Source organism: Nelusetta ayraudi, unplaced genomic scaffold, assembly GCF_046127955.1.
Source record: "Nelusetta ayraudi isolate G7.1 ecotype Tasmania unplaced genomic scaffold, CSIRO-AGI_Nayr_v1 ptg000028l, whole genome shotgun sequence".
Classification (NCBI taxonomy): Eukaryota; Metazoa; Chordata; class Actinopteri; order Tetraodontiformes; family Monacanthidae; genus Nelusetta; species Nelusetta ayraudi.
Window position 1 is genome coordinate 1,060,978 of NW_027466078.1, and position 72,089 is coordinate 1,133,066.

The window sequence follows — 72,089 nt, forward strand, 5'->3', positions numbered from 1 at the left end:
GATGTTATTGCTGCTAGTATTGTAGGTCAGATGGGTGATGCATTGATTCAACAGGTCAGCCAGCGGGTGGCACAGGACATTATCTCTCACCTCAGTGCATCTGTCACTACCCCTTTACTCAGTGCTGCCCCTTCACCTGCCCATGCTGATATGCTAGCCAGTTCCCCTTTACATAGTGCTACCCCTCGACCTAGCCATGCAAATGTGTCTGCCACAAATGCTTTTGACGTGTCCCATTTGCAATATGTCCCTCATCGAAAGCTGAAGGAGCCCCCCTGCTTCAGAGGAGACAACTCAGACTCTGTTTCCGTCCAGGAGTGGGAGGAGCTCATGAGGAGTTTCATTAAGAGGGGGAATCTGCAACCTGAGGAACAAGCGGAGGAGATCCTTGTTCATCTTGGTGGCAAAGCAAAGGATGTTGTCAGGTTTGGGACCAGGAACAGTGGTATTAACATCACCTGTAACCCCGATGCCATTTATGGTCTCTTGCGGAAGCACTTTGATTCTGTTCCGTGTTCACCACTCCCATTAGCAGACTTTTACACCACTCTTCCTGGGAAGGGTGAGGATGCCTTTGACTACTGGCTTAGACTGAACCGCGCTGTTGACTTGGCCATTGAACGTCTGAAGGAGCAAGGAAAGTCACTGAATGACTCAGTGATCCCAACAGCTGCACATCTGGATCATCAACAGGGAGAAATGACTCTGAATATGACATTTACACCATGGAAGAAATCAAATATTGATTCTTTATTCAGGCTGGAGAACTGCTGGTTGACAAAGCTCAGCTGTGATTGGCTGCTCTCAGCTCTGAAGTCCAACCCCTCCCACCTCAGAGAGCTGAACCTGAGTTGGAACCACCTTAAGGATTCATCAGTGAAGGAGCTGAGTGGTTTTCTGCAGAGTCCAGACTGTAAACTGGAGACTCTGAGGTCAGTTCACCCTCTTCACTCTACAACTTCTATCACTCTTGTTATTGTTGTCATGATTTTCACTTCACTGCTGTTAGAAATTCAGTTTGCAGTCACTGGTTTGTGTTTGAAATGAGTGAAACTGGGTTTGAAACAGGGGTGCCCATTAGGTCGGAGAGAGAGAGAGAGAGAGAAAGAGAGGGAGAGAGAGAGAGAGAGAGAGCTTTAAGAGTGGAGTCCTCGTCACTTACAGCAGGTAGAATGGTTCAGGCAGGAAGTCAATGATTAGAAAACACGGTGGTTGTGGTTGATCTTGGGGTGAATTCCAATTCCTCCCTTAACCCTCAATCTCAACCCTCAATCTCAAAAATGCGCGCTCCCTGCTAGGTGCAAATGCTGTCCCCATTCTAAGAACGTCCAGTTGAGGGAGGAGATTAAGGGCTGTATCGCCCTCAATATTGAGATTCTCCGGGACCACCCTTGGCAGTGAGGGCTACCCAGAAGGCATTGCGTATTTTCGCCAAGACATCTTCGAAAAAGATGGCGACAAAAATGCGAGCTACAAATGGAAGTATTTTCTTAGTTAATAAAGATATAAATATTACGAAACCATTTTATTGTCTTAGTTTAAGAGTTTTTTTATGGATTATTGACATCGTTGTTGCGTAACATTTTTATTTTTTTTACTTTACGATGTTTGTCAGCCGGACCGGCGGTCCCGGCTTCACGTTACTTGTGTACCTCGTTGTGTAGCGACAGAGGACTTCTTCTTTTTCATCGTCTTTTTCTTCTTCTCCTTCTTCTTCGTCGTCGTCGTCTTCTTGACAGACTGGACTTAGATTTGGCGTAAGGCAGCCCCCCACAGTCTGAAGACGTAACTGCACTTAAGGGGTGTCCCATTTCTAAGCCCTTACACTTATTTTTGAGGGCCAAGATTGAAGGCCAAAGATTGAGGGTTAAGGGCGAGGGTTGAGATTGAGGAGTTAAGGGAGGAATTGGAATTGGCCCTTGGTCATAATGTCCGATGTGCTGAATTTTGTTTTGACGCCTCGCTCGGAAAATACGCTTCAAAGTCACGCACAGCAGAAGCACCGGAGATCCTGGGAGATGCTGCTAGCAAAACATGTGCGTTACACACACACACACACACACACACACTCACACACACACACACACCGATTGTATAGTAGGTAGATCTTTTTGACTTTGACCATTTTAAAAGTAGCTCGCATATTGAAAAAGTGTGAGCACCCCTGGTTTAAAGGTGCAGTGTGTAAAATCCTGCCATCTGGTGGTCAGATTTCAGATTGCAGCGCTCATTCACTCACCCTCTCTCCTTTGTTGAGTGTCAGATTCTAAAGTCGACATTTGACTTTGATTCTCAGAGTGATGACACCCTGGAAAAACTCTCCATCATTTCTTCTCTATTCAGGTTGTGGAGATGTAGTTTGTTAGAGCTCAGCTGTGATTGGCTGCTCTCAGCTCTGAAGTCCAACCCCTCACAACTCAGACACCTGGAGCTGAGTTGGAACTGCCTTCTGGATTCAACAGTGAAGGTGCTGAGTGGTTTTCTGCAGAGTCCAGACTGTAAACTGGAGGCTCTGAGGTCAGTTCACCCTCTTCACTCTACAACTGCTGCAGTTATTGTTGTCATGACTTTGAATTGAGTTTGTTGGAATTCACTTTGATTCCATTAGAAATGTGTAAAACTGGTTTTAAATTACACACACACACACACACACACACACACACACGTATGCGCACATACGCACTCACGCACGCACACACACGGGCGCGTGCGCGCGCACACCCAACTGTGAATGACACTCTCCATCATTTATTCCGTATTCAGGTTGGAGAGGTGCAGGTTATCATAGATCAGCTGTGATTGGCTGCTCTCAGCTCTGAAGTCCAACCCCTCCCACCTCAGAGAGCTGGACCTGGCTGAGAACTATCTTCAGGATTCATCAGTTAAGGAGCTGAGTGGTTTTCTGCAGAGTCCAGACTGTAAACTGGAGACTCTGAGGTCAGTTCACCCTCTTCACTTTACAACTTCTATCACTCTTGTTGTTGTCGTCATGATTTTCACTTCACTGCTGTTGGAAATTCAATTTGCAGACACTGGTTTGTGATAGTAATGAATGAAACTGGGCTTGAAGGTACAGTGGGTAAAATCCTCCCATCTAGTGGTCAGATTGCAGATTGCAGATGCTGAAGTGGACATTTCACTTTGATTTTTTATTTTATGTGATTATGTTATATCATCCTAACTTTGTTACGAGCTCAAACATTATATTTCAATGATTCAATATTCTGACAATAAAAGCCATCACAACCTCTGACCTGTGTAACCTTGACCTCAACTGACGTTTCATTTCTGCTGCTTTAACACTTTGATTATATATCTCCTGAAGTCCTGCCATGGGGATTCTCCATATCTGAATAACTTGTGTACTCAAACCTTCTGTAGGCCATACCCACTTCTCCACTAGGTCTCAACATAAACCACATGAATCAATGAAAATAAATCTCACTTTTACAAACAAATCCAATTCATTTCAAATATAATTTAAATAAAATAAATGATACATTATAATTAATCACCAACAGATAAATCAATGCAAGATATGAGGTGGTTTGCCCTCTCTGGGTCGGTGGGGAGGCCCTGCCTCAGGGGGAGGAGTTCCAGCATCTCGGGGTCTTGTTTGGGACGCCTCCCTGGGGAGGTGTTCCAGGCATGTCCCACTAGGAGGAGACCCTGCTGGAGGGACCAGGTCTCTGGGCTGGACTGGGAAGCCTTGGGGTCCCACTGGAGGAGCTGGAGGAGGTGAATGGGTCCAGGGAAGTCTGGGGGTCTCTGCTGAGGCTGCTGCCCCCGAGACCTGACTCCGGATACGGCAGTAGAAGATGGATGGATGGATGGATGGATGGATGGCTGGATGGATGCCAGGTGATAGAACATTTCATAAAAACAGACTCTGCATTATAACTTCTATTCCACTCTAAATAACTCACTCCAATATAACTGCACTCGTCCTTCTCTCACATTACATTGGATCACAATGACCAAACAACACAACAAAGACAATGATCCAACTGTACTGCCACTTCCAGACTCAGTGTAGGTCTGTAGGCCTCTTGGACCTTCATGTGAACCACTGCGTGTTGACTGGAGGTGAAACATGGCTGACTGCTGTCCTCCTACCTGGACAATGCAATCTCACTTTCAATCTCACAGCCACTAAAAAACCTGATTGTGATTGAGAGGTCCTCAGCAGCCAATCACTGTTGGGAGTCCAGCCTTCAAACACTCCTCCTGAATCCACAGTCACATCTGTGAGCATCTGGAACTTTGGCCCTGATCCTCCACACCACACAACTTGGGATGACAGCGCCACCTACCTGGATCCTTTCAGCAGCCAGTCCATGCTCTGACCCGTTTCCACTGTGGCCTGTTGGCTCATCTGGACCGGAGTCTGGCTCATCAGTGTCCAGGTTCATGGAATCTGTCAGAGTGCCGCCGTCCTGTCATGTAATGATAGAGAATCACTCTATTTATACTAATGTGCAGAACCACGAGAGTGTCATTTCTTCACTGCTGTCAGCAACAAGCATTTGGTGTCACACTGGTGTACAACACTTATGGGCTAATTAATAAGAAATGACATATTTATGAATCACCCGCAATGCCCAGATTGTTGCTGCTTATCTGCTGATATGAGCCGTCAACTGTTGCAATATAGAACCACGGGCAGGAAATTACAATTAGTGTAGAGTGTATTATAATTTAAAAGTTTACTAACGGTAGTTCTTTAAAGAATTTAGCAGGGATGGAAAAGGCTAACGTGACGACGTCACTTGTAAAACGGTAGGAGCTTGTAGTATCTGAAACTGCTGCTGCCTTCCTATGCATATGACACCATTTGATATATGGCAGAATGTGAACTCAATCTGAACCCACTGCTGCCTTCCTCCCAAAAAGGGGAATTATTGTCCATGTATGGTTTTGTTATTACCACTGTTATTTGATTGAAACCAGATGGTCATTAGGGGTGTAACTATGAATGCATACATCCCCCCCATATCCTGGATCTTCCTCCTCTTCTTGTTGGGAGGCATAAAAGGTGATGCGAACAAAGCATCATTGGAGTTGCTCACATCTGGCCCAGAGACCTCCACAGGCTTTCCATGGTGCCTGTCTGACTCTTGACTTCTTTGAAATAAACCAGTTTTTATCCAACTAAGTCTGTGTCAGTGAAGACTCCTTCAACATCTACATCACCTGAATCCACCAGAAGAATTCACCACAAGCTCAACCTGCTGTCACGGTGAAAACTCCGTGTTACGTCCCGTCTCGGGGGACCGAGACGCAACGTGTGGGACACCTTCCCCCACTCCCAAGGCTCATTAATTTCTCACGGCAGTTGGCGGTTTTCAACAAAAACATTTATGAATCAGTAAATGAAAGAAACAAAACAACTTAACCGGTGGGCAGCAAAGGCTTCAGGGTGGGCCCAGGCCAAAATAATAAACCAAACTCCAACTAGCTCGCCTTAAGAACTAACTAAAGAAAGAAAGAGAAGCCAAATACAGAAAGGCTAACCTCCCTACATACTTAATAAACAGGAGAAAAGAGGGGACAAAGAAAATGGCAGCCCACCCCTACGGCTGCGTGCTCGAACACCATTTCAGAAGTGACTAACTGCAGACTTGGGAGCGGAGGAGGGATGACCGTCAGGCTGGCTCGACTGCTCCTCCTTCTCAGCCGTGGCGCGTCCAATCAGCAGCCGACATCCAGGACCGCACCTGCAAGGCGTCATCCACTCTCACACACACACACAGACACAAACATAGAGGCACCTAGACCCACCCGTGGGTCATAACACCCCCTCCCTTAAGAACCAAACCCTATTAACATACCGACAAACAAAACTAAACAAGAAAACCCTCAGTTCCCCCGAAATAAGAATTTTGCAGCTAGTCCACATGTACATGTGATAATGCATCTGCCAACACAATATCAAGATCCCTAGATAGTAAGTTTGATAGATGGATAGAAATAGATAAGTTAGTTAAAGTTACCCACACTATATATATATATATATATATTATATTTTTCTTTTATTATTAACCTCTTTCAATGAACTCCAAAACATACATGGTCAAAATTCATATTATTATTATGTTGTTGTTTTTTTTAAATGATCATACAAAACAAGATAAGTGGAGGGAGAGTTGTCTGAATTGGGTTCAGTGAGCATCACATCCACTTGTAGGGCATTATTTCCAGCAGCAAGCTTCTGTTACGACTGTTCACTTGTGAACTCAACCGCAACGATTGGTGCAGTGAGGAGCACCCAGCACGTGAAGTCTATGATGAGCTTCCTCCCACGGAAGTACCATAGGAGGACACGGATTAAATAGTATGGCTTGTCCACCAGAAGGCTCTATTATGGTGTACATAATATAAAACTGTGGCCCAGTTCGGCTTGTATTGCATTGTATTGGTTTGTGTTCCTTAAGTTTCATTTTTCGTCCCTTTTTATTTTTTACATCCATGTTTGTGATGAAATAGTATTGTGAATCGCTAGCTCGCATTGCATGCTGGGAAACAGCGTCACTCAAGGAAGTTTTCGCTTCGCTGACACGGTCCTGAAGGGAAGTGGGTTTTAGTGCACTGGAACGGGATGAATGTGTTCAATCAAGCAATACAAACCTGATTAATTGTCTTAATACTTCACTTCGAATGGCCATATTGTTTAGGATTAGAATTAGATGACAACTTCTTCACAATATTTGCAACTATTCAATTTGACCAGCAGGTGTCAGTAGAAGACGAAATTTCATGTTGACTATTTCCTAATGGAAGTGCTCTCTTGACGTTGGATTTTTCTCATAATTATTTGAAGTGTAGGCCTGTATCTGCACACAATTTGGAATTCGTCCCAGCGCCCTGAGCTGTAAATTTGGACGGTGTAAAAGGAAAATGGCCAGCTGCAGCAGAAAAGTGGACCATACATATATATATATATATATATATATATATATATATATATATATATATATATATATATATATATATATACATATATATATATATATATATATATATGTATATATATATATCTGCAATTCATATTTTAACGGTTTATATAGATCCCTCAGGCTCCATTCAAAATGGGGGTTATTGTTGGAGAGTTGCAGTCAACTGAGATTTGGAGAGAGTTTGGATTACTAGATTTTTGATAGCGTTTTTAGTTTGGAGTGTTTGAGACTAGATAGCGTTTCGTTTGGAGATATTTTTGAGAGCTTAGGGAGAGAGTGAGGAGAGGAGAGGTGATAGGATGGAGCCCCCTGTCCTGTACATCAATGTCCATGTTACACAAGCATCTATGCCAGGGGTGCCCATTACGTCCATCGCGATCTACTGGTCAATTGCGAAGGGAGTTTGGGTCTATGGCATGGAGAGAGAGAGGGAGAGAGAGAGTGAGTGTGTGTGAGAGAGAGAGAGAGAGAGAGAGAGAGAGAGAGAGAGAGAGAGAGAGAGAGAGAGATCCGCGTCAATTACAGCAGGTAGAATCGTTCAGGCAGGATTAGAAAACACGGTGGATCTGGTTGATTTTGGTCATAATGTACGATGTGCTGGATTTTGTTCTTATATGTGCTGTGCTTTACAGTGAAACGTTAATGTGACGTATCGGCTTCGTCACCATTCAGATCAAATAAAGACCAGACAGGGACAGGAAAAAGAGTTTCGCTGTTGTTTTACACGCAAAACTACCGGGGTTGTCGCGTGAGCTTGCAATCCTGGCGTAAACTGATGGAGACGCCTCGCTCGGAAAATGCGCTTCAAAGTGCGCACGCACTGCAGACGTGCCGGAGATCCTGGGAGATGCTGCTATCAAAACGTCTGCGTCACACACACACACACACACACCAATTATCCCTAACCTATGCGCTGGAAAACACAAAACTATACAGCAAAACATCTTAACGTAAACACACTTTTATTGATAAAATCAAACATAAGCAGATACAACCTAAACAATTTTAAACCATGAGTTTTCTGTGCAATGATGAGCATAAATGCACATGGGAACATGTTGACCCATTTAATCCTTTCTTTCTTTATCATTGGACTACAAATATATTTCGGAATGAATATGTTTTCCTGTTTTATAGGAGGTGGATCTTTTTGACTTGCTCATTTTAAAAGTAGCTTGCATGTTGAAAAAGTGTGAGCACCCCTGATCTATGCCCTTTTCCAAGTCCCACAATCACTTTCACTGTCATCTGCCTGATTACACCCATGCCATTTTCAGAAAAAAATTGCACAAACAGAATACATTCAAAAAATGTATCATACACATAGTTATCAAGTCAAGTTATTTATTTATTGTCATTGTTGAACAAAGTTAACAACAAAATTTGTTTGGAGCATCCCCATAACCACTGGCATCAGTACCCATAAAAATAATCATAAATAAGTGAGAAAAAATAAACAAACAAAATATATATATATAATTTATGTACAGAAATTATTTGGTCATTAATTTTTTGCAATTCAGTCATTCCCAACAGACATAACAGACACAAAAATTCAATGCATCACACGTGGTTCAGACACAGCTTGCCTGTGATTGTACATTTGGCCAGCAAGTGGTTTCGTGTGCACATGAAGCTTCGAGAAATGAACCGTTTCTCGAACCAGTTGGCTCAAGTGGTTCAATGCCTCATGAGGCTTCACCTCACCATCACTAGTCATGACACACAGCTTGCTGTTTGGCTCCACTTGTTGTAGTTCTGTCAGCCACCACTAGATGGAGCGCTCCTCTTCACTCTCCTCCTCATCCTCCCTCACCTCCACCTGTAGAGAGAAGAAGAGACAGCAGGAGTCAGGACTCAGGGTCCTTGAACGCATCATCACAGAGACGCTGACTGTTGATGGAGATGGTGGAGTGACTGGTGAGAAGAAGCAGACTCTCAGTCACATGTCAAGTGTGGAACATGTGAAGGTCATGTGACCATGGAGTGTTGGACTGATACTGAGGCCTGATGAAGATTAACTGATCAATAATTGGGTGGTGAACTGAGAGAAGAAGCAGTTTGGCAGCAGATGTTGGATGAATGAGGAGCAGCTGGACGTCACCATCCTCCTCTCACACTGTGACTGGGAACACTGGACCTCTGCTGTGGGATCAACTGGCTTTGGTGCTGGAACCATCATCCAATGGTTCCAAACCAGTACTGACCTCACACTCTCCAGTTGATAGTCTCTGCTGTGGACAAGATCCATTAGTGGCTTCACTCCTGAATCCTGCAGCAGGTTCTCACTCAGGTCCAGGTGTCTGAGGTGGGAGGGGTTGGACTTCAGAGCTGAGAGCAGCCAATCACAGCTGAGCTTTGACAACCTGCAATACTCCAACCTGAATAGAGCATAAATGATGGAGAGTTTATAATGATGGAGAGTTTTTCCAGGGTGTCATCACTCTGAAAATCAAAGTGAAATGTCGACTTCAGAATCTGCAACAACACTTATATCAGTAGACTCATCAAGTTGCAAGGCAAATTTCTTACTGATAGGGATCTTGTCCAAAACCACACTTTCGATGTCTGCAGACATCTCATTAATACGTCTGGAGATTGTGTTATCTAAGAGAGGGACTTTGGCTATTTCTTTAGCCGCTTTGGGTCCGAGCGTCTCATTTACAATGGCTTTTTCAGGCGGGAAGTATTAATTGCTCTGCCACAGTGTGGGACTTTTTTGATTTAGCCACAAGTTCAGCGTAGTGTTGCCACCCGTCCCGTTTTTCCCAGAATTGTTCTCTTTTTTCACCACCTGTCCCGGGAAAAATAAAATCTCTCCCGGGACACAATTTGTCCCGTTTTTAAGGGAAAATGACAAAACCTCATTTGATTTCTGCCTGTGGTCTACTCCCGTAAAATACGCGATTGTCCCGTACTTGGCAACTAAAAAACCTGTCCCGTAATGAACTGATACAGGACGCACTTCACTTTGTGTCCCGTATATTTCAGTGACCCCCCCAGTCGACAGACTTGAGACCCCCCCCCCCCCCCAGAGGTCCCGGATTTGTAACTCTGGTAGGTGGCAACCCTAGTTCAGCGACGTGGTAGCTAGCTTTAAGGGCTCTCTCGTTTACTTTTGCGGTTTTTCTCATGAAAGTTGCCTGTTTCTCCGTGTGTTCACGCAGGCGAACAAAATACTCCACATTTTTCTTTTGAACTGAGGGCTGTTTCGTTTGGAGATGGCGTTTAAGCTTACTTGGGACCATAGCACTGTTGGAGAGCTTTTCACCACATACCAAGCACAACGGAGTCGGTGCCGTTGCATCTCCGGTAAAAGTAAATCCAAATGAAAGATAGCTTTCATTGTATTGCCTCACGCCAGAAACTTTGCTTGACGTCACCGTCTTTGCCTCCACTCATACTAGGGCCTTCATCTGGGTCCGGATTTTGTCCAGGGTCCAGTTCAGAGTCAACATTTTTCCTCTTCAAAAACTTATCCATCACTTTCAACCGTCGTCCCGCTATCCACAATCCACACACCTGTCGCTGCATCCATGCGTCACTAATTCGCTTGTCTCCAAGCGCAAGGCAATTAGCTACCTGCTGCTGCCACCTACTGGTATGGAAGAGTACTACATGATTACTCTGTCAGGCGCTAGACTGCACAGGCACACAAATGGGATAATTTCCCACGGCACACCTGACAATATCTCGCGGCACACAAACACTGGTTTACAGGAACGGGTGCGTATCAGAAAACGCTGGCAGTGTGTTTCCCGTGTCTTACTTCCGGTATAAAGTTCGCTTCAAAATTACAACAGAAATACTACCGAAAGATGCCAGTAGGTGGCAACGACGCTCTATAAATGCTTCTCTTAACGCAACAAATAAATGAAATGACTTTCATACTTACACCAACTGCTCTTAACCTATTTATTAAACAATTTAGACTTAAAGGCTTCTTTGTTGTTTCACCTTAACAGAACACTAATAATAATAATAATAATAATAATAATAATAATAATAACAACAATAATAATGATAATAATAATAATAATATTAAGAAATTGCCATTTACAAAACGTGCACATTTCTTTTAAACTTAAGTGTAGTTGTTTTCCATATCTATTGACGCAAATGACGTTAACCTTGCAATGAACGCAGCAACACTTGTACCTAATAACACTAATGATACAACAAATACACGTCAAAATGGTTGCAGTGAAAATGGACGCTTTTAGTCATATATGTTTTGGCTCTTGCCAAGTAAAATTTCAGGAATTATTCTTCGTTTGTTTAGAATGTCGGACATGTATTCAGCGCTTTGTGATGAAGAGCTGGATGCCGTCATTGCAGAAATCCAACTCAGTCACCCAAACACAGGGTACAGAATGATGAGAGCATTCCTTCATGCCAGGGGATTACGAGTGCAAAGTAAGTTTGATATGAAGTTGATCCCCACATGAATGTTTTCAGTAATCTGTATTGTGCATCAGTTTAACCGAAACAAACAAATATAATTAGCTTTATTTGTATAACGCTTTCCGTACAAAATGTAGCTAAAAGTGCTTACATGGATGATTAAAAAAAGAATGGCGGTATATTTAAAAAAAGAAAGGGGGGGTATTTAATAAATGAAATCATACCTTTTGTCAGCATTATCTGTGTTAACACGGATTTGTGCCTTTAATATTTTATGTAGTTTGTCTTTCTTTTTTTTTTGCTGTTGTTGTAGTTCAAAGAGTACGTGATTCCTTAAGAAGAGTGGACCCAATTGGGACTGAAGTGCGAGCCTTGGCCAATCGCACACTAAGACGGAGGCAGTATTCTGTTCCTGCACCAAATGCAATGTGGCACATAGATGGAAACCACAAATTAATACGGTATTTTTCAAAACTGTTTTTAAATACTTGAACAAATGAAACATTGAGATTTTCTACCCACTCCAAATCTTTTTCTTTGTACCATACCTTTTTTGTGTCAAATAAGCTGTGCATGAACCTTTTTCAATTAGCTATCTGATGCCTTATATATTTTAGATTTCTCTTTCCATCTTCTCTCCCTTTTTTTACCAAAAGCTGGAGATTTGTCATTCACGGTGGAATAGATGGCTTTAGCCGTTTAATTATTTATCTGTCTGCTGCAATAAACAACCGAGCATCCACATGTGTATGATACATTTTTTGAATGTATTCTGTTCTGTCAAAAAGATCCACTTCCTATAAAACAGGAAAACATATTCATTCAGAAATATATTTGTAGTCCAATGATAAAGAAAGAAAGGATTAAATGGGTCAACATGTTCCCATGTGCATTTATGCTCATCATTACACAGAAAACTCATGGTTTAAAATTGTTTAGGTTATATCTGCCTATGTTTGATTTTATCAATAAAAGTGTGTTTACGTTAAGATGTTTTGCTGTATAGTTTTGTGTTTTCCAGCGCATAGGTTAGGGATAATTGGTGTGTGTGTGTGTGTGTGTGTGTGTGTGTGTGTGTGTGTGTGTGTGTGTGTGTGTGTGTGTGTGTGTGTGATGCAGACGTTTTGCCAGCAGCATCTCCCAGCATCTTCGGCGCGTCTGCAGTGCGTGTGCACTTTGAAGCGCATTTTCCGAGCGAGGCGTCTCCATCAGTTTACGCCAGGATTGCAAGCTCACGCGACAACCCCGGTAGTTTTGCGCGTAAAACAACAGCGAAACTCTTTTTCCTGTCCCTGTCAGGTCTTTATTTGATCTGAATGGTGCCAAAGCCGATCCGTCACGTTTACGTTTCACTGTAAAGCACAGCACATATAAGAACAAAATCCAGCACATCGTACATTATGACCAAAATCAACCAGATCCACCATGTTTTCTAATCCTGCCTGAACGATTCTACCTGCTGTAATTGACGCGGATCTCTCTCTCTCTCTCTCACACTCACTCCCTCTCTCCCTCTCTCTCTCCATGCGATAGACCCAAACTCCCTTCGCAATTGACCAGTAGATCGCGATGGACGTAATGGGCACCCCTGGCATAGATGTTTGTGTAACATGGACATTGATGTACAGGACAGGGGGCTCCATCCTATCACCTCTCGTCTCCTCACTCTCTCGCTAAGCTCTCAAAACTATCTCCAAACTAAACGCTATCTAGTCTCAAACACTCCAAACTATAAACACTATCCAAAATCTAGTAATCCAAACTCTCTCCAAATCTCAGTTGACTTATATCAGTAGACTCATCAAGTTGCAAGGCAAATTTCTTACTGATAGGGATCTTCTCCAAAACCACACTTTCGATTTCTGCAGAGATCTCATTAATACGTCTGGAGATTGTGTTATCTGAGAGAGGGACTTTGGCTATTTCTTTAGCCGCTTCGGGTCCGAGCGTCTCATTTACAATGGCTTTGCAGGCGGGAAGTATTAATTGCTCTGCCACAGTGTGGGACTTTTTTGATTTAGCCACAAGTTCAGCGTAGTGTTGCCACCCGTCCCGTTTTTCCCAGAATTGTTCTCTCTTTTATATATATATATATATATGGGTCCACTTTTCTGCTGCAGCTGGCCATTTTCATTTTACACCGTCCAAATTTACAGCTCAGGGCGCTGGGACGAATTCCAAATTGTGTGCAGATACAGGCCTACACTTCAAATAATTATGAGAAAAATCCAACATCAAGAGAGCACTTCCATTAGGAAATAGTCAACATGAAATTTCGTCTTCTACTGACACCTGCTGGTCAAATTGAATAGTTGCAAATATTGTGAAGAAGTTGTCATCTAATTCTAATCCTAAACAATATGGCCATTCGAAGTGAAGTATTAAGACAATTAATCAGGTTTGTACTGCTTGATTGAACACATTCATCCCGTTCCAGTGCACTAAAACCCACTTCCCTTCAGGACCGTGTCAGCGAAGCCAAAACTTCCTTGAGTGACGCTGTTTCCCAGCATGCAATGCGAGCTAGCGATTCACAATACTATTTCATCACAAACATGGATGTAAAAAATAAAACGGGACGAAAAATGAAACTTCAGGAACACCAACCAATACAATGCAATACAAGCAGAACTGGGCCACAGTTTTATATTACGTACACCATAATACAGCCTTCTGGTGGACAAGCCATACTATTTAATCCGTGTCCTCCAATGGCACTTCCGTGGGAGGAAGCTCATCGTAGACTTCACGTGCTGGGTGCTCGTCACTTCACCATTCTTTGCGGTTGACTTAACAGTCGTAACAGAAGCTTGCTGCTGGAAATAATGCCCTACAAGTGGATGTGATGCTCACTGAACCCAATTCAGACTACTCTCCCTCCCCTTTTCTTGTTTTGTATGAGCATTTAAAAAAAACAACATAATAATAATATGAATTTTGACCATGTATGTTTTGGAGTTCATTGAAAGAGGTTAATAATAAAAGAAAAATATAATATATATATATATATATATAGTGTGGGTAACTTTAACTAACTTATCTATTTCTATCCATCTATCAAACTTACTATCTAGGGATCTTGATATTGTGTTGGCAGATGCATTATCACATGTACATGTGGACTAGCTGCAAAATTCTTATTTCGGGGGAACTGAGGGTTTTCTTGTTTAGTTTTGTTTGTCGGTATGTTAATAGGGTTTGGTTCTTAAGGGAGGGGGTGTTATGACCCACGGGTGGGTCTAGGTGCCTCTATGTTTGTGTCTGTGTGTGTGTGTGAGAGTGGATGACGCCTTGCAGGTGCGGTCCTGGATGTCGGCTGCTGATTGGACGCGCCACGGCTGAGAAGGAGGAGCAGTCGAGCCAGCCTGACGGTCATCCCTCCTCCGCTCCCAAGTCTGCAGTTAGTCACTTCTGAAATGGTGTTCGAGCACGCAGCCGTAGGGGTGGGCTGCCATTTTCTTTGTCCCCTCTTTTCTCCTGTTTATTAAGTATGTAGGGAGGTTAGCCTTTCTGTATTTGGCTTCTCTTTCTTTCTTTAGTTAGTTCTTAAGGCGAGCTAGTTGGAGTTTGGTTTATTATTTTGGCCTGGGCCCACCCTGAAGCCTTTGCTGCCCACCGGTTAAGTTGTTTTGTTTCTTTCATTTACTGATTCATAAATGTTTTTGTTGAAAACCGCCAACTGCCGTGAGAAATTAATGAGCCTTGGGAGTGGAGGAAGGTGTCCCACACGTTGCGTCTCGGTCCCCCGAGACGGGACGTAACACGGAGTTTTCACCGTGACAGCAGGTTGAGCTTGTGGTGAATTCTTCTGGTGGATTCAGGTGATGTAGATGTTGAAGGAGTCTTCACTGACACAGACTTAGTTGGATAAAAACTGGTTTATTTCAAAGAAGTCAAGAGTCAGACAGGCACCATGGAAAGCCTGTGGAGGTCTCTGGGCCAGATGTGAGCAACTCCAATGATGCTTTGTTCGCATCACCTTTTATGCCTCCCAACAAGAAGAGGAGGAAGATCCAGGATATGGGGGGGATGTATGCATTCATAGTTACACCCCTAATGACCATCTGGTTTCAATCAAATAACAGTGGTAATAACAAAACCATACATGGACAATAATTCCCCTTTTTGGGAGGAAGGCAGCAGTGGGTTCAGATTGAGTTCACATTCTGCCATATATCAAATGGTGTCATATGCATAGGAAGGCAGCAGCAGTTTCAGATACTACAAGCTCCTACCGTTTTACAAGTGACGTCGTCACGTTAGCCTGTTCCATCCCTGCTAAATTCTTTAAAGAACTACCGTTAGTAAACTTTTAAATTATAATACACTCTACACTAATTGTAATTTCCTGCCCGTGGTTCTATATTGCAACAGTTGACGGCTCATATCAGCAGATAAGCAGCAACAATCTGGGCATTGCGGGTGATTCATAAATATGTCATTTCTTATTAATTAGCCCATAAGTGTTGTACACCAGTGTGACACCAAATGCTTGTTGCTGACAGCAGTGAAGAAATGACACTCTCGTGGTTCTGCACATTAGTATAAATAGAGTGATTCTCTATCATTACATGACAGGACGGCGGCACTCTGACAGATTCCATGAACCTGGACACTGATGAGCCAGACTCCGGTCCAGATGAGCTAACAGGCCACAGTGGAAACGGGTCAGAACATGGACTGGCTGCTGAAAGGATCCAGGTAGGTGGCGCTGTCATCCCAAGTTGTGTGGTGTGGAGGATCAGGGCCAAAGTTCCAGATGCTCACAGATGTGACTGTGGATTCAGGAGGAGTGTTTGAAGGCTGGACTCCCAACAGTGATTGGCTGCTGAGGACCTCTCAATCACAATCAGGTTTTTTAGTGGCTGTGAGATTGAAAGTGAGATTGCATTGTCCAGGTAGGAGGACAGCAGTCAGCCATGTTTCACCTCCAGTCAACACGCAGTGGTTCACATGAAGGTCCAAGAGGCCTACAGACCTACACTGAGTCTAGAAGTGGCAGTACAGTTGGATCATTGTCTTTGTTGTGTTGTTTGGTCATTGTGATCCAATGTAATGTGAGAGAAGGACGAGTGCAGTTATATTGGAGTGAGTTATTTAGAGTGTAATAGAAGTTATAATGCAGAGTCTTTTTTTATGAAATGTTCTATCACCTGGCATCCATCCATCCATCCATCCATCCATCCATCCATCCATCCATCCATCCATCTTCTACTGCCGTATCTGGAGTCAGGTCTCGGGGGCAGCAGCCTCAGCAGAGACCCCCAGACTTCCCTGGACCCAGTCACCTCCTCCAGCTCCTCCAGTGGGACCCCAAGGCTTCCCGGTCCAGCCCAGAGACCTGGTCCCTCCAGCAGGGTCTCCTCCTGGTGGGACATACCTGGAACACCTCCCCAGGGAGGCGTCCTAAACAAGACCCCGAGATGCTGGAACTCCTCCCCCTGAGGCAGGGCCTCCACACCGACCCAGAGAGGGCAAACCACCTCATATCCAGCATTGATTTATCTGTTGGTGATTAATTATAATGTATCATTTATTTTATTTAAATTATATTTGAACTGAATTGGATTTGTTTGTAAAAGTGAGATTTATTTTCATTGATTCATGTGGTTTATGTTGAGACCTAGTGGAGAAGTGGGTATGGCCTACAGAAGGTTTGAGTACACAAGTTATTCAGATATGGAGAATCCCCATGGCAGGACTTCAGGAGATATATAATCAAAGTTTTAAAGCAGCAGAAATGAAACGTCAGTTGAGGTCAAGGTCACACAGGTCAGAGGTTGTGATGGCTTTTATTGTCAGAATATTGAATCATTGAAATATAATGTTTGAGCTCGTAACAAAGTTAGGATGATATAACATAATCACATAAAATAAATGATCTGGTTTCCTTCTGATTCATTGACGTCCTTCTGAAATCTCCACACAAACATCTGGCAAGCATCAAAACCATGAATTATTTTGAGGGAAACTTCTTTTGTCTTACTTATAATTCAATTATGATTTGAGTTCCCATCACAGGTATTGTGAATCACTTATACTTTTCCACATGATTTCCTCATTTAAGATCATGAAGCAGAAATAAAGTCTCTTGAAAAGTATTTTTCACCTCCAAAATGAAGATGTTATAGAAGTCTGAAGTGAGAGCAGAGCAGTGTGTTGTTGATGTGTGGAACCTTCATGCTGAGATGTTCCAGCCGTGGATGATGAGAGCAGAAGCAGTGGTTGTGTTGCTGCTGCCTTCACTGAGCAGCTGCTCCAAGTCCTGCTTCTTCCACTGAGGATTCAGCTCCACCAGTGGCTTCTGGGACGTCTCTCCCAGTAACCACAGCAGCTTGTAGGGAGAAGCAGTCCGCCAGCCACCAGGCTGCACTGGGGTCAAAGGTCGTGACACACCCACACAGTGTTGGTGCGTGCAGCTTGCTGTTTGGCTCCACTGGTTGTAGTTCTGTCAGCCACCAGTAGATGGAGCTCTCCTCTTCACTCTCCTCATCCTCACCACCACCTGCAAAGATAAGAAGAGACAGCAGGAGTCAGGACTCACCGTCCTTGAACGCATCATCACAGAGACGTTGACTGTTGATGAAGATGATGGAGTGACTGGTGAGAAGAAGCAGACTCTCAGTCACATGTCTAGTGTGGAACATCAGAAGGTCATGTGACCATGGAGTGTTGGACTGATACTGAGGCCTGATGAAGATGAACTGATCAATAATTGAGTGGTGAACTGAGAGAAGAAGCAGTTTGGCAGCAGATGTTGGATGAATGAGGAGCAGCTGGACGTCACCATCCTCCTCTCACACTGTGACTGGGAACACTGGACCTCTGCTGTGGGATCAACTGGCTTTGGTGCTGGAACCATCATCCAATGGTTCCAAACCAGTACTAACCTCACACTCTCCAGTTGAGGGTCACTGCTGTAGACAAGATCCATCAGTGGCTCCTTCACTGATGACTCCTTCAGGGGGTTCATATTCAGGTCCAGCTCTCTGAGGTGGGAGGGGTTGGACTGCAGAGCTGAGAGCAGCCAATCACAGCTGAGCTCTGACAAACTGCAGTCAATCAACCTGAATAGAGGATAAATTAATGAGAGTTTATAATGATGGAGCGTTTTTCCAGGGTGTCATCACTCTGAAAATCAAAGTGAAACGTCGACTTCAGAATCTGACACTACAGAAAATGTCACCTTGAAATTAAATCCTCAGTCTTTAGTCTACAAGAAATAAAAGCATGCATTAGCACCTCCGTGTTGGCCTGAGAGAGGAACGGGCGGATTCTGGCTATTTTCTTTAGATGATAAAAACCTATCTTTGTAATATTTTTTATATGTGGAACAAAGGTGAGCTCAGAATCAAAAACAACGCCCAGATTCTTTACAAATTGCGAGGGTTTAAAATCCCCACGTTTTGGTAAAAGTTCCTCTCTCCGGCCTTCAGGACCAATAACTAAAACCTCAGTTTTGTCCTGGTTAAGCTGTAGGAAATTCTCTGCCATCCATGATTTGATATCTAAAATACAGTTTAAAAGGGCATCAATTGGCGCTGTGTCATCAGGAGACGCGGCAATGTACATTTGTGTATCATCAGCATAGCTGTGGAAGCTGATGCCGTGTTTCCTTACGACGTCCCCCAAGGGAAGCATGTACAGATTAAAAAGAAGCGGACCTAAAATTGACCCTTGGGGGACCCCACATCTAATTTCATGCATTCTGGAGGAGCACGTATCCATACTTACAAAGAAACATCGATCTGTGAGATAAGAACGAAACCAGTTAAAAACAGTACCTGACAGGCCCACCAGGTTTCTGAGTCTATTTAATAAAATATGGTGATCTACTGTATCAAAAGCAGCGCTTTGATCCAGTAGCACCAAGACTGTCAGCTTCTGAGAGTCTGCGTTACACCTGAAATCATTGACGATCTTTAAAAGGGCTGTCTCAGGACTGTGGTTCTTTCTAAAACCAGATTGATAATTCTCTAAAATATTGTTTGTATTTAAAAAGTAATTTACTTGGTTAAAAAACAGTTTTTCTAAAATCTTACTTAAAAACGGTAAGTTGGATACAGGTCGGTAGTTATTAAAAATGTTTGGATCCAAGTTGCTCCTCTTCAAAAGGGGCCTCACCACCGCCGTTCTAGAGGCAGCAGGGAAAACACCCGTCTGAAGAGAGCAATTGACAATATATAAAATCTGCTCCTCAAAGAACCCATAAAGTGACTTTAAGAGTGACGTGGGAATTGGGTCTAAAAGGCAGGCTGTGGGCTTTACTTGGGAGAAAACTCGACCAAGTGTCCTTGCATCATCTAGAGCAAAACTCTCCAGTGTTTCCTCAGATAAAAGTGGTTGTCCAGATGTATAGAAAAATTGATTTTGATTAATTAAAATACTGGACCTAATGACATCAATTTTAGTTACAAAGTGGTCTGCAAAATCCTCACAGAGGGCATCTGTTGGTGTCTGTACGTCTTGATTAAAATTTGTATTGGTTAAAAGATTGAAGGTAGAGAAAAGAAATCAAGGGTTTTTGCTATTGTTTGTGATGAGGTTGGAGAAATGGGTTATTCTTGCCTGTTTGACAGTTTTATTGTAAGATTTGAGTAGATGACGAAATGTTTCATAATGGACAGTGTTACGAGAGTTAACCACTAGATGGCAGCCAAGTTCCATGCAATATGCAGAGACATCTAGTGCGAGTTGATGACGTTGGCTTCCGGGTGTTTTACCTGACGAGCACTGTTCTAACCATAGATATATACAGAAGGCGAGATGTCTTATCCGCGCTGCTGGCCAATGGAATCGAACGTCCGCACTGGCGGCCATCTTGCCACAGTCACCTCGCTCCGCCCCTCTCACTCATAACTATGTATTCTTATTGTGCATGTTCTTTTAAATAGCCCTAAATTGCTCTATTTTCAACCGAATTTCGAGCGGTTTGGTTTGTTACAAAGGTTATAAGCATAGTTATGATACTGCATACTTATTAATGATTTATAACTTATTTATTTAACTTTATTATTTAATTATAGGCTTTCATGTGAAAATAGCAAAAACACGCACACACCCGTATTTAATAAAAACATATATACTAAACACTAAACTAAACAAACCAGCACTAAATCGTAACATTAATCAAACAGCTCCAACAATATCTTACAGATGAAATGTGATCCTACAAGCTTTTGTTTGTGGACAGCGACGATTGCTGCAACCATAAGCGGCACAGAAGTTCGGCATTTTTTCAGTCACCGATTTCCTGTAGAAACCATAATTCATGATGCTGTAGCAAAGCAATCCAATTGTAAATCATTTGCGAATTAAGTTAAATGATATAGAAAGAAAGCTATTCTGTCTCTCCATATGTCAAATTGCTTGTTTTATTTACACCTACCAATCCTAATCCCTTTTATCACAACAAGAAAAAAGACGGACTGTAATCTCAGGTTGTCACCATTCGACTCTGAATCAAACAGGTGGGGGATGAGATATCAGCAGCTCTAGTTCATTGATCACCGTGTCTCTGCTGCATGAACTGATGAGACTGCGTTCATGCAGCAGCAATGTTATAGGAAACGCACCTCAGCGAATAACTACAACCGACACCACAAATATTGTATGTGAACAAAATACTAGTTTGTCCTGAAATAGCTGTTGGCTAAACTTAACTTAAGAAATGAAAATCTTAGTGGTCTCAGTCGTATTAACTTGTGCAGATAGGCTGCCATAGCACCATTGTGTTTTTTTTCTAATAGAAAGCTGCACTCTCAACATGTTCAACCATCCAGAATTATTGCTACGTTATGAACATTTGTAAGAAAGCAAACCGTGTGCAAAGCCGTCAAGTTTTCAGCGAGATCAGAGTGTTAATGTTTGTTCAGATCACTCACGTTCCCTCACATTCACTACATCAGACCGTGACTGCCTGACTGTGGAAAGATGGCGGCCAGTGCGGACGTTGGATTCTGCGCCGTGAGACATCTAGCCTTCTGTATATATCTATGGTTATAACTAGCGGCCATACAATAAAAGTAGCGTATCTACAAAGATTGCGTGACTGTATAAAAGAAAGAACGAAACATGGTGTCAGAAGCGGAAACTTAACGCCGCGGCTGAAGACAGAACAACAAGGCGCTATAAAGGCTGGACGTTTTTTCAATGGAGCTAAACTGCTAAGCTAATACCTGACGAACCATGGCTTTTTCGATTCCTGTACCAGACGCAATGGACATGAAGGGCGACGTATATAACAACTGGACACTCTTTAGAGCACAATGGGAAAACTATGAGATAACAACGGAACTGGACAAAAAAGAAGCAAAAGTTAGAGTAGCCACCCTGCTTACAGTAATGGGCAAAGAATGTCACATAATACAAAGACATCTTCACATGTCAGCGGAGGACAGAGACAATCCACAGAAGAATCTGGATGCACTACAAAAACACTTTGAACCTTCCAGAAATGTAATCTACGAGTGCTACGTATTTAACACTGCACAGCAGAGTCAACATGAGTCAACAGAGCAATATGTTGCAAACCTGAGAAAGCTAGCAGACAAATGTGAATTTGGTCCCCTGCGAGATGAATTGATCCGTGACAGATTAGTGCTTGTGACTAAAAATGCAAGTACACAAGCACTCATGTTACGTGAATCAGAACTCACACTTGCCAAAGCAATAGACATGTTTAGAGTCAGCGAACTAGCACAAATTCAAAATAAGATAATAACTGGTGTGGAACAGGAGAATGTACACTTTGCACATGACAAACGCTCAGAGATGCGCCCCTCATTTGCACCTCAGCATAATTACAAAGAGCATATGGGACATGCAAACAAAGATAAACGCCCAAATAATAACCTCTGTCGTTACTGTGGAGCAGTGCATGACAGAATGAAATGCCCTGCATTTGGCGTCATCTGCAAAGCCTGTGGAAAGAAAAACCACTTGCCACTGCAAGAGTGTGCAAACAAGCCCAGCGCAAGACACGGGTGAACTTTCTTGGAGAAGACAGAGTAGAGGAGGAAGAAGAAATGGAAGAGGTGTGGTTCCTATCAAACATAAACGCTATGGAACAGGGAAACGAGAAATGGCTTGTCAACCTCAAAGTTACACCGTACATGACTGAACCAGTATCATATGACCCTAGCCATACAATCACATGTCAATTGGACACAGGAGCCACAACCAACGCCATAAGCTTCAGAGATCTACAGCTCATCACACAAGATGGTAATCCAGACATACCAGCCAGCAAAGCCACCATTAAACTGTATGATGGGTCACAAGTGAAACTAGCTGGGTTGTGTCACCTCAAAGCTGACCATGATGGACAAACACACGACCTGAAGTTTCAAGTTATACACACGTCACAAATGCCTCTGCTTTCTGCAAAAACATGCAAAAGACTCAACTTGCTATTTCATACACCACACAGATATGTCATCTACAGCGGTCTCACGCAGCACTCAACAGGGACAGATATGCATTTCACAACCACCACAGAGGACATCATCTCAAAATACAACAACGTGTTTGAAGGCCTTGGCTGTCTTCCTGGTGAACTACACCTCGAGGTGGACCCCGACATTAGGCCTGTGCATCAGGTGCCACGACGAATTCCCATTCCGCTCAAACACAAAGTCACTGAAGCCATACGATCCATGGAGAAGAATGGCATCATCAAAAGAGTCACAGAGCCAACACAATGGATCAGCAACATGGTTGTCATAGAAAAGCCAGGAAAGCTGCGCACCTGCATTGATCCCAGCGCACTCAATAAAGCTCTACGGCGGTCACACTACCAGATGCCAACAATAGAGGAGATACTCCCAGACATTGCAAAAGCAAAAGTATTCTCCGTGCTTGATGCCAAAGATGGCTACTGGCAAGTCAAACTTGAAGAAGAGAGCAGTTATCTGACCACCTTTTGGACCCCGCTTGGCAGATTCGGGTGGCTAAGGATGCCTAAAACCAGCTGCAGAAGAATATCAACGCAGGCAACATGAGGTGTTGCAAGGCCTGACCGGTGTAAGTGTGATTGCAGACGACATTCTTCTCTACGGCTGTGGAGACACTTCAGAAGAGGCACTAACTGACCATGACAGAAACCTGACTGCCTTGCTGCAGAGGGCCAGGGAGGTCAATCTAAAGCTCAATAAAAAGAAGCTGAAACTAAAACTATCCAGTGTCCAATACATGGGACATCTTCTCACCACAGAGGGCCTTCGCCCTGACCCAGAGAAGGTGGCAGCGTTTCAACACATGCAAACACCCACTGATGTTAAATCGCTACAGAGATTCCTGGGGTTTGTAAATTATCTTGCCAAATTTCTTCCTCATCTCTCAGATGTGTGCGAGCCTCTCCAACGCCTGACAGATAAGGACGTGGAGTGGACATGGCTATCACAACATGAATCTGCCGTTGACACTGTGAAGCAATTAATCACATGCCACCCAGTACTCAAGTACTACAACCTGCAGGAAGAAGTCACACTACAGTGTGACGCCAGCGAGACAGGCCTAGGTGCAGCTCTTCTTCAGAATGGGCAACCTGTTGCATTCGCCTACTGAACAGAGATATGCGCAAAGGTGGTGTACAAGCAAGGGAAGGATCTTCATGTGGCAGATTTTCTGTCGAGGACTTAACAGCCAAACACACAGCATGCCCACATGCAAACACCTGCCACCATCTATGCCATGGGCCTCACCACCGAAGACCTACAACGAGTCGACCACCTCGCAGACACAAATATTTCAACAGCTACACTGGAGTCCATTAGAACTGCCACAATCAAAGATCCACTATGTTGTGCACTGCAGACTTACATATTGAAAGGGTGGCCCACAGCTACACAAGCAGTAGCTCCAGAACTGCGACCTTTCTACTACTCTGACGACTGGGAACTAGATGAACTTTCAGACACAACTAGTGATGTTCTCTCTGACACGGGGCTTCGAACCACGCCCCACAACTCGGTAGGGTTTTTTTCTGAAGCACTGCTCCGGAGCTTGCTTCAAATCACGTGACTGATGACGTTTGAACCACTTCACTGCTTCATTCAGACTGAATCAGCTGGCTGGTTTGGTTCAGTGGGCGAGGCTTTGAAAGACTGGCAGGTCTCAGTTGAGTTTAAAATGGATGAAACGGCGCAATGCGTTGCCTATCTGGTCGATACCTTTTGGATTGATTTGATCAGCGTTCGTATTGCTTTCGGTTTGCTTTCTTATTGCTCTGCAACGGAACCAACCAGGAAGAGATCTCAAGTCTGGGAGCATTTTGAAATCGTGCCGCCGAACAAGGTCATTTGTTGCAAGCGTATTACTCAACTTATTCATACAATAACAAATAAAAGCCCTGAAAATGCTGAGTCAGCTGTGCGCCGGTTAAAATCTGAGTGTGCAGCATTGTTGCGGAATGTACCGCATGAAGAGGAGCCGCCATCTACTTCGAGAGCACAGCCAGAACCAGCTGCATCTTCCCAAGGTACAAAAATTATAGAATTTGGATCAATAGACTTTATTTGCATTTTTTCATGTACAGACTAAACTTTATCTAATGTTTCATTTTCAGCCATTGACCTGTGGAAGCTGTTGGACCGGGACGCTGAAGAAGCGAGGGCATCCAGCAATGCTACTGCTGATGCCATAGTGGAGGTGCAGTGTTATCACAGGACCCTCTGGTGTACTGGATGACACACAAAGCTGTATACCCAAACCTATACAAGCTAGCAAATGAGTACCTGCCTGGCAACACCAGCATCCTCTTTGCCCTGCGAGAGGGTGTTTTCGAAAGCTGGGGAAATAGTTTCCGAAAAGAGAAACACCCAAGCACCTTAAGCCCATACACCCCATCTGTACATAAAATATATAGAAAAAAGAAAAAGGAAAAAATGTATGTATATATAGACATATATATATATATATATATATATATATATATATATATATATATATATATATATATGTATATGTATATATATATATATATATATATGTATATGTATATATATGTATATATATATATATATATATATATATATATGTATATATATATATATATATATATATATATATATATATATATATATATATATATATATATATATATATATATATATATATGTATATATACATACATATATATACTAGTGAACTAGCCATTTCTGTTTAACCTGTAGCCAGCTATTGTTGTTGCTGGCCACGTAACTCTCATCCGGTCACTATTGTCCAATTTCAACTGCTTTCTTTCCATATGTTAAAGGAGATGTTACGAAAGTTAACCACTAGATGGCAGCCAAGTTCCATGCAATATGCAGAGACATCTGGTGCGAGTTGATGACGTTGGCTTCCGGGTGTTTTACCTGATGAGCACTGTTTATAACTTGCGGCCATACAATAAAAGTAGCGTATCTACAAAGATTGCCTGACTGTATAAAAGAAAGAACGAAACAAGGACAGGAGTTGGGGAAAGAACACCTCACCCCATCAACAACCACAGAATCAACGAGGCAAACGTCCCTGTCACTGTCCCGCCACAAGGGGCGAAACGTCAATGAATGGTAGTTCATGGTTGATGACCCTGCAGCTGACCCGTGGGCACCGAAAGAAGTGCGACAGGCAGCAATGCCAAGCAGGAAATGTCTCCTACCTGTACATTTACAGTAAGTCATAAAATAGCTATATTGCATTTATTTTTCAGTGTTTTAAGAGTCCTTTCATTAAAAAGCTAAATACCATGAAGACACATATTTTGTGGAAACACACCCACTCCCACATTCAGGTGGAGGTCCTCCACCCCCGGGAGATGTCCCGGTGTTGAAACTGTAGGAGGCGGCGACTCTCACTGGAAGTGTCGGGACTGTTCTTCGCTGTAGGGGAGCGCTCCTCGTGGAGCAACTCTACTTCCGGTGTAGGGAATGCGTTATGCAGCGTTTTCTTGCTTTGCATCGCTCCTCTGATGAAGTGACTATTTTTATGTCCTGCAGCGTGTTGTTTTTTTGTTTTGTTTTTTTGCGTTTGCACCATGATCCTTTTTTTGTACCGTTGTAAACTTGTATTTGTGTTTGTGACTTTGCGTCGTTTCCGTGCTCAAATACGCGATTGTCCCGTATTTGGCAACTAAAAAAGCTGTCCCGTAATGAACTGAGACGGGACGCACTTGACTTTGTCTCCACTCCGCCGCTCCGGCAACCCCAGTGTCCACGCTGAGAACTCTGTCCTCCGCAGTTCTTGGCATTTCGGCTCGCATTCCCAGAGGTGGGCAATGGGCATTCATTGCTGAATGTTTTAAAAAGCTTCTGGCGCGTGGTGGTGGGGTTTAAAGCGGGTGCACTGGGCTTGGACATTAGCGCAGGCGGAGGAAGAACCCTGGTTGCGGGTGCCCGTTCATCGGCAGGTGGTGCTGTGTGTGCGTGATGGTTGTGCGTTCACCGCTTGGCTGTTAAAGCCTGGAAACTTTCTTTGCATTTTGGACTCATACAGTGCAGCTGGAAGGAAAAAAAAAAAAAAATCATCATTCTGAAGGCGTAGCGGTGCGCCGCCTAATAAAAGCTCTAAAATTATTAATTAATACGTTTCTGTTGAATTTTATTTTATGTGCTACATAGATTTCCTTGTGCGCTGAGAATGTGCAAGTAGTGCGCGATTGCGCAAGCAAGCAGCTTAGAGGGAACATTGGTTATGATGCAATATAGTAAATACACTATGAGTCAGTAAAGTACCCGTTCTCTACTTGTTCTGTAAAACAGTGGTGTGTGTGTGTGTGTGTGTGTGCCAGATAAATATCAGCTGTTTCCCACATTGACTGATGTGCTTTTGAAACTTTGATCTTGTCTTCATGGTGTTGACTTTCTAAATGTCTGTGGTGAATACATGGAGATCTTGACAGAAGAGAAATCTACCAACAAGCAGAGACTTTATCTGGATTGTCTTGTTGCTTTATTGCTTCAATTCAACAGTTGATCATTGACTTGACATTGTTATGCAGTATAGACTGATGGTATATTTCATGACTTATTGATTGACTGTTGTCACATTGAGCCAACAAGCAGAATCAAAAGACAAAATTCTCTCACAATATTTACATGCATTCATCTGATTGTTGACAAACGGATCAACAGTCAGAAGGTTGATCAGATGGATGAGTTGTTGAAAGGTCAAAGGTCAGGGTGGAAAGGTCCAGAGTGGAAACAGACCTCAGCTGTGTTTCCACAGTAATAAAGTTGTCATGTGGACTAATGACACATTATTAATCTGCGGGATGAATGGGCTGCAGAGGAAGAGAAACAACGTGGCACAAACATCCAGCAGGTGGACAACGGTCACCAGGAGCACCAACAGGAAGTGGCGTCCAGGCCCCGCCCACCCTGTGATTGACAGCCGGAGACACTGGGTAACAAACGTGAAGACAGAAGAAGAATCAAAGGTGAGAATTCAGCTCAGAGTCTCTCTGACGACTTCAGTCACACTTTCATCAACTCAGCTGAAGAACCTGAAGGAACATAAAGTCCAACATGTAGCGGCTGAGTGAAGGAGGTCTGGACTCTGTGGAGGAGCTCCATGGTTCCAGAGACGCTGTAGAAGGACAGAAGACCTGCTCTGTGGTCCAGGTACACTCGCACTCTGGAGGACCGAGGACCTGAGACACGAGTACTCATGTTGTTGTGACGAAACCAATATTCACCTGGGTAACAATATAAACTCCAGGATTTGTCATTTGCTGTGTCTCAATTCAGGTTCTGCACCCTTGAGGCCGAGTGTCCTCCGTCTGAAGGAAGCGTTCTTAGAGTTCCCAGCCTAGAAGGACGGACCAAACCCCGCCTCCCCGGTAACCACTCGGGACGGTCTAGCCTTCGGCGTATTTCCTCGTTCCGTCACCGCCGTTCCCTCTGGCTGGCCAACCCCGGAAGTGACGTTTCTATAGTATCACGCTAACCATTGGTTCGCCATCTAACGATGCCGTTGAATGTTCAAATAAATAAAATCCTACGTTAAAAACTGGATACTTTATGTGAAACGTCAATATTTAGATTTATATGTCGTGTCTTAACCAGTACATGCCGCTAATTTCAGCTGACTTCCCAGGATCCCACGATGCTTTGCAGCAGCACGCAAAGCATCATGGGATACCCAAGTACGCAAAGGATAGTAGCGGTGTATCCTTGGAATCGGCTAAAACGAGTGCGTATTTACGAGTGCGCATTTTGAGCGTCCTAAACACCCTCGGGAATTGGGACAAGCCTTCGCGCAATGCGATGACGCAACTTCCTTTCAAAATGCACACTTCAAGGATGCAGAACCTGAATTGAGACACAGCAATTGAATCCAAATCTACTTTCCTCTGACCTTCCTGCTCTGCCGATGTTCCTGTAGGCCACTGCTACACCAACCCCCTAAAATAAACCACAGAAGTCCCTCCCCCTTCTCGACTCAACCTCCCAGTAACATCGTCCAGTCAGACCTTCTCTACTCAGGACCTGCTTCTTGTCAGTGAATCTGTCTGGATGATCACAATAAGACTGAACTTCCTCCATGAATGTCACTTTTCTGTTCTCCTCAGATAATAACAGACGTTTGTGCACTGTGCAGAACTTGCTGTATTTCATCTCTCAGCTTGGTCCAGCTGCTGCCACGTCCTCAAAGTATCTCAGAGGACGGATCTCCAGGCTGGAGGAGTCTGGAGACGGACTGAGTGCTGGCAGTGAGGAGAACCTGTGGAGAAACTGGCTGTGGTCCAGTGTGTGTGAGATTCTCCAGCTCAGCGTCTCTCCTCTTCAGCTCCATCATCTCCTGCTCCAGCTTCTTCTCAAGCTCTTTGACTCCACTCACTGCTGCCCCCTGTGTGGATCTGACCTGCTGCTGCACCTCAGAGCGTCTTTTCTCCAGCAGACGGATCATCTGGGTGAGGATCTTCTCGCTGTCCTTCACTGCTTTATCAGCAGAGCCGTTGATGGACTCCACCCCCTTCAGGTCTTCCTCTGTGTGCTGGATCTTCTGCTGGATCTTCTGCCTGGTCTCCTCCAGCTCTCTCTGCCTCCCAGGCCTCTGTACTGCTGCTGACATTGTCTGATGACCTTTATGTTCATCCATACAGCATAAAGCACAGATGATCTTCTGATCAGTGCGGCAGAACATCTTCATCACCTCATCATGACGAGGGCAGATGTTCTCCTGGAGCTGCTGGCTGGGTTCCACCAGCTTGTGTCTCTGTAGGGGAGCAGCATCACGATGAGGCTGGAGGTGAGAGTCACAGTAGGAGGCCCGACAGACCAGACAGGACTTGAGGGCCTTCAGTTTCCTCCCAGTGCAGACATCACAGGCCACATCTCCAGCTCCAGCATAGCAGTGATCAGCAGGAGCATCTTGGAGTCCAGTCCCCCCCCCCGCAACGAAACTTGGCACGTTAACTTTGCCGACACGTTAGCGTAGCGCGACAGCGATAGCGTGCTTCCCCCCCCCCCCCCCCCCCCGTCAACATTACCGCAATTTCCAACCAGCACTGCAGAGAGAAAGGCAATATCCAGGTGGAGTGAAAATACATCCCAGTGCCCACCATCACAGGCATATAGACGTAGATAAGATAAATTTACATAAAATACCAGAATGTTTGTCAATTTTTCATTAAAACATATTTTATTTATTTAGTTAGATAAAAATGTTTCCTCCCAGCACAATATGTATTTGTTAATTTAACTCACATTCCTGCCATCATCTTAACACAATTCAGTGTCACTTTTAAGTTGGAAAAGCATAATAATTAAATTACTTAAATGGCACATTTCAAGTAAAACAGTTGCTATTTCGTCTATTTGTGGTGGTATGTGAGTTATACTTCCCATAAAAAGACTTCCTTTTACATCAAGAATCTTTAAATTTTTCATAGATGACTCCCAAAGAGACAGACATATTCTGTCAAGTTCTAACCTGAAGACCACTCTGTCTGGTCCAAAAAGAATTATATTGAATTGAGAGCAGCTGTTCTTATTTTCTCTTTTTTGAGAGAGATTTGCTCAGATTTTCAGTTGACCTGTTGATTTGATTTCTCAGATTAAAATTAAAACAAAGTCTGATATTTGGCAGCTCGTTTAATTCTTATACATAGGTATAAAATACATTTTTTATAATAACATTCACAAGTTTTCGTTGTAAAAGTCATCATTTTCATATACACAAGTTGGACATCAAAAAGTATCGGTATCTGTATTGGCATCGGGATACTTGCCTTGGTATCACCTGGTATCGTATCGAAAAGAAAAATAGTGGTATCGCACATCCCTACTTCCACACACACACACACTATACTGTAAATGGCTGCAGTTTCCTTTACAAAAGTGCTACAGACGTCATTCAAACATCCATGTGTTTGTCTCATCAAGACCTATATTTTACATAAAATATTTCTTTGAATTATAAAACAGTAGCACATTTCTAATTAAGGGCCTACAAAATACAAACTAAGCTTAGTAAATTCATCCTAAGTTAAGGCTAAAATAACATTAAGAGTCAAATATGTGAGAGACAACTTCCACTGAACGATAACAGGGGACTGACTACAACAACAACATGCCCTCCTTCACTCCCTCCCTGTTAGAATGTGAATAAACGGGTGTGGAGTCAATCAGTCATTCCCATGGCAGGATAGGCCAACTTGGCAGGACATGGTCAACTTTCATAAAACAAACAAAACCGCTGATTCATGACGAACAAATATTAGCCAGCCAGCTAATATTTATCCGACGCTAGCTAGCTGGCTAGCAGGACAAATAAACAAACTTGGGGGGGGGGGGCAACAGCGTTTCACCTCCACCTCTCCAGCCCACATCACAAACTAATAACTTACCTTTCCCCTTTGCAAGTTTTTCTTGATCAGTTTTCTTTTCCTTCCGTTTTTCCGCACCGCTGGGATAACTCCTTTTTGATGCCATTATGGTGTCTGTTTGTTTTTAATCCTCTCGCTAATGGGACCGAATGGCAGCTATCAATCATTCACATCATACCTGTCGGCGTCGCCGGCCTGCTACGTCACAACCTGCGTGACAGTGCGGCAAGCCCCCAGAGTCCAAGATGGCGTCCCATTCCTTTCAATGAAGTTGCTCACCCAGCGCATGGCTCCCAAAAACCTTTTGACTTCCGCATTGATGGGATAATAGAGCATGCGCAGTTGTGTCAGTGTGGAGATCGTCACTGACAGACGTGCGCGCTCACGAACCGTACAAAATTCAACATGGAAATGAATGTATTTTTTACGGAACAACTGACGATTGTTGTTTCAAAATTTTATCAATAATAATGATTATTATTATTATTATTATTATTATTATTATTATTAATAAAATAGTATTATTATAATAATATACTATTATTTGTGTATTAAACAAGTGAGCAATGTGCCACTGAATAATAAATGATAATTCTTTGAAGCAACTCTCTATGGACCATAACAGCACTGCCACACATATTTTTTAATGAATAACCTCTTTGGAAAGCAGACAAAGTAATAAAATGATTGGTCTATTTATTTCATCAGAACTAAAAAAATAAAAAATAAAAACTCAATGATCTTGAAAGTTCCTCCCTTTCTCTTGCACCTGTCGATGTGTGTAGCTAACACAAATTTGCAAATATTTTGTCGTCCTCATGGAATTAAACAGCACACCATGTTAATTTATCAGCGAGTGCTCTCTCTTTTCATGCAATTCATCACTCTTAACATGTAATGCTGAATCATGAAAGCTATGGAGCAAAAAATAATAATTACATAAACGACGAGTGAAATAAAATGTGTCATTCATTCAATAAAGATTTCATTCATTCATTCATTCATCTTCTATACCCGCTTATTCCTATTCAGGGTCACGGGGGTCTGCTGGAGCCTATCCCAGCTGTCTTAGGGCGAAGGCAGGGTGACACCCTGGACAAGTCGCCAGTTCATCGCAGGGCCACATAGAGACAAACAACCATTCACACTCACATGCACACCTACGGACAATTTAGAATGTTCAATTGACCTCACGTGCATGTTTTTGGAGTGTGGGAGGAAGCCGGAGAGAACCCACGCAGACACAGGGAGAACATGCAAACTCCACACAGAAAGGTCCCAGGTCCAGGCCCCGGAATCAAACCCCTCAAACACCTTACTCCGATTATGATTGGAGTTTGAGAATTCCGATTGGAATCGGAGAACTCCGATTGAGACACCCAGATAATGCGATTGGAATTCGAATTTCTCTGCCATGTATACGCCTTAATCGGACTATTAACTGGACAATGCGAGTGCGCATGCGCCACGCCTCGCTCTCGCGACTCATGACCGCACAACTACGTCGTCTAACAAAACAGACGGCGCGAAACAACCTGGCAAATGCGAATAAGAATGTTGACATTTGGAGAGAGGATGAGACCGGGGCGATGCTTTCTCTTCTAAAAGAGATAGACATATTAAAATAACGCGCAACGGAGACCTTTTTAAAAAGGGTAGCGCAGCAAATGCAGGGCTCCGGCTTTGCGCACCCCTGAACAAATAAGTATTCCTTCGTATTTATATTTCTACCTTTTCGTTCACATTTTTTGTAAGTTAGAAGAATTTTAACTTTGTAAATAAAAGCACAGCAAAGAGATGTTTTCCTAATTTATTTTTATTTGGGTAATTTCGCTGTTATTCTGCTGGAAACGGCGTGCAGCGGCACCAGCTTCCTCCACGGTCGGCACTTTAATGAGCGTGTGTATAACTGAAGACACCGTTCCTTTGCAAAACCTGTACACAAACTCTCCCACCAGTCTGCTCCGAACCCGAATCCAACAAGAACGAGAGTTTGGGGTCCGTAGCGACGGCACAAAGCGTAGCATCGAAGTGTTGTTGTAGCCCTCCAACAGCAAACAACGTTCTTGTCTGCCTTTTAAAATAACCAGGAGCACAAGAAATAGGGTACACCTTATCTGCAAAGCAAGTAACACGTACATTATGAACTATCGTTCCATATCATAATAGATTTAATATGTCAACCGAAAGCAGCTGACCGGCTGAAAAGTCTCACTCCACCCCCTAGTGTTGGGAGGAGGACCCGTCAATAATTTGAATTTCTCAGCTGCATGTATACGGGGACCAAGGTGAGAACTCCGATTGGACGAGAAAACCCAATGATTGCTTAGTCCGATTAAGCTCTGCATGTAAACGCACTGATTGATTAACATGGGCGCTGAATGGAAGCGCTCGGCGAGTAACGGCAACAATACCAACACACAACGCCCGTCTCAAAAACTCGAGCCACAGCTTTCTTGTCAAACTGACGCTTCATTTTAGACTGGCTGGCGACAAGAGTTTGGTGAGCAGTTTCACAAGCACGATGCAAGCGTTCACGGAAAAAAAATTACGTAATCTAACACATTATTCTCTACTCGTTTAACATCGGAAAGCCACTTACCCCTTAACAGACGCAAGGGTCCTCTCACCGAACACTAAATCAGCTGGGCTGAACCCGAGGGACTCCCACACATACAATCGACGACTGAAGATACACTTTATGCTGCGGAACCATCACTGTGCTCATTTTATTATGTTTTTGTTTTTTTTTAAATGCTCATACAAAACCAAAAAAAAGTGTCACATCCACTTGTAGTGCATTATTTTTGCCAGCAAGCTTCTCTTGTTATGACTGACCACATTGACCCATATTTTCCATATACTCACCTGAATCAGGTACCCTGCAAGGGCAACGACCTTCCCCGAGGTGATCGGTGGAGTGACGCGCAACCAGCATGTGACCTCTACGACGAGCTTCCTCCCACGGAAGTGCCATAGGAGGACACGGATTAAATAGTATGGCTTGTCCACCAGAAGGCTGTATTATGGTGTACATAATATAAAACTTCTGCCCAGTTCTGCTTGTATTGCAATGGTTGGTGTTCCTGAAGTTTCATTTTTCGTCCCTTTTTATTTTTTACATCCATGTTTGTGATGAAATAGTATTGTGAATCGCTAGCTCGCATTGCATGCTGGGAAACAGCGTCACTCAAGGAAGTTTTGGCTTCGCTGACACGGTCCTGAAGGGAAGTGGGTTTTAGTGCACTGGAACGGGATGAATGTGTTTAATCAAGCAGTACAAACCTGATTAATTGTCTTAATACTTCACTTCGAATGGCCATATTGTTTAGGATTAGAATTAGATGACAACTTGTTCACAATATTTGCAACTATTCAATTTGACCAGCAGGTGTCAGTAGAAGACGAAATTTCATGTTGACTATTTCCTAATGGAAGTGCTCTCTTTACGTTGGATTTTTCTCATATTATTTGAAGTGTAGGCCTGTAGTTGATGAGGAATCACGGTGTGCTAACGCTACTCAAACAGCTTCGATGAAAAAAGGGAGTGTGATTTGGGTTTGTGGTACATTATGACAATCTTGGACTTGCAAGACTGAGGCGACGGTTCAATTCCCATCAACGTGTATTATATATGTTATTTAGCTCATCTATTCTACATTTTAAATAGATCACATTTGACATCTGACCCACTGAACACTTACTATTGAACATGTAGCGCCTCTCTGGTGTATTTTAACATTTGGAGAGGTGGCTAACCTGAGCTCTTTCTAAAATATAACATAACAAACAAGATTTCTGTAAGGAACTTAAATGTATGGAAATCAATGGTTTCCACTAGTGTGTGACCCTTTAAATTTTTACCTAGCAAACACACACATTTTAATAATGAATTGAAACACCTTGTATCTTATGTGTCTGCTCAACCAGTTTTTAACATTTCTCATTGACCTTAATGACTGTAAAACAATGAAATCAAACACCAACACTGTTTCAATGGAAAATAAACTAAGAAAATGTTTACTCAACAAATAAAAGTACAATAATTTACATTTGTAAACAGACTTTGTTCACATATTTCACATACACACGACACACTGTTACTGTGGGGCCCCCAATAAAATAAAATAGCCGGCAATACTTGAGTTACCGTAGCAGGCCTGGTTGCAGCTCGGGTACGTGGTAGCCTAAAACGACTGGCTGCTTCACCTTACAGGCCAAAACAAAAAGGTAGCTGTACCTCAGGTGAGAAGAATAGCCGCTGAAGCAGGGGAAGGGAGGCTCCAAAGGAAGGCAAGAAACTCCCGCCGGGTGGCTGACGATCCTCTTCGGCTCAGCTCCACCGTGGACGACGACCCACCACGACGATCCACCTCAGCTCGCTCCACCGCAGACGATGACCAACCTCGGCTCCACCTCGGTTCGACTCCACCGGGAACGACGATCCAACTCGGTTCGGATCCACCGCGGACGACCATCCAACTCGGTTCGGCTCCACCGCGGACGACCATCCAACTCGGCTCAGCTCCACTGCGCACCTGCTCTCTCCGACTCGACCCACGAGGTTGCTAGCCGCTAGCTCGTTAGCCAAGTTCCGGGTTAGCAGCCACTTGGTCAGCAGCTACGTGCACTCTCTTCGTCTTCCGTTTTTCGTATTGAGTTCTCCACTCAACACTCGTTAGAAGTTCGTCACTAATACTTCAGAAGAGTTCTGGTCGAACACTAGAACGACTGTAATGACGGACTTCTATCACACTTAATTTACTTTTTCGTTTTACCGTGCGCCTTTCCCTTTTCTTCCTCCGACTCGCTCTCTCCCGTTCCGCTCACCTCAACCACGCCTTCACACCAGCTTCTCCAAAATAAAATACATTTTGTTAAACGGGTCCGTTTCTTTGGGAGACACATTCACAACACCGAACTCACAATCTACCGCTGAATTACTCCGTCATACTTTTACTCTGAAGTGACCTTTTAATCATGAACTTATTTATTATGAACTGCTTCCTTTTAGCCCTAACTGCTATTTATTTATTTATTTTAACTGTCTATTTAACATGCCTGATTTTACCCAGGGCAACAAACATATTTTAAACTATGGGCTATTTAGTCTTGTTTTAGGATATAATATAATTCATTGCACAAATTGTCATGCTAAGTATAGAGCTATAGTCTACTACAATCAGTCGTGCCAAAAAAGAGACATTGTCTTTATTTTTCATTTTTATTTTATTGTGTCAGCATTGAACCGTACAAGCATGTAGTGTTGTCCAACAAGAATGCATGGCGAATCAAATCCCAAACAACCTATGAAACAATGAACACGTTTCTATTGCACTTCATTTTATTGAGCACTAGATGACCTCCTCGAGCACTGTGTCATTGAAGCCTCGAGTAATGAACCATTTTTTGAAACAAGTGTCGAAGCTTCAACAAAGCCTCCATCGGCCATCACTACCTACGGCTGTGTGCTCTAACACCATTTCAGAAGTGACTAACTGCAGACTTGGGAGCGGAGGAGGGATGACAGTCAGGCTGGCTCGACTGCTCCTCCTTCTCAGACGTGGCGCGTCCAATCAGCAGCCGACATCCAGGACCGCACCTGCAAGGCGTCATCCACTCTCTCTCACACACACACACACAAAATAAATTGTGTTCAATCATGTTAAACTTGGTTGGGGCACAGCCATGGCTCTTTATATTTTATATTTTATTTTATTTTGTATTTTATTTTGAAGTTAGCGCTTTGCATTCTGGGCGATCTTCAGTACAGAGGAAGCCCATGAAGCAGGTGAGACGGTCTCCTCCCTGCTGAGACAGAAATTAACGCAATAAGTTGAGCTATGCTTCATGTAACTGTGTTTCAGTGTTTAAATGTGTGCTGGTGTCTTTCATTTAATTTTTTTTTATTTTTTTTTTTTAGCAAAGTTCGTTTTTTTTTTATTGCTATTAAAAACGATTAGCATGCTAGCATGTCCATTAGCAGCACACAGCTCTCATACGGAGCACGTTGTCTCTGCAGGAGGTGACCAAGTTTCACGGAGCAAGTTATGGTTGTGTCCCATTCTGTTTCAGGTATGTGTGTGTAACTGGAAGAATGTTACAGTGTATAAAAATGGAGCTTTAGGGAGCAAATTATTGAAATTGCGAATGTCATTTTTTTGTATTTTGTAGAAAAATGTATTTTATTTTTAATATTATTTGTATTGTAGAAACAACAACTATACGATCACTACTTCAGTACAGAGGAAGCCCAGGAAGCAGGAGGTGACCAAGTTTCACGGAGCAAGTTATGGTTGTGTCCCATTCTGTTTCAGAGAATAAACTGCTGCTCCACACCTGACTTCTGCAAGTCTTCATTATACAGCAAGCAGGACAGAATAGGAGAGGTCACATTGGTGCCGTGACTCGAGACTCTTTTGTTGTGCTACCGATGCTGCAGAGCGACCCGGGGACTGTTCTGCTGCTGCTGTTCATCTGCGGTCACTGAAGTCGGTCAGATGTGTTGCTTTTGTGCAGTGTTAGACATCAGATAGAGGGTTTATGTACTTTTATTTGATTTTTTTTTTTTTTTTTTCAGTTTCCAGTCTAGGCCTTTTGTGGTTTCATCCTTTTGTTTTGTGGTATTGTGTTTTGTTAACTTTTTGGAAAGATGAGTAATCCTCAGGGTAATGTTTTTGTAACTCCTTTTGGTGCTGGCAGAGGGAGGGGTTTTATGCATCCTTCAACTTTACTGTTTGAGAGTCCTGTTCAGGGGGGTGGTGTAGTGTTGGGTAATCAGTGTACACCTGGGCGCCCCTTGTTCAGTACTGGTGTTATCCCTCCCCCCAACTCAGATGCAAACCCTCATGCCCTTGCTAGCCAGGGCACGCATTCCCCTGTCCTGGACAGGCACAGCATGTGTTCCCCTGCACCTACCCCTGATGTTATTGCTGCTAGTATTGTAGGTCAGATGGGTGATGCATTGATTCAACAGGTCAGCCAGCGGGTGGCACAGGACATTATCTCTCACCTCAGTGCATCTGTCACTACCCCTTTACTCAGTGCTGCCCCTTCACCTGCCCATGCTGATATGCTAGCCAGTTCCCCTTTACATAGTGCTACCCCTCGACCTAGCCATGCAAATGTGTCTGCCACAAATGCTTTTGACGTGTCCCATTTGCAATATGTCCCTCATCGAAAGCTGAAGGAGCCCCCCTGCTTCAGAGGAGACAACTCAGACTCTGTTTCCGTCCAGGAGTGGGAGGAGCTCATGAGGAGTTTCATTAAGAGGGGGAATCTGCAACCTGAGGAACAAGCGGAGGAGATCCTTGTTCATCTTGGTGGCAAAGCAAAGGATGTTGTCAGGTTTGGGACCAGGAACAGTGGTATTAACATCACCTGTAACCCCGATGCCATTTATGGTCTCTTGCGGAAGCACTTTGATTCTGTTCCGTGTTCACCACTCCCATTAGCAGACTTTTACACCACTCTTCCTGGGAAGGGTGAGGATGCCTTTGACTACTGGCTTAGACTGAACCCCGCTGTTGACTTGGCCATTGAACGTCTGAAGGAGCAAGGAAAGTCACTGGACAGCCCCAGCACTGAGGTGACTCGAATGTTCATAAAGAACTGCCCTTCTACTGAGCTCGCCATGACCTTCAGGTCGAAGACGATAGACAAGTGGACTGCTCGTGAAGTCCAAGACATTCTGAACGAATATCATTCTGAAATGATGTCAGTGAACAGAACTTCCAGAGAAAGGGTGTCAGTGAATGCTCTTGCTGCTGTCTCGCCACCTGCACCACCTGCTGAAGAACAGAGCCCACTGCAGCCACAGGCCACTGACCCTGATGCCCTGAACCGCCTTATTAACATGCTGGAGAAGGTGCTCCTGCAAAGATCTTCCCCAGCTTCAAACAGTCCTGTTCATGGTCCGACTCGACGGCCTGGCCCAAGGCACCCCAGGATCGGTGGGTTGCACTTGGAGGAAATGTCTTCTTCTCCACCATGGACTTGACGTCTGGCTTCTACAATGTGCCACTCCATGAAGAGCACAAAAAATACACAGCTTTCTCTTCACCTTTTGGCCTCCACTAGTACAACAGAATGCCACAAGGTCTGTCCAACAGTCCTGCAACATTCATGCGAATGATGATGTCAATCTTCGGGGATGAAAACTTCACTAGTCTGCTCTGCTATCTTGATGACCTGATGGTCTTTGCCCCAACTGAACAGCAGGTGCTTGAGCGTCTAGAGATGGTGTTCTCCCGTCTGAAAAGTCACAAACTCAAACTGGCCCCCAAGAAGTGTCATCTCTTGCGGAGGTCAGTAAGGTTCCTGGGACATGTCATTTGTGGGGACGGGGTGATGAAGGACCCTGACAAGATGAAAGCCATCATGGATGTGGGAGAGGCGGACCTGATGGAGAGTGATGATGTGACCCCTTCCTGGAGGAAGATTAATTCTTTCCTGGGCCTAATCTTCTACTATCAGCACTTCATAGCTGACTGCTCTGCTAAAGCAAAACCCTTGTTCAGACTCCTCTCTGGAAGGCAGGTGCAGCATAAGGCCATGAGAGGCAGGAAGGTGAAAAAGCGATCATCTGCTCCACCAGTGCTTATGGCGAGCGACTGGACTGCTGCATGCAAAGAATCGTTCCAGACCCTGAAGAATGAATTAGCTTGCAATGTCACCTTATCCCACCCCAACTTCAGTGAGCCCTTCGTTCTCGCTGTTGATGCGTCGTTTGATGGCATTGGCGCAGTCCTGTCTCAAGTGCCACCAGGTGAGACTGTTGCTCGACCTGTCGCTTTCGCCAGCAAGACACTGTCCCGATCACAAATTAACTATCCAGCGCACAGGTTGGAATTCCTGGTGTTAAAATGGGCCATTTGTGACAAGTTTGGTCATTGTCATTGCCCATTGTCCTACATCTTAACAAAGCCATGTTTGGACGCATGTGAACAAAGATGGGTTGCTAAGCTTGCCGCATTCGATTTCGATCTGCAGTATGTCCCTGGCGTTAAGAACGTTGTCGCTGATGCGCGAAACCGCGAGCCATTCGTTCAGTCATGTATCAGTCAACGTCTGATGAAAGAGCCCTACGTTGCACTGCTGGACGAAGTTAATGGCGTCATCAGGGGTACAGTGCAAGATGCCTTCCGGCTGACAACTGCCAAGTTCTTCAAGAAAGGGAACCAAGACCATCCGATTCTGATGCTGAAGCCGTTATTTTATTTTGAAAGGTGACCCGCAGCTATTTTAGGTCGAGAAAAAAAAATGGCCGAAATGTTTGTTTGATGGAAAGCGGGTCAAGCCGGAGTGGTTGGTGAGCCAAAAATTCTTTTGACCTCACGTTGTCTGTGTTGCCTCGAACCAAAAACTCAAGAAGGAAAATAAACGAGTTAAATGGAACCCACGTCTCATCAATTTATGAATGATGTAGTGGTGCTGGTATGACGGACGGACATTGAAGACACCTGAGCGTCAAAGGTAAAGAGCGGCTACATGAATGAAAACTGTGGAACTACACAGTCAATCAACACAATCAACACATTGAACACACAAACACATCACATCCTTCCTTCATTTGGCAGCAGACAATAAAACAGCAGTTGGATCAAAGATGCAGTGGAGTCCAAAGAGACGCCAGTGAAGGATCTCTGATCCAGTGGAGCTCCAAGCTGCAGTGACTTTACACACAACTGAGCATCATGTTGAGTTGAAGCAGCAGATCAGAGCAACACTGTCAGTCACAACAGGACGTGTTGACACTCAGTGGCTGGAACACACTGGAGTGTGAAGCTGCACTGAGGACACTGTAGTGGAGACACTGAGGACCTGGGGCTTCATTTACAAAAACGTACATGGATTTCATCCTGAAACAAAAAAATCTGGATGTTCAAAATGTTGCGAACGCACAAACGCACACCCATTTCCTTTGAGAGTCCCAATCCTCGTGGAATTGATCGCACATGAGCACGAGCCCTGCTCCTCCCTCGGAACACCTCCACATACAAAGCGTTGTCCCCCCTTGTTGGAAATCCAACATGCTGGTGGACTTTTGGAAGGACAGTCTTGAGGTCAGCATGACTAAAATCTCCAGTGAGGATGGTAAAGCTTTTGGGTTTGCTGTCTGTTGATCACTGATGGCCTGGTACAGTTCATTGAGTGCAGCGTTCCTCTCACTGCTGTTGTTGGTGGGAGGGATTTAAACTGCAACTAGCAAAATGGCAGTAAACTGCCAGGGCAGATAGATTGGACGGCACTTTATGATCATCAACTGTGCCAGTGGTGAACAGTGTTTGCATACCACTGCAGTGTCCCGGCACCACGCACCACAGATGTAAACACATGCTGCACCACCGCGGGACTTCCCTCCATTTACATGATGATGGTGATGATGATGATGATGATGATCAGACATTAATGAGTCTTGATTCACTTTCACTGTCTTTAGAATCTCACATGTCGACCACAACTTCTCTCTCTGCTCTCCTTCATCCAGTGAACTCTCAGAGCTTCAGTGTGCAGTGGTGTCTTCAGCTCTGCAGTCCAGCCCCTCCCACCTCACACTGCTGGACCTGTATGAGAACTTCCTGAGGGATCCTGGAGTGAAGCTGCTCTGTGCTGGACTGCAGAGTCCAAACTGCAGACTGGAAGTTCTCAGGTCAGTTCCTGCTTTCTACTGGTGGACAGTGCGTGTCAGCAGATGACAACTGGTGTGTAACGCTGCTCAGTGTGAAGACTTTGAAGCAGATATTAAAGACTCATCTAGACAAAGTGGATGTTGATATTTTCATGTCAACAATCTGCAGCCAGAAAAGACTTTGGATGGTGGAAGAAAGTGTGGAAAATGTCTCCAGTCACTTTGGAGCTCAATGGAAGTTGTTGATTGGTGATGAAGGTCACATGACTGAGCAGAAGATTGTGTGAAGAAATATTAGAGGCAGATTAATAGTGCAGCAGTATTTCTTCATCTTGTCCTTTGAATGTGTTTGACTTGTAACGAGTCTCTGATGACTGAAAACAGCCACAAGCACACAAAGGACTCACTGATTATTTTCCATCTTCACTGCTGATTGGCTGCACACTGACTAACACACTGCTGTTGTTATTGTGTTGACAACCCACTGGCACAATGACTCATTTGAGGGAATGACTCAGTGATCCCAACAGCTGCACATCTGGATCATCAACAGGGAGAAATGACTCTGAATATGACATTTACACCATGGAAGAAATCAAATATTGATTCTTTATTCAGGCTAGAGAACTGCTGGTTGACAAAGCTCAGCTGTGATTGGCTGCTCTCAGGGTTTTTTGATAATGAATGAAAGGGCATGTTTTCATTGCCTCACCTCGCCTCGCCATGGTATGGTGTTAGGGTGTTTGCACTGGCCGCTACACAGTTGTAGGGGGCGCTGTTTTGGTACCTCAATCCCCCAGGGTCCGAGCAAGACGAAGCGAGTTTAGTGGTGACGTAGCGACGAGCAGGGCACTGGATTGGCTCCGTGTCCGCGTCGATGTTCCCTGTCAGAGCGGACATCCACGCCAACTCCTTTGACACAGAACTTCCGTGTCAGGTACATTTTACCGTGAATACAAGTCGCTACTATTGGTGTTGTACAAATACATTTATGTGTATACAGTTTTTGAAAACAGCTTTTTCAATACATGTTTACTTTCGTCTTTTGGGGAGAGGCAGGCGAACCGGGAATGCCCTCGACGTCGCCAGTGTGTTCAACCATATTCGCGAAAACGACAAACGGCAAATGGCGAAGCGCTCGGTAAAGAAAATAAATCGAGTTGCTCCTGCGTGAGGCGCGGTAAGCTAGGGAACCCCAGGAGTCTTGAGGAGAGAAGAAATACTGATTCGTCGAGAGGACGTGGCTCTTGGCCGCGAGGAAGCCTCAAACACCGCGGCATATAACAAAGTCGTCCTTGGCTCGCGAGGGCAGCTATTTCAAATAAGGAGGCGTGTTTACTGTCTGTTTTTCTGTTTGTTTGTTTTTAAATAAACGCTATTTCCCGTTGTATCCGTCTCGTGTTTACTTTTGGTGAAAATATGAAGGTTGAACTACACATTTGCTCTCATGGAAAACAAAACAATAAATTCTAAATGTTGCTGCATAAATGATCAACTGTGACTTCAGTGAGGGAAAGTGTTCTTTCTTGAACAGAAAAGCAACCACAGACCGAGCAGCAGGTATGAAACAACTTCTACTTTGTCCATCGCTGCGCTGTTGTGTATCGCACAGAAGTGATGCTGGGGAAAACATTGTCCCGCTTTACCGTGTCCACTCCGCCCACGGTCTCGTAATCACAGAGCCAATGAAAACGCAATCGTACCGAGGCGAACCGTGGTGAGGCGAGGCAATGAAAACACGCCCTAAACTGGGCTTGAAGGTACAGTGGGTAAAATCCTCCCATCTAGTGGTCAGATTGCAGACTGCTTTTGTTGCAGATTCTGAAGTCGACGTTTCACTTTGATGTTCAGAGTGATGACACCCTGGTAAAATTCCATCGTTATAAACTCTCCATCATTTCTTCTCTATTCAGGTTGGAGTACTGCTGGTTGTCAAAGCTCAGCTGTGATTGGCTGCTCTCAGCTCTGAAATCCAACCCCTCCCACCTCAGACACCTGGACCTGAGTCAGAACCAACTGCAGGATTCAACAGTGAAGGAGCTGAGTGGTTTTCTGCAGAGTCCAGATTGTAAACTGGAGACTCTGAGGTCAGTTCACCCTCTTCACTCTACAACTTCTATCACTCTTGTTGTTGTCGTCATGATTTTCACTTCACTGCTGTTGGAAATTCAATTTGCAGACACTGGTTTGTGTTTGAAATGAGTGGAACTGGGTTTGAAGCAGGGGTGTCCATTAGGTCAATCGTGTGGAGTCCTCGTCACTTCCAGCAGGTAGAATGGTTCAGGCAGGAACTCAGTGATCTTGGTCATAATGTACGATGTGCTGGATTTTGTTTTTATATGTGCTGGATTTTACAGTCAAAGGTAAATGAGACGAATCGGCTTCTGCACCGCTCAGATCAAATAAAGGAGACATAAAGCAGATTTCATTTTAAATCTGAAACTATAATAATTGTTAAAATCAATGTATACTTCAGATACCTGCATTCTGTATGAGAGCAGACAGGAACAGGAAAAAGAGTTTGGCTGTTGTTTTCTTTAAATACACGCCAAACTACCGTGCTTGTCACGTGAGCTTGCAATCCTGGCGTAAACTGACGGAGACGCCTCACTCGCAAAATACGCTTCAAAGTCACGCACAGCAGAAGCACCGGAGATCCTGGGAGATGCTGCTAGCAAAACATCTGCGTTACACACACACACACACACACACACACACACACACACACACACACACACACACACACACACCGATTGTATAGTAGGTAGATCTTTTTGACTTGGTCATTTTAAAAGTAGCTTGCATGTTGAGAAAGTGTGAGCACCCCTGGTTTAAAGGTACAGAGTGTAAAATCCTGCCATCTGGTGGTCAGATTTCAGATTGCAGCGCTCATTCACTCACCCTCTCTCCTTTGTTGAGTGTCAGATTCTAAAGTCGACATTTGACTTTGATTCTAAACTCTCCATCATTTCTTCTCTATTCAGGTTGGAGGGCTGCAGGTTGTCAGAGCTCAGCTGTGATTGGCTGCTCTCAGCTCTGAAGTCCAACGACTCCCACCTCAGACACCTGGACCTGGGTCAGAACCAACTGCAGGATTCATCAGTGAAGGAGCTGAGTGGTTTTCTGCAGAGTCCAGACTGTAAACTGGAGACTCTGAGGTCAGTTCACCCTCTTCACTCTACAACTTCTATCACTCTTGTTATTGTTGTCATGATTTTCACTTCACTGCTGTTAGAAATTCAGTTTTCAGTCACTGGTTTGTGTTTGAAATGAGTGAAACTGGGTTTGAAACAGGGGTGCCCATTAGGTCGGAGACAGAGAGAGAGAGAGGGAGAGAGAGAGAGAGAGAGCTTTAAGGGTGGAGTCCTCGTCACTTACAGCAGGTAGAATGGTTCAGGCAGGAAGTCAATGATTAGAAAACACGGTGGTTGTGGTTGATCTTGGGGTGAATTCCAATTCCTCCCTTAACCCTCAATCTCAACCCTCAATCTCAAAAATGCGCGCTCTCTGCTAGGTGCAAATGCTATCCCGATTCTAAAACGTCCAGTTGAGGGAGGAGATTAAGGGCTGTATCGCCCTCAATATTGAGATTCTCCGGGACCACCCTTGGCAGTGAGGGCTACCCAGAAGGCATTGCGTATTTTCGCCAAGACATCTTCGAAAAAGATGGCGACGAAAAAGCGAGCTACAAATGGAAGTATTTTCTTAGTTAATAAAGATATAAATATTACAAAACCATTTTATTGCCTTAGTTTAAGAGTTTTTTATGGATTATTGACATCGTTGTTGCGTAACATTTTTATTTTTTTTACTTTACGATGTTTGTCAGCCGGACCGGCGGTCCCGGCTTCACGTTACTTGTGTACCTCGTTGTGTAGCGACGGAGGACTTCTTCTTTTTCATCGTCTTTTTCTTCTTCTCCTTCTTCTTCGTCGTTGTCGTCTTCTTGACAGACTGGACTTAGCTTTGGCGTACGGCAGCCCCCCACAGTCTGAAGACGTAACTGCACTTAAGGGGTGTCCCATTTCTAAGCCCTTAAACTTATTTTTGAGGGCCAAGATTGAGGGCCAAAGATTGAGGGTTAAGGGCGAGGGTTGAGATTGAGGAGTTAAGGGAGGAATTGGAATTGGCCCTTGGTCATAATGTCCGATGTACTGAATTTTGTTTTGACGCCTCGCTCGGAAAATACGCTTCAAAGTCACGCACAGCAGAAGCACCGGAGATCCTGGGAGATCTGCTAGCAAAACATGTGCGTTACACACACACACACACACACACACACACACACACACACACACACACACACACACACACACACACTCACACACACACACCGATTGTATAGTAGGTAGATCTTTTTGACTTGGTCATTTTAAAAGTAGCTTGCATGTTGAAAAAGTGTGAGCACCCCTGGTTTAAAGGTACAGAGTGTAAAATCCTGCCATCTGGTGGTCAGATTTCAGCGCTCATTCACTCACCCTCTCTCCTTTATTGAGTGTCAGATTCTAAAGTCGACTTTTGACTTTGATTCTCAGAGTGATGACACCCTGGAAAAACTCTCCATCATTATAAACTCTCCTTCATTTCTTCTTTATTCAGGTTGTGGAGGTGCAGTTTGTCAAAGCTCAGCTGTGATTGGCTGCTCTCAGCTCTGAAGTCCAACCCCTCCCACCACAGACACTTGGACCTGAGTTGGAACCACCTTCAGGATTCAACAGTGAAGGAGGTGAGTGGTTTTCTGCTGGGTCCAGAGTGTAAACTGGAGACTCTGAGGTCAGTTCACCCTCTTCACTCTACAACTTCTATCACTCTTGTTGTTGTTGTCATGATTTTCACTTGACTGCTGTTGGAAATTCAATTTGCAGTCACTGCTTTGTGTTTGAAGCATATGAAATTGGGTGGAAAGGTACAGTGTGTAAAATCCTACCATCTAGTGGTCAGATTTCAGATTGCTTTAGTGTCAGATTCTGAAGTGGACATTTCACTTTGATTTTCAGAGTGATGACACCCTGGAAAAACTCTCCATCATTTCTTCTCTATTCAGGTTGTGGAGATGTAGTTTGTTAGAGCTCAGCTGTGATTGGCTGCTCTCATCTCTGAAGTCCAACCCCTCCCAACTCAGACACCTGGAGCTGAGTTGGAACTGCCTTCTGGATTCAACAGTGAAGGTGCTGAGTGGTTTTCTGCAGAGTCCAGACTGTAAACTGGAGGCTCTGAGGTCAGTTCACCCTCTTCACTCTACAACTGCTGCAGTTATTGTTGTCATGACTTTGAATTGAGTTTGTTGGAATTCACTTTGATTCCATTAGAAATGTGTAAAACTGGTTTTAAATTACACACACACACACACACACACACACACACACACACACACACACACACACACGTATGCGCACATACGCACTCACGCACGCACACACACACACGCGCGCGCGCGCACACCCAACTGTGAATGACACTCTCCATCATTTATTCCGTATTCAGGTTGGAGAGGTGCAGGTTGTCATAGATCAGCTGTGATTGGCTGCTCTCAGCTCTGAAGTCCAACCCCTCCCACCTCAGAGAGCTGGACCTGGCTGAGAACTATCTTCAGGATTCATCAGTTAAGGAGCTGAGTGGTTTTCTGCAGAGTCCAGACTGTAAACTGGAGACTCTGAGGTCAGTTCACCCTCTTCACTCTACAACTTCTATCACTCTTGTTGTTGTCGTCATGATTTTCACTTTACTGCTGTTGGAAATTCAATTTGCAGACACTGGTTTGTGATAGTAATGAATGAAACTGGGCTTGAAGGTACAGTGGATAAAATCCTCCCATCTAGTGGTCAGATTGCAGATTGCAGATGCTGAAGTGGACATTTCACTTTGATTTTCAGAGTGATGACACCCAGGAAAAACTCTCCATCATTATAAACTCCATCATTTATTCTCTGTTCAGGTTGTGGGGCTGCAATTTGTCAGAGCTCAGCTGTGATTGGCTGCTCTCAGCTCTGAAGTCCAACCCCTCCCACCTCAGAGAGCTGGACCTGAATATGAACCCCCTGAAGGAGTCATCAGTGAAGGAGCCACTGATGGTACTGGTACTGGTACTAGTACTGGTTTGGAACCATTGGATGATGGTTCCAACACCAAAGCCAGTTGATCCCACAGCAGAGGTCCAGTGTTCCCAGTCACAGTGTGAGAGGAGGATGGTGACGTCCAGCTGCTCCTCATTCATCCAACATCTGCTGCCAAACTGCTTCTTCTCTCAGTTCACCACCCAATTATTGATCAGTTCATCTTCATCAGGCCTCAGTATCAGTCCAACACTCCATGGTCACATGACCTTCACATGTTCCACACTAGACATGTGACTGAGAGTCTGCTTCTTCTCACCAGTCACTCCACCATCTCCATCAACAGTCAGCGTCTCTGTGATGATGCGTTCAAGGACTGTGAGTCCTGACTCCTGCTGTCTCTTCTTCTCTCTACAGGTGGAGGTGAGGGAGGATGAGGAGGAGACTGAAGTGGAGCGCTCCATCTAGTGGTGGCTGACAGAACTACAACAAGTGGAGCCAAACAGCAAGCTGTGTGTCACGACTAGTGATGGTGAGGTGAAGCCTCATGAGGCATTGAACCACTTGAGCCAACTGGTTCAAAGCTTCATGTGCACACGAAACCACCTACTGGCCAAATGTACAATCACAGGCAAGCTGTGTCTGAACCATGTGTGATGCATTGAATTTTTGTGTCTGTTATGTCTGTTGGGAATGACTATGAATTGCAAAAAATGAATGACCAAATAATTACTGTACATAAATTATATATATATATATATATATATATATATATATATATATATATATATATATATATATATATATATATATATATATATATATAATTTTTTTTTTCTCACTTATTTATGATTATTTTTATGGGTACTGATGCCAGTGGTTATGGGGATGCTCCAAACAAATTTTGTTGTTAACTTTGTTCAACAATGACAATAAATAAATAACTTGACTTGATAACTATGTGTATGATACATTTTTGAATGTATTCTGTTTGTGCAATTTTTTTCTGAAAATGGCATGGGTGTAATCAGGCAGATGACAGTGAAAGTGATTGTGGGACTTGGAAAAGGGCATAGATCAGGGGTGCTCACACTTTTTCAACATGCAAGCTACTTTTAAAATGAGCAAGTCAAAAAGATCCACCTCCTATAAAACAGGAAAACATATTCATTCCGAAATATATTTGTAGTCCAATGATAAAGAAAGAAAGGATTAAATGGGTCAACATGTTCCCATGTGCATTTATGCTCATCATTGCACAGAAAACTCATGGTTTAAAATTGTTTAGGTTGTATCTGCTTATGTTTGATTTTATCAATAAAAGTGTGTTTACGTTAAGATGTTTTGCTGTATAGTTTTGTGTTTTCCAGCGCATAGGTTAGGGATAATTGGTGTGTGTGTGTGTGTGTGTGTGTGTGTGTGTGACGCAGATGTTTTGCTAGCAGCATCTCCCAGGATCTCCGGCGCGTCTGCAGTGCGTGCGCACTTTGAAGCTCATTTTCCGAGCGAGGCGTCTCGATCAGTTTACGCCAGGATTGCAAGCTCACGCGACAACCCCGGTAGTTTTGCGTGTAAAACAACAGCGAAACTCTTTTTCCTGTCCCTGTCTGGTCTTTATTTGATCTGAATAGTGCCGAAGCCGATACGTCACATTTACGTTTCACTGTAAAGCACAGCACATATAAGAACAAAATCCAGCACATCGTACATTATGACCAAAATCAACCAGATCCACCGTGTTTTCTAATCCTGCCTGAACGATTCTACCTGCTGTAATTCTCTCTCTCTCTCTCTCTCTCTCTCTCTCTCTCTCTCTTTCTCTCTCATGCGATCACCCAAACTCCCTTCGCAATTGACCAGTAGATCACGATGGACGTAATGGGCACCCCTGGCATAGATGCTTGTGTAACATGGACATTGATGTATAGGACAGGGGGCTCCATCCTATCACCTCTCCTCTCCTCACTCTCTCCCTAAGCTCTCAAAACTATCTCCAAACTAAACGCTATCTCGTCTCAAACACTCCAAACTATAAACGCTATCCAAAATCTAATAATCCAAACTCTCTCCAAATCTCAGTTGACTCCAACTCTCCTACAATAACCCCCATTTTGAATGGAGCCTGAGGGGTCTATATAAACCGTTAAAATATGAATTGCAGGCGCTGGGACGAATTCCAAATTGTGTGCAGATACAGGCCTACACTTCAAATAATTATGAGAAAAATCCAATGTCAAGAGAGCACTTCCATTAGGAAATAGTCAACATGAAATTTCGTCTTCTACTGACACCTGCTGGTCAAATTGAATAGTTGCAAATATTGTGAAGAAGTTGTCATCTAATTCGAATCCTAAACAATATGGCCATTCGAAGTGAAGTATTAAGATAATTAATCAGGTTTGTACTGCTTGATTAAACACATTCATCCCGTTCCAGTGCACTAAAACCCACTTTCCTTCAGGACCGTGTCAGCGAAGCCAAAACTTCCTTGAGTGACGCTGTTTCCCAGCATGCAATGCGAGCTAGCGATTCACAATACTATTTCATCACAAACATGGATGTAAAAAATAAAAAGGGACGAAAAATGAAACTTCAGGAACACCAACCAATACATTGCAATACAAGCAGAACTGGGCCGAAGTTTTATATTATGTACACCATAATACAGCCTTCTGGTGGACAAGCCATACTATTTAATCCGTGTCCTCCTATGGTACTTCCGTGGGAGGAAGCTCATCTTAGAGGTGACGTGCTGGTTGATCGCCACGCCACCAATGACCTCGGGGAAGGTCTAAGCCGTTGAGTGAGTGAGTGAGTTTCACTAAACCCAACCCAATTCAGACTACTCACCCTCCACTTTTTTTGTTTTGTATGAGCACTTATAAAAAACAACAACAACATAATAATATGGATCTTGACCATGTATGTTTTGGAGTTCATTGAAAGAGGTTAATAAAAAAATATATAATGCATATATATATATATATATATATATATATATATATATATATGTACATATGTGCGTGTGTGTGTGTGTGTGTGTGTGTGTAACTTTAACTAACTTATCTATTTCTATCTATCTATCAAACTTACTATCTAGGGATCTTGATATTGTGTTGGCAGATGCATTATCACATGTACATGTGGACTAGCTGCGAAATTCTTATTTCGGGGGAACTGAGGGTTTTCTTGTTTAGTTTTGTTTGTCGGTATGTTAATAGGGTTTGGTTCTTAAGGGAGGGGGTGTTATGACCCACGGGTGGGTCTAGGTGCCTCTATGTTTGTGTCTGTGTGTGTGTGTGTGAGAGTGGATGATGCCTTGCAGGTGCGGTCCTGGATGTCGGCTGCTGATTGGACGCGCCACGGCTGAGAAGGAGGAGCAGTCGAGCCAGCCTGACGTCATCCCTCCTCCGCTCCCAAGTCTGCAGTTAGTCACTTCTGAAATGGTGTTAGAGCACGCAGCCGTAGGGGTGGGCTGCCATTTTCTTTGTCCCCTCTTTTCTCCTGTTTATTAAGTATGTAGGGAGGTTAGCCTTTCTGTATTTGGCTTCTCTTTCTTTCTTTAGTTAGTTCTTAAGGCGAGCTAGTTGGAGTTTGGTTTATTATTTTGGCCTGGGCCCACCCTGAAGCCTTTGCTGCCCACCGGTTAAGTTGTTTTGTTTCTTTCATTTACTGATTCATAAATGTTTTTGTTGAAAACCGCCAACTGCCGTGAGAAATTAATGAGGCTTGGGAGTGGGGGAAGGTGTCCCACACGTTGCGTCTTGGTCCCCCGAGACGGGACGTAACACAGAGTTTTCACCGTGACAGCAGGTTGAGCTCCTTCCGTTTTACAGGTGACGTCGTCACGTTAGGCTGTTCCATCCCTGCTAAATTCTTTAAAGAACTACCGTTAGTAAACTTTTAAATTATAATACACTCTACACTAATTGTAATTTCCTGCCCGTGGTTCTATATTGCAACAGTTGACGGCTCATATCAGCAGATAAGTAGCAACAATCTGGGCATTGCGGGTGATTCATAAATATGTCATTTCTTATTAATTAGCCCATAAGTGTTGTACACCAGTGTGACACCAAATGCTTGTTGCTGACAGCAGTGAAGAAATGACACTCTAGTGGTTCTGCACATTAGTATAAATAGAGTGATTCTCTATCATTACATGACAGGAGGGCGGCACTCTGACAGATTCCATGAACCTGGACACTGATGATCCAGACTCCGGTCCAGATGAGCTAACAGGCCACAGTGGAAACGGGTCAGAACATGGACTGGCTGCTGAAAGGATCCAGGTAGGTGGCGCTGTCATCCCAAGTTGTGTGGTGTGGAGGATCAGGGCCAAAGTTCCAGATGCTCACAGATGTGACTGTGGATTCAGGAGGAGTGTTTGAAGGCTGGACTCCCAACAGTGATTGGCTGCTGAGGACCTCTCAATCACAATCAGGTTTTTTAGTGGCTGTGAGATTGAAAGTGAGATTGCATTGTCCAGGTAGGAGGACAGCAGTCAGCCATGTTTCACCTCCAGTCAACACGCAGTGGTTCACATGAAGGTCCAAGAGGCCTACAGACCTACACTGAGTCTGGAAGTGGCAGTACAGTTGGATCATTGTCTTTGTTGTGTTGTTTGGTCATTGTGATCCAATGTAATGTGAGAGAAGGACGAGTGCAGTTATATTGGAGTGAGTTATTTAGAGTGTAATAGAAGTTATAATGCAGAGTCTGTTTTTATGAAATGTTCTATCACCTGGCATCCATCCATCCATCCATCCATCTTCTACTGCCGTATCTGGAGTCAGGTCTCGGGGGCAGCAGCCTCAGCAGAGACCCCCAGACTACCCTGGACCCAGTCACCTCCTCCAGCTCCTCCAGTGGGACCCCAAGGCTTCCCAGTCCAGCCCAGAGACCTGGTCCCTCCAGCAGGGTCTCCTCCTGGTGGGACATGCCTGGAACACCTCCCCCTTGTCCCAAACAAGACCCCGAGATGCTGGAACTCCTCCCCCTGAGGCAGGGCCTCCCCACCGACCCAGAGAGGGCAAACCACCTCATATCTTGCATTGATTTATCTGTTGGTGATTAATTATAATGTATCATTTATTTTATTTAAATTATATTTGAACTGAATTGGATTTGTTTGTAAAAGTGAGATTTATTTTCATTGATTCATGTGGTTTATGTTGAGACCTAGTGGAGAAGTGGGTATGGCCTACAGAAGGTTTGAGTACACAAGTTATTCAGATATGGAGAATCCCCATGGTAGGACTTCAGGAGATATATAATCAAAGTGTTAAAGCAGCAGAAATGAAATGTCAGTTGAGGTCAAAGTCACACAGGTTGTGATGGCTTTTATTGTCAGAATATTGAATCATTGAAATATAATGTTTGAGCTAGTAACAAAGTTAGGATGATATAACATAATCACATAAAATAAATGATCTGGTTTCCTTCTGATTCATTGACGTCCTTCTGAAATCTCCACACAAACATCTGGCAAGCATCAAAACCATGAATTATTTTGAGGGAAACTTCTTTTGTCTTACTTATGATTCAATAATGATTTGAGTTCCCATCACAGGTGTTGTGAATCACTTTATCTTTTCCACATGATTTCCTTATTTAAGATCATGAAGCAGAAATAAAGTCTCTTGAAAAGTATTTTTCACCTCCAAAATGAAGATGTTATAGAAGTCTGAAGTGAGAGCAGAGCAGTGTGTTGTTGATGTGTGGAACCTTCATGCTGAGATGTTCCAGCCGTGGATGATGAGAGCAGAAGCAGTGGTTGTGTTGCTGCTGCCTTCACTGAGCAGCTGCTCCAAGTCCTGCTTCTTCCACTGAGGATTCAGCTCCACCAGTGGCTTCTGGGACGTCTCTCCCAGTAACCACAGCAGCTTGTAGGGCGAAGCAGTCCGCCAGCCACCAGGCTGCACTGGGGTCAAAGGTCGTGACACGCCCACACAGTGTTGGTGCGTGCAGCTTGCTGTTTGGCTCCACTGGTTGTAGTTCTGTCAGCCACCACTAGATGGAGCTCTCCTCTTCACTCTCCTCATCCTCACCACCACCTGCAAAGATAAGAAGAGACAGCAGGAGTCAGGACTCACGGTCCTTGAACGCATCATCACAGAGACGTTGACTGTTGATGGAGATGATGGAGTGACTGGTGAGAAGAAGCAGACTCTCAGTCACATGTCAAGTGTGGAACATCAGAAGGTCATGTGACCATGGAGTGTAGGACTGATACTGAGGCCTGATGAAGATGAACTGATCAATAATTGAGTGGTGAACTGAGAGAAGAAGCAGTTTGGCAGCAGATGTTGGATGAGGGGGGATCAACTGGCTTTGGTGCTGGAACCATCATCCACTGGTTCCAAACCAGTACTAACCTCACACTCTTCAGTTGATGGTCACTGCTGTAGACAAGATCCATCAGTGGCTCCTTCACTGATGACTCCTTCAGGGGGTTCATATTCAGGTCCAGCTCTCTGAGGTGGGAGGGGTTGGACTTCAGAGCTGAGAGCAGCCAATCACAGCTGAGCTCTGACAAATTGCAGCCCCACAACCTGAACAGAGAATAAATGATGGAGTTTATAATGATAGAGAGTTTTTCCAGGGTGTCATCACTCTGAAAATCAAAGTGAAATGTCCACTTCAGCATCTGCAATCTGCAATCTGACCACTAGATGGGAGGATTTTACCCACTGTACCTTCAAGTCCAGTTTCATTCATTACTATCACAAACCAGTGACTGCAAATTGAATTTCCAACAGCAGTAAAGTGAAAATCATGACGACAACAACAAGAGTTATAGAAGTTGGAGAGTGAAGAGGGTGAACTGACCTCAGAGTCTCCAGTTTACAGTCTGGACTCTGCAGAAAACCACTCAGCTCCTTCACTGATGAATCCTGCAGTTGGTTCTGACCCAGGTCCAGGTGTCTGAGGTGGGAGTCGTTGGACTTCAGAGCTGAGAGCAGCCAATCACAGCTGAGCTCTGACAACCTGCAGCCCTCCAACCTGAATAGAGAAGAAATGATGGAGAGTTTAGAATCAAAGTCAAATGTCGACTTTAGAATCTGACACTCAACAAAGGAGAGAGGGTGAGTGAATGAGCGCTGCAATCTGAAATCTGACCACCAGATGGCAGGATTTTACACTCTGTACCTTTAAACCAGGGGTGCTCACACTTTTTCAACATGCAAGCTACTTTTAAAATGATCAAGTCAAAAAGATCTACCTACTATACAATCGGTGTGTGTGTGTCTGTGTGTGTGTGTGTGTGTGTGTGTGTGTGTGTAACGCAGATGTTTTGCTAGCAGCATCTCCCAGGATCTCCGGTGCTTCTGCTGTGCGTGACTTTGAAGCGTATTTTGCGAGTGAGGCGTCTCCGTCAGTTTACGCCAGGATTGCAAGCTCACGTGACAAGCACGGTAGTTTGGCGTGTATTTAAAGAAAACAACAGCCAAACTCTTTTTGCTGTCCCTGTCTGCTCTCATACAGAATGCAGGTATCTGAAGTATACATTGATTTTAACAATTATTATAGTTTCAGATTTAAAATGAAATCTGCTTTATGTCTCCTTTATTTGATCTGAGCGGTGCAGAAGCCGATTCGTCTCATTTACCATTGACTGTAAAATCCAGCACATATAAAAACAAAATCCAGCACATCGTACATTATGACCAAGATCACTGAGTTCCTGCCTGAACCATTCTACCTGCTGGAAGTGACGAGGACTCCACACGATTGACCTAATGGACACCCCTGCTTCAAACCCAGTTCCACTCATTTCAAACACAAACCAGTGTCTGCAAATTGAATTTCCAACAGCAGTGAAGTGAAAATCATGACGACAACAACAAGAGTTATAGAAGTTGTAGAGTGAAGAGGGTGAACTGACCTCAGAGTCTCCAGTTTACAGTCTGGACTCTGCAGAAAACCACTCAGCTCCTTCACTGATGAATCCTGCAGTTGGTTCTGACCCAGGTCCAGGTGTCTGAGGTGGGAGGGGTTGGATTTCAGAGCTGAGAGCAGCCAATCACAGCTGAGCTTTGACAACCAGCAGTACTCCAACCTGAATAGAGAAGAAATGATGGAGAGTTTATAACGATGGAATTTTACCAGGGTGTCATCACTCTGAACATCAAAGTGAAACGTCGACTTCAGAATCTGCAACAAAAGCAGTCTGCAATCTGACCACTAGATGGGAGGATTTTACCCACTGTACCTTCAAGCCCAGTTTAGGGCGTGTTTTCATTGCCTCGCCTCACCACGGTTCGCCTCGGTACGATTGCGTTTTCATTGGCTCTGTGATTACGAGACCGTGGGCGGAGTGGACACGGTAAAGCGGGACAATGTTTTCCCCAGCATCACTTCTGTGCGATACACAACAGCGCAGCGATGGACAAAGTAGAAGTTGTTTCATACCTGCTGCTCGGTCTGTGGTTGCTTTTCTGTTCAAGAAAGAACACTTTCCCTCACTGAAGTCACAGTTGATCATTTATGCAGCAACATTTAGAATTTATTGTTTCGTTTTCCATGCGAGCAAATGTGTAGTTCAACCTTCATATTTTCACCAAAAGTAAACACGAGACGGATACAACGGGAAATAGCGTTTATTTAAAAACAAACAAACAGAAAAACAGACAGTAAACACGCCTCCTTATTTGAAATAGCTGCCCTAGCGAGCCAAGGACGACTTTGTTATATGCCGCGGTGTTTGAGGCTTCCTCGCGGCCAAGAGCCACGTCCTCTCGACGAATCAGCATTTCTTCTCTCCTCAAGACTCCTGGGGTTCCCTAGCTTACCGTGCCTCACGCAGGAGCAACTCGATTTGTTTTCTTTACCGAGCGCTTCGCCATTTGCCGTTTGTCGTTTTCGCGAATATGGTTGAACACACTCGCGACGTCGAGGGCATTCCCGGTTCGCCTGCCTCTCCCCAAAAGACGAAAGTAAACATGTATTGAAAAAGCTGTTTTCAAAAACTGTATACACATAAATGTATTTGTACAACACCAATAGTAGCTACTTGTATTCACGGTAAAATGTACCTGACACGGAAGTTCTGTGTCAAAGGAGTTGGCGTGGATGTCCGCTCTGACAGGGAACATCGACACGGACACGGAGCCAATCCAGTGCCCTGCTCGTCGCTACGTCACCACTAAACTCGCTTCGTCTTGCTCGGACCCTGGGGGATTGAGGTACCAAAACAGCGCCCCCTACAACTGTGTAACGGCCAGTGTAAACACCCTAACACCATACCGTGGCGAGGCGAGGTGAGGCAATGAAAACACGCCCCTTCATTCATTATCAAAAAAAAAGTGTCTGCAAATTGAATTTCCAACAGCAGTGAAGTGAAAATCATGACAACAACAACAAGAGTGATAGAAGTTGTAGAGTGAAGAGGGTGAACTGACCTCAGAGTCTCCAGTTTACAGTCTGGACTCTGCAGAAAACCACTCAGCTCCTTCACTGATGAATCCTTAAGGTGGTTCCAACTCAGGTTCAGCTCTCTGAGGTGGGAGGGGTTGGACGTCAGAGCTGAGAGCAGCCAATCACAGCTGAGCTTTGTCAACCAGCAGTTCTCCAGCCTGAATAAAGAATCAATATTTGATTTCTTCCATGGTGTAAATGTCATATTCAGATTCATTTCTCCCTGTTGATGATCCAGATGTGCAGCTGTTGGGATCACTGAGTCATTCCCTCAAAGGAGTCATTGTGCCAGTGGGTTGTCAACACAATAACAACAGCAGTGTGTCAGTCAGTGTGCAGCCAATCAGCAGTGAAGATGGAAAATAATCAGTGAGTCCTTTGTGTGCTTGTGGCTGTTTTCAGTCATCAGAGACTCGTTACAAGTCAAACACATTCAAAGGACAAGATGAAGAAATACTGCTGCACTATTAATCTGCCTCTAATATTTCTTCACACGATCTTCTGCTCAGTCATGTGACCTTCATCACCAATCAACAACTTCCGTTGAGCTCTCAAGTGACTGGAGACATTTTCCACACTTTCTTCCACCATCCAAAGTCTTTTCTGGCTGCAGATTGTTGACATGAAAATATCAACAACATCCACTTTGTCTAGATGAGTCTTTAATATCTGCTTCAAAGTCTTCACACTGAGCAGCATTACACACCAGTTGTCATCTGCTGACACACACTGTCCACCAGTAGAAAGCAGGAACTGACCTGAGAACTTCCAGTCTGCAGTTTGGACTCTGCAGTCCAGCACAGAGCAGCTTCACTCCAGGATCCCTCAGGAAGTTCTCATCAGGTCCAGCAGTGTGAGGTGGGAGGGGCTGGACTGCAGAGCTGAAGACACCACTGCACACTGAAGCTCTGAGAGTTCACTGGATGAAGGAGAGCAGAGAGAGAAGTTGTGGTCGACATGTGAGATTCTAAAGACAGTGAAAGTGAATCAAGACTCATTAATGTCTGATCATCATCATCATCATCATCACCATCACCATCATCATGTAAATGGAGGGAAGTCCTGCGGTGGTGCAGCATGTGTTTACATCTGTGGTGCGTGGTGCCGGGACACTGCAGTGGTATGCAAACACTGTTCACCACTGGCACAGTTGATGATCATAAAGTGCCGTCCATTCTATCTGCCCTGGCAGTTTACTGCCATTTTGCTAGTTGCAGTTTACATCCCTCCCACCAACAACAGCAGTGAGAGGAACGCTGCACTCAATGAACTGTACCAGGCCATCAGTGATCAACAGACAGCAAACCCAAAAGCTTTACCATCCTCACTGGAGATTTTAGTCATGCTGACCTCAAGACTGTCCTTCCAAAAGTCCAACGCTTTGTATGTGGAGGTGTTCCGAGGGAGGAGCAGGGCTTGTGCTCATGTGCGATCAATTCAACAAGGATTGGGACGCTCAAAGGAAATGGGTGTGCGTTTGTGCGTTCGCAACATTTTGAACATCCAGATTTTTTTGTTTCAGGATGAAATCCATGTACGTTTTTGTAAATGAAGCCCCAGGTCCTCAGTGTCTCCACTACAGTGTCCTCAGTGCAGCTTCACACTCCAGTGTGTTCCAGCCACTGAGTGTCAACACGTCCTGTTGTGACTGACAGTGTTGCTCTGATCTGCTGCTTCAACTCAACATGATGCTCAGTTGTGTGTAAAGTCACTGCAGCTTGGAGCTCCACTGGATCAGAGATCCTTCACTGGCGTCTCTTCGGACTCCACTGCATCTTTGATCCAACTGCTGTTTTATTGTTTTAATGAAGGAAGGATGTGATGTGTTTGTGTGTTCAATGTGTTGATTGTGTTGATTGACTGTGTAGTTCCACAGTTTTCATTCATGTAGCCGCTCTTTACCTTTGACGCTCAGGTGTCTTCAATGTCCGTCCGTCATACCAGCACCACTACATCATTCATAAATTGATGAGACGTGGGTTCCATTTAACTCGTTTATTTTCCTTCTTGAGTTTTTGGTTCGAGGCAACACAGACAACGTGAGGTCAAAAGAATTTTTGGCTCACCAACCACTCCGGCTTGACCCGCTTTCCATCAAACAAACATTTCGGCCATTTTTTTTTCTCGACCTAAAATAGCTGCGGGTCACCTTTCAAAATAAAATAACGGCTTCAGCATCAGAATCGGATGGTCTTGGTTCCCTTTCTTGAAGAACTTGGCAGTTGTCAGCCGGAAGGCATCTTGCACTGTACCCCTGATGACGCCATTAACTTCGTCCAGCAGTGCAACGTAGGGCTCTTTCATCAGACGTTGACTGATACATGACTGAACGAATGGCTCGCGGTTTCGCGCATCAGCGACAACGTTCTTAACGCCAGGGACATACTGCAGATCGAAATCGAATGCGGCAAGCTTAGCAACCCATCTTTGTTCACATGCGTCCAAACATGGCTTTGTTAAGATGTAGGACAATGGGCAATGACAATGACCAAACTTGTCACAAATGGCCCATTTTAATGCCAGGAATTCCAACCTGTGCGCTGGATAGTTAATTTGTGATCGGGACAGTGTCTTGCTGGCGAAAGCGACAGGTCGAGCAACAGTCTCACCTGGTGGCACTTGAGACAGGACTGCGCCAATGCCATCAAACGACGCATCAACAGCGAGAACGAAGGGCTCACTGAAGTTGGGGTGGGATAAGGTGACATTGCAAGCTAATTCATTCTTCAGGGTCTGGAACGATTCTTTGCATGCAGCAGTCCAGTCGCTCGCCATAAGCGCTGGTGGAGCAGATGATCGCTTTTTCACCTTCCTGCCTCTCATGTCCTTATGCTGCAGCTGCCTTCCAGAGAGGAGTCTGAACAAGGGTTTTGCTTTAGCGGAGCAGTCAGCTATGAAGTGCTGATAGTAGAAGATTAGGCCCAGGAAAGAATTAATCTTCCTCCAGGAAGGGGTCACACCATCACTCTCCATCAGGTCCGCCTCTCCCACATCCATGATGGCTTTCATCTTGTCAGGGTCCTTCATCACCCCGTCCCCACAAATGACATGTCCCAGGAACCTTACTGACCTCCGCAAGAGATAACACTTCTTGGGGGCCAGTTTGAGTTTGTGACTTTTCAGACGGGAGAACACCATCTCTAGACGCTCAAGCGCCTGCTGTTCAGTTGGGGCAAAGACCCTCAGGTCATCAAGATAGCAGAGCAGACTAGTGAAGTTTTCATCCCCGAAGATTGACATCATCATTCGCATGAATGTTGCAGGACTGTTGGACAGACCTTGTGGCATTCTGTTGTACTAGTGGAGGCCAAAAGGTGAAGAGAAAGCTGTGTATTTTTTGTGCTCTTCATGGAGTGGCACATTGTAGAAGCCAGACGTCAAGTCCATGGTGGAGAAGAAGACATTTCCTCCAAGTGCAACCCACCGATCCTGGGGTGCCTTGGGCCAGGCCGTCGAGTCGGACCATGAACAGGACTGTTTGAAGCTGGGGAAGATCTTTGCAGGAGCACCTTCTCCAGCATGTTAATAAGGCGGTTCAGGGCATCAGGGTCAGTGGCCTGTGGCTGCAGTGGGCTCTGTTCTTCAGCAGGTGGTGCAGGTGGCGAGACAGCAGCAAGAGCATTCACTGACACCCTTTCTCTGGAAGTTCTGTTCACTGACATCATTTCAGAATGATATTCGTTCAGAATGTCTTGGACTTCACGAGCAGTCCACTTGTCTATCGTCTTCGACCTGAAGGTCATGGCGAGCTCAGTAGAAGGGCAGTTCTTTATGAACATTCGAGTCACCTCAGTGCTGGGGCTGTCCAGTGACTTTCCTTGCTCCTTCAGACGTTCAATGGCCAAGTCAACAGCGCGGTTCAGTCTAAGCCAGTAGTCAAAGGCATCCTCACCCTTCCCAGGAAGAGTGGTGTAAAAGTCTGCTAATGGGAGTGGTGAACACGGAACAGAATCAAAGTGCTTCCGCAAGAGACCATAAATGGCATCGGGGTTACAGGTGATGTTAATACCACTGTTCCTGGTCCCAAACCTGACAACATCCTTTGCTTTGCCACCAAGATGAACAAGGATCTCCTCCGCTTGTTCCTCAGGTTGCAGATTCCCCCTCTTAATGAAACTCCTCATGAGCTCCTCCCACTCCTGGACGGAAACAGAGTCTGAGTTGTCTCCTCTGAAGCAGGGGGGCTCCTTCAGCTTTCGATGAGGGACATATTGCAAATGGGACACGTCAAAAGCATTTGTGGCAGACACATTTGCATGGCTAGGTCGAGGGGTAGCACTATGTAAAGGGGAACTGGCTAGCATATCAGCATGGGCAGGTGAAGGGGCAGCACTGAGTAAAGGGGTAGTGACAGATGCACTGAGGTGAGAGATAATGTCCTGTGCCACCCGCTGGCTGACCTGTTGAATCAATGCATCACCCATCTGACCTACAATACTAGCAGCAATAACATCAGGGGTAGGTGCAGGGGAACACATGCTGTGCCTGTCCAGGACAGGGGAATGCGTGCCCTGGCTAGCAAGGGCATGAGGGTTTGCATCTGAGTTGGGGGGAGGGATAACACCAGTACTGAACAAGGGGCGCCCAGGTGTACACTGATTACCCAACACTACACCACCCCCCTGAACAGGACTCTCAAACAGTAAACCTGAAGGATGCATAAAACCCCTCCCTCTGCCAGCACCAAAAGGAGTTACAAAAACATTACCCTGAGGATTACTCATCTTTCCAAAAAGTTAACAAAACACAATACCACAAAACAAAAGGATGAAACCACAAAAGGCCTAGACTGGAAACTGAAAAAAAAAAAAAAAAAAAAAAAAAAAAATCAAATAAAAGTACATAAACCCTCTATCTGATGTCGAACACTGCACAAAAGCAACACATCTGACCGACTTCAGTGATCGCAGATGAACAGCAGCAGCAGAACAGTCCCCGGGTCGCTCTGCAGCATCGGTAGCACAACAAAAGAGTCTCGAGTCACGGCACCAATGTGACCTCTCCTATTCTGTCCTGCTTGCTGTATAATGAAGACTTGCAGAAGTCAGGTGTGGAGCAGCAGTTTATTCTCTGAAACAGAATGGGACACAACCATAACTTGCTCCGTGAAACTTGGTCACCTCCTGCTTCATGGGCTTCCTCTGTACTGAAGTAGTGATCGTATAGTTGTTGTTTCTACAATACAAATAATATTAAAAATAAAATACATTTTTCTACAAAATACAAAAAAATGACATTCGCAATTTCAATAATTCGCTCCCTAAAGCTCCAATTTTATACACTGTAACATTCTTCCAGTTACACACACATACCTGAAACAGAATGGGACACAACCATAACTTGCTCCGTGAAACTTGGTCACCTCCTGCAGAGACAACGTGCTCCGTATGAGAGCTGTGTGCTGCTAATGGACATGCTAGCATGCTAATCGTTTTTAATAGCAATAAAAAAAAAAAACGAACTTTGCTAAAAAAAATAAATAAATAAATAAATAAATAAATAAAAAATTAAATGAAAGACACCAGCACACATTTAAACACTGAAACACAGTTAGATGAAGCATAGCTCAACTTATTGCATTAATTTCTGTCTCAGCAGGGAGGAGACCGTCTCACCTGCTTCATGGGCTTCCTCTGTACCGAGGATCGCCCAGAATGCAAAGCGCTAACTTCAAAATAAAATACAAAATAAAATAAAAATAAAATATAAAGAGCCATGGCTGTGCCCCAACCAAGTTTAACATGATTGAACACAATTTATTTTGTGTGTGTGTGAGAGAGAGAGTGGATGACGCCTTGCAGGTGCGGTCCTGGATGTCGGCTGCTGATTGGACGCGCCACGGCTGAGAAGGAGGAGCAGTCGAGCCAGCCTGACTGTCATCCCCCCTCCGCTCCCAAGTCTGCAGTTAGTCACTTCTGAAATGGTGTTAGAGCACGCAGCCGTAGGTAGTGATGGCCAATGGAGGCTTTGTTGAAGCTTCGACACTTGTTTCAAAAAATGGTTCATTACTCGAGGCTTCAATGACACAGTGCTCGAGGAGGTCATCTAGTGCTCAATAAAATGAAGTGCAATAGAAACGTGTTCATTGTTTCATAGGTTGTTTGGGATTTGATTCGCCATGCATTCTTGTTGGACAACACTACATGCTTGTATGGTTCAATGCTGACACAATAAAATAAAAATGAAAAATAAAGACAATGTCTCTTTTTTGGCACGACTGATTGTAGTAGACTATAGCTCTATACTTAGCCTGACAGTTTGTGCAATGAATTATATTATATCCTAAAACAAGACTAAATAGCCCATAGTTTAAAAATATGAGCTAAATAACATATATATAATACACGTTGATGGGAATTGAACCGTCGCCTCAGTCTTGCAAGTCCAAGATTGTCATAATGTACCACAAACCCAAATCACACTCCCTTTTTTCATCGAAGCTGTTTGAGTAGCGTTAGCACACCGTGATTCCTCATCAACTACAGGCCTACACTTCAAATAATTATGAGAAAAATCCAACGTAAAGAGGGCACCTCCATTAGGAAATAGTCAACATGAAATTTCGTCTTCTACTGACACCTGCTGGTCAAATTGAATAGTTGCAAATATTGTGAAGAAGTTGTCATCTAATTCTAATCCTAAACAATATGGCCATTCGAAGTGAAGTATTAAGACAATTAATCAGGTTTGTACTGCTTGATTGAACACATTCATCCCGTTCCAGTGCACTAAAACCCACTTCCCTTCAGGACCGTGTCAGCGAAGCGAAAACTTCCTTGAGTGACGTTGTTTCCCAGCATGCAATGCGAGCTAGCGATTCACAATACTATTTCATCACAAACATGGATGTAAAAAATAAAAACGGACGAAAACTGAAACTTCAGGAACACCAACCAATACAATGCAATACAAGCAGAACTGGGCCGAAGTTTTATATTATGTACACCATAATACAGCCTTCTGGTGGACAAGCCATACTATTTAAGCCTTGTCCTCCTGTGGCACTTCCGTGGGTGGAAGCTCGTCGTAGAGGTCACGTGCTGGTTGTGCGTCACTCCACCGATCACCTTGGGGAAGGTCGTTGCCCTTGCAGGGTACCTGATTCAGGTGAGTATATGGAAAATATGGGTCAATGCGGTCAGTAGTAACAAGAGAAGCTTGCTGGCAAAAATAATGCACTACAAGTGGATGTGACACATTTTTTTTGTTTTGTATGAGCATTTAAAAAAAACAACAACATAATAATAATATGGATTTTGACCATGTATGTTTTGGAGTTCATTGAAAGAGGTTAATATATATATGTATATATATGTATATATATATACATATATATATATATATATATATATATATATATATATATATATATATATATATGTATATATATATATATATATATATATATATATATATATATATATATGTATGTGCGTGTGTGTAACTTTAACTAACTTATCTATTTCTATCCATCTATCAAACTTACTATCTAGGGATCTATCTACTACTAACTCTCAAAAAACTAACGGACAACCAAGAGCAACAAAACCAACCTACTGCAATTCGTATATTTTAGTGTGTGTGTGTGTGTGGGGGGGGGTTAAAATGAGCACAGTGATGGTTCCGCAGCATAAAGTGTATCTTCAGTCGTCGATTGTATGTGTGGGAGTCCCTCAGGTTCAGCCCAGCTGATTTAGTGTTCGGTGAGAGGACCCTTGCGTCTGTTAAGGGGTAAGTGGCTTTCCGATGTTAAGCGAGTAGAGAATAATGTGTTAGATCACGTCATTTTTTTCCCGTGAACGCTTGCATCGTGCTTGTGAAACTGCTCACCAAACTCTTGTCGCCAGCCAGTCTAAAATGAAGCGGCAGTTTGACAAGAAAACTGTGGCTTGAGTTTTTGAGACAGGCGTTGTGTGTTTGCAGGCTGGTTTTTCTGGTCCGTATGTCGTGGATCGCAAACTTTCCGATACACATTATGTAGTGCACACTCCTGATAGAAAACGATTGTCCTGCGTCTGCCACGTCAAAATGTTGAAAAGTTACGCCCGGTTCACACTGGACGCGGAAGCGCCGCGCCGCGAAGTGAAGCGCCGCGAATCGCCGAGCGCTTCCATTCAGCGCCCATGTTAATCAATCAGTGCGTTTACATGCAGAGCTTAATCGGACTAAGCAATCATTCGGTTTTCTCGTCCAATCGGAGTTCTCACCTTGGTCCCCGTATACATGCAGCTGAGAAATTGAAATTATTGACGGGTCCTCCTCCCAACACTAGGGGGTGGAGTGAGTCTTTTCAGCCGGTCAGCTGCTTTCGGTTGACATATTAAATCTATTATGATATGGAACGATAGTTCATAATGTACGTGTTACTTGCTTTGCAGATAAGGTGTACCCTATTTCTTGTGCTCCTGGTTATTTTAAAAGGCAGACAAGAACGTTGTTTGCTGTTGGAGGGCTACAACAACACTTCGATGCTACGCTTTGTGCCGTCGCTACGGACCCCAAACTCTCGTTCTTGTTGGATTCGGGTTCGGAGCAGACTGGTGGGAGAGTTTGTGTACAGGTTTTGCAAAGGAACGGTGTCTTCAGTTATACACACGCTCATTAAAGTGCCGACCGTGGAGGAAGCTGGTGCCGCTGCACACCGTTTCCAGCAGAATAACAGCAAAATTACCCAAATAAAAACAAATCAGGAAAACATCTCTTTGCTGTGCTTTTATTTACAAAGTTAAAATTCTTCTAACTTATAAAAAATGTGAACGGAAAAGTAGAAATATAAATACGAAGGAATACGTATTTGTTCAGGGGTGCGCAAAGCCGGAGCCCTGCATTTGCTGCGCTACCCTTTTTAAAAAGGTCTCCGTTGCGCGTTATTTTAATATGTCCATCTCTTTTAGAAGAGAAAGCATCGCCCCGGTCTCATCCTCTCTCCAAATGTCAACATTCTTATTCGCGTTTGCCATGTTGTTTCGCGCCGTCTGTTTTGTTAGACGACGTAGTTGTGCGGTCATGAGTCGCGAGAGCGAGGCGTGGCGCATGCGCACTCGCATTGTCCAGTTAATAGTCTGATTAAGGCGTATACATGGCAGAGAAATTCGAATTCCAATCGCATTATCTGGGTGTCTCAATCGGAGTTCTCCGATTCCAATCGGAGTTCTCAAACTCCAATCATAATCGGAGTAAGGTGTTTACATGCACGTGAGTTCTCCACCAGACGCGAAAAGCTCCGCGACGGTCGACAAGCGCTTCTGCTCAGCTGCACTCTTTTTTTCACTCCCACTTTTTCACTTTCACAAAATAAAATAAAAAAAATCATTTTCGTCATCGCCCCCCCTCGCCCCGTAGCCAGCCCGCTCCATAGCTCACTTTTGTGCGTGTGTGTGTAAATAAATAGAAACACGCACTCAGGTGTCCATCTCAAGACAAGACCTCTTTCATAATGATCATTGACCGGCATCTCTAGGATCAAACAGACGTATTTTGATCAAGTCTTCCTCTGTGTGTGTGTGTGTGTGTGTGTGTGTGTGTTTAATCTCTCTCGCACTCTGATACAATGTACTGACAAATATAACATACAATTATGATATATGATCTGATATTTGATTTGAAAATTCACCGGATTTTCTCGTTTTTATTGAGCTACTTCCTGTACTATTGACGAGGATCGCTCGCGGCTCGCGCACGAAATAGAGCAGACGCCGAAACAACAAATGCATGCCGCGAGCCGCGCAACCACCACATTGATTAACATGGGCGCCGAATGGAAGCGCTCGGCGGCGCTTCGCTTCCACGTCCAGCGAACTGACGTTAAATGCATGGCGCGATCCGCGAGGGGAGCCGCGCGCCTGTTCGCGTCTGGTGTGAACTACTACATTGATTAACATGGGCGCCGAATGGAAGCGCTCGGCACTTTGCGGCACTTTGTGGCGCTTCCGCGTCCAGTGTGAACCGGGCGTTACGTCGCTCGGAAAAATGTGTCGCCTGAGCCTCCGCCCCCTCCGTGCCCATTGGCGGAGGGAGGGCTCATGAAAAAAAAAAAAAAAAGAATCGGTGTTCATTCGGCGCGCCTGGGAAACTCTGAAATTATGAATAACTTAAGCTTGTTTTTGTCCCATTTGCCTGCATCAGCCCGTCATGATGTTGTTAAATTAATTGAGAGCCACCCACTATTGTTTTCTGACCACCCCCGCCATACGTCAGTTTTGCACCATGACATAGAAGTAGAGGGACATGCCACAAGTAAGCAGCACGCACACAGAGTCCATTCTGGGAAGTTAAGAAAGAAGCTTTGGCTCTCCTTCTGACAATGCCCATCTTGATGTTAATTTGGGGTCAGGTTTTTACAGACTATAATGCCCTCGTGGTCCTGGATAGGATGCGCAATCAAACCAGCCGTAGATGCGGTGGTCTCTGCTCCTGCAAGACTTCAATCTCCAGATTTGCCACAGGAAGGGGGGTTGATAATGTGTTGGCAGATGCGTTATCACGTGTACATGTGGACTAGCTGCGGAATTCTTATTTCAGGGGAACTGAGGTTTTTCTTGTTTAGTTTTGTTTGTAGGTATGTTAATAGGGTTTAGTTCTTAAGAGAGGGGGTGTTATGACCCACAGGTGGGTCTAGGTGCCTCTATCTAAATAACTATTACCAATTTTAAACGTTTAGTTTTTTACTACTACACAAATGTAAAGTCAAACAACATACGCTTACAGAAACTCACACAACAAAATATGAATTAAAATGTGTAAAACAAAAAGAAAAAAAAATCAGCATTCAGATAACAGTTTTGTCCTTTAGTGAAGATTGACAATGAGAAAAACCAAGAGCCTCATCTTTGTGCGGCTGATCCTGTTTCTTCTCTCTGTAAATATCTGCCCTGTTTTGGAGAAGATTCTCTCTGAGGGGACTGATGTTGCTACAATGCACAGTCTCCATGCCATCACATGTGTAAGGCGCCGGTAAATTGAAGCCTGCAGTTTGCAGTTGCAGCTGTTGCACGACAAAACGGGTCAACCAACCCGACAAACGACCCGGGTGATAATCGGCTCCGATCGGCTTGCGATGGAATTGGGACACCCGGGACAACACCACCTTGTTTTTTTACCTGCCGCACGGAATGACGTTGAGCGTAACGTACGCTAAATCATAATATCGCGCCAGTCAAGGTCATATCGCGGGCCTGTCCCGCTCACCAGATATCCAAGAAGGTTGGTGAGGGCTGAGCGGGCAAAACCTTTGGTGACTAAGTACCGAAGGGGTGAATTTTTTCTCTACCTTTTTGCGCCTGAGTAAAAAAAGGGGGCACAGGGACGCCTGTGCAGCTACAAGTAATAAGTCTAGACAGGGATGGGGAAGAACCAGAGCAAAGTGGCTGCTGCAGTTCCCCAGGGGGGACAAATTGTGGACGACATGCGGAAAAAATACGGTCCAGATTGTCTTGATATGTTGGATGTTTGGGTTGAAAAGTATGGTTTCCCAGAGGGGGGATCACTGAGTATGGAGGAATTGAGAAACCTACGGGATAAACTGAATATAGCCGAGGGAAAGGTTACAAAAAAGAAAAACCCAAACAGGTGGGAGATTCAAATCATCAAAGATCATGAAAGGTGTTTTTCATTCTGGAAACCTGAAGCAGAGGTCAGGGACAGGAAACAAGTAAAGAAACGTGTGAACAGCGCTGGGCGCTGGAGCACAGGGGTGACAGAGATAACGGCAGAGGGTGCACACACTCACACACACTCCCCAGAGGAGGGAGAAAAGGAGCCGCTCACACACGAGCATTCACGAGCGGGCGGAGTGGAGACAGAGGCGAAAAGGGGGCGTGCCACATCTGCGGCCGCATGGGTCACTGGGCCAGAGAATGCCCTGACAAAGGAAGACACCGCGGGCAGAACCATGCCCACCGCAGCCAAGAGAGTGATCGCGAGGACCGGAAAAGAGGATCCAGAGGGGACCAGGACGTGTTTATGTAGCATAATTGTGGCAAAGCACTGTTCCTGCTTTTGTTGTGGTTTGTGGCGTGTGTGAGAGTGATCAGTGAGCAGGGTGCAGTTACCCACTTCTACCAGTGGAGGTCGTGTTCGCCCCGGGGAATAACGCTAGAGAGGTCTCTCAAGTGGCTCGTGAGACCTATGTGGAGCGAACCGTCGTAGCGGACGTTAACGTGTGTGTTATCTGTTGTGCTTCCACAGGTGAGAAGGGGAAATGGTTGAAAATAAGAGCAAATGTATGTGTGGCTGTTTCGTAATTGAAGTCTGAGATCGAGGGTATGTGAGTTAAATTTACGTTTTGAATGTATCGTCTCCGAGTGATTACCTAGCGAAGAGGAAACAACGGCTAGCCCGTTGCTAGGTTACCAGGAGGCGGGGTTGACGCTCGGTTACGTTAGTGTTCGTTTAACGTTATGGGATGTTTATTCAGTAGAAATGTGAATATTTAAATGTATACGAGTAAGATTGAATGTGGGAAACGACATGATTAATAAGTTCAAGTCGAAGTCGGGTATGGATCTGTGTTTTGAAATGTAAAAAGTAGATAACGCTCGAGAGGAAGTCTCTCAAGTGGCTTGTGAGACCTATATGGAGCGAACCGTAGTAGCGGACGTTAACATGTGTGTTGTCTGTTGTGCTTCCACAGAAAACCAAAATAAAAGCTTCTAAAGAAACAAAGAAAAACAAAAATAAATGTGTCTTCGCAACATTACCACGCTACATTTACGTTTGACTATCTGCTTTAATATAAAACCGCAAAAAATGTGTTTTATAATTTTCTTTATATAATCAACAAACGTATTAGTATGATCCAGGGAAAATTCCATGTTTGTTTGCGAAACTCATTGGAAGAATGAAGAAAATCTGTTCGATTGTTATTGTCATGAACATGAATCACAAAACATATATATATATATATATATATATATATATATATATATATATATATATATATATATATATATATGTATATGTATATATATATGTATATATATATATATATATATATATATATATATATATATATATATATTAATTTATCTATTTATTTTTTATTTTTTTTTCTTCATGTGTCACTTTAACAGAGACAACACCATCAGTAATTACTATGTTTGGTTGCATTTCCCTGGCAGGCAAAGATAGATGGAAGAGACATCCTTCTGGGTGGAAAATGGGACTGGCTTGTCTGTGGATGGTGGAGGCTCGCTGGGCTCATCAATCCGTCCATCCATTCACCTTGTTCGTCTCATCCTGACTGCAGCACGCCACTGTGGAGGCTTGACATAACACACATTAGATTAATAACAGAAAAGCAAAATGTGACTGATGGTGTATTATTTAGTGTGCTTCAGTTATAATTCTCATAATAATGACTGTTTTGCTGGCTTCACACAATATATATAATTGGCCTGTCTTAGTTAAAAGCCCACTCACCACGACAAGGTGCAGGCCAAGAGTGGGAACACAAACACAGACCAGAAACGAACAGGACAAATCCAGACACGACTACAAAAAACACAAAGACAAATAACACTAATATCACTTTGACCACCATCTTTTTTCACAAGAACTTTTATTTCTTTACAAATTGAACCTTAGATTGTGTCACAACAAACTAAATAAACCCTTGAAACAGCCAACAAAACATGAAATAACACTTTATCAATATTATAATGAGTATCCTCATAAATGATTTCAAGATAACTTTCAACACTTTCTTACAATTTTTTTTTTTACGTCTGCCATAATGATTTTCAAGTTTTTTTCATGTGAATATTTTAACATTGAACATGTTAACTGAACAGTCAATGTGAAATCCCTTCATTGTTGCTCTGACCTCTTCATCATTTGTGACCTCTTCATCATTGGTGATCTGTACATCATTTGTGACCTCTACATCTACATCAGACACAGTATGGCTGTCACATGGTTCCTGAATCACGAGAAAACTGTCTTCTTCCAAGATCTCTGACACCTCTTTGCATTTTTTAGAATATGTGTGGTCAAAGATTTGATCAAAATCACGTGTGTGTGTGGGTGTGTGTGTGACTCACTTACCTTTTGTTTGGTAGACATGCTCTTACCTGATTTGAAGAAACTAAAAATGGTTGGGACAGCTGTTGAAGTTAGGCACTTTCTCTCACCACGCAAAATGAAAGATTTCTCCTCAAAGTGAAGAGCACACAGCCTGGAGTTGTCATTGGGTGTCCAGTTTTTTCTTCTCACATTTTCCACCCATTTGTGCAACCTTTTTCTGTCCCCAAAAGGAAAGCTGTAAAAAGCAAAACATTCCAAAAATAAATGTACAATATTTTTTTTTGTGTAATTTTACTTAAAATTGGGTATGCAAACATATTTAACTAATTTAAACTTAAACACAATGCAGACAGTTGTGCAGAAAGTTTAGTGTTAGCTAAAATATCGGGCACACAGACGTACTTATTATGTATACATTTCTTTCCATTGTAACAGGTCACTACCAGATCTGCAATCCATTACCTAGAATTGGTTTTCCTTAAACTGATGTACAGGATTACTAATCTGACTTTGATGGGCAAATTTGACAACAGAATACAATTATGAAGCACTAAAACACAGGACCACAAAACAATTAAATGCATGATGAAATAATGATATGCTTTGTTAAATGAAATAAAAGCGCTGCCGCCTCACAGCAAGAAGGTCGTGGGTTCGATTCCGGGGCCCGGACCTGGGACCTTTCTGTGTGGAGTTTGCATGTTCTCCCTGTGTCTGCGTGGGTTCTCTCCGGGTTCTCCGGCTTCCTCCCACACTCCAAAAACATGCATGTGAGGTCAATTGAACGTTTT

General features: G+C 44.0%; 1 long non-coding RNA gene across 1 annotated transcript; it reads right to left on the bottom strand.

Annotated features, from left to right (window-relative positions):
• Positions 1-18,341: 18,341 nt before the first annotated feature.
• On the bottom strand, positions 18,342-58,233 carry LOC142891211 (uncharacterized). Its single transcript, XR_012927203.1, has 3 exons — positions 58,035-58,233; positions 54,688-54,861; positions 18,342-18,427 (listed from the first exon to the last, which is right to left on the bottom strand). It is a non-coding gene; the product is annotated as an uncharacterized LOC142891211 (long non-coding RNA).
• Between the last annotated feature and the right edge of the window lie 13,856 nt (positions 58,234-72,089).